General features: G+C 46.0%; 1 protein-coding gene and 1 long non-coding RNA gene across 6 annotated transcripts; one reads left to right on the top strand and one right to left on the bottom strand.

Moving 5' to 3' along the window:
- The first annotated feature begins 23,116 nt into the window (after positions 1-23,116).
- LOC126546150 (uncharacterized) lies at positions 23,117-50,264 on the top strand. 5 transcript variants are annotated; one of them, XR_008608603.2, is made up of 6 exons: positions 23,117-23,347; positions 30,156-30,303; positions 34,749-34,904; positions 35,136-35,352; positions 41,192-41,322; positions 48,835-50,264. It is a non-coding gene; the product is annotated as an uncharacterized lncRNA (long non-coding RNA). The 5 variants fall into 5 exon arrangements; XR_008608602.2 differs by lacking the exon at positions 34,749-34,904 and adding an exon at positions 27,982-28,105 and having other exon boundaries at positions 23,122-23,347; XR_011892465.1 differs by lacking the exon at positions 34,749-34,904 and adding an exon at positions 24,740-24,779 and having other exon boundaries at positions 23,125-23,347.
- Positions 50,265-57,649: 7,385 nt separating this feature from the next.
- Positions 57,650-59,360, bottom strand: LOC140217096 (uncharacterized). The gene is given in 3 exon segments (XM_072287515.1): positions 57,650-57,802; positions 57,804-58,144; positions 58,797-59,360. Coding segments are annotated over 3 exon segments (690 nt in total). The 5' UTR covers positions 59,020-59,360; the 3' UTR covers positions 57,650-57,676.
- Positions 59,361-72,089: the final 12,729 nt, after the last annotated feature.

Below are 72,089 nucleotides of genomic sequence, written 5' to 3'. Positions count from 1 at the left end.
GCGTTTCTATTTCTTTTTGTCCGTGTTCGATAAAGCATTTAGTATATTTGTTTGCTTGCTTTTTCCGAAAAAAAAAAAGAAGGAAACATATATCATCGTATCCGCACCACGCCGTCAGAGAACCAAGCTGCTACACAGAGGGGGACTAGTTTTGTCGCCTGCCAGCAGCAAGAATTCAAGATCAAACAGGCAAGCGAAGATGCCAAGTGTTTCCTTGAACAATGCGGACCGAAAGACGCAGTGTTGTTACGAAATAGGCGCGTTCAATCTCCTCACAATCGGTCCTCTATAAAGAAGACGTCGCAGATTTACGTCGCCGGCCTGAAGGCATCACAGTGCTCTGTGAACCCTTTGGAAAACTCCCAAGTCGGCTTCTATGCACCACAAAGATTACTATAGGTTTGGGTATAGTTATAGTACAGAGGCAAATGTCAAGTGCTGGTGTGGTTCCATTTAGCGTGATGTCGTGTGATCTCCTATGTCCCTGCACTCACCTGCGTCGCCGCAGCAATCCCTACCGTGCTGCGATACTTCGGTTCTCTCTTCATCGTCACTTAAATGCTGAAGGGAGAGCGTGATCTGCCATTGGTAGAGCTACCTTTATGCAGGGCACCAGAAGGCCCATCTTGAACCTAATTTCGGCGTTGTGGACGGGCCGCGCCGCCATGCATGATTTCGCTCTGTTGGATAGGGAAAAGGTGGAATGTCAGTGGCACACTGCAAGTCGGTGGGAGATTGTTCTTGCTGGGGGGACATGCTGGGTCTCCTCGCAAGATTGCTTCGCAACATTTCCTTTTCCTGCATGTCTTTATTACTTAAACCTTTCAAAAAAAAATTTGTCAGAGAATGCTCCTGTATTACGGAGCCTTACAACTACCAGTTTAGAAAAACCCGCCGCAATGTACATATGGCTGTGGCATTGTACTGCTGAGCACGAAGTTACGGTTTGATCTTTGGATGCGGTTACCGAATTTCCGTGGAATTATGTTAAAAGCTTCCCGTGATAAAAATGTGGAGCCTGCCACTACGGTACGTGTCTGTCATAAAGCTCCTTAATGAGCTCATCAGCTGTAGATGTAGGGTGTCTCAGCTAACCTTAAATAGCCGAGCTGTTGAAAGAAGAAAAAAAAAAAGACTAAGAAAAAACACGGTGCAAGAAACGATCTTAACTGACGACCGCGAACACCGTAGTCTTATGATCGTATCTCGCACAGTAACTTTTTTATCTTTTTTTTAACAAGCTTGCGCTACCATTAGCTGACGCACGCGGTATATGGTTCGAACAGAGCACGGTAAAGATGAAAGTCCCAGCTTAGCGCTACAGTGCGGTACAGTAACACAATATTAACATTAGGAGGCTTTAGCGTAGTATGGTGCGTGAGCCGCAACCGCCATGCCCTGCTTCGATGCCTAGTGCCAGTGGCGTAGCCAGAAATTTCGTTCGGGGGGGCTCACGTTGCAGCTCAGCCTCCTCCTTAAGGAATTAGTCGAGGGATCAAATACATAAATACTAACTACATTGCCATTGCCAAAGATGCTGCAAAGAATTATTGAGTGCTACGCACTGTCAAGACAAGTAACATATATATTTTTTTCATAAAAGAATATACTCGTAGGTCCCAAAAATTGGCCCAAGATAACTGATATCAATGCTTCCATGTTTTTTGTATATTTAATAAGTAAAGAAAATATCCCACGAACTTTAGAACTATATCAGTTCGAAACCAACAAAGCAATGCATGCCGCGGACATGAAAAATGTATGTAAAGACCATAAGATGAACCGGTTGAGGACAAATGTGTTAATGAAACTTTGTCATACAAGAACTTTGTTTACATTTTTGTACATATGCAACAGCAAATAAAACATCTCAATGACTCTGTCATTTGTCCCAATGTATTACGCAGGAGCAGCTGTCACCGGTCGTGTATTGTGAGTAATTGCACCGAAATTATAGTCGCAACAGAGCGCACTTATAAAAAACAGGAGTTCTGCAAAATATCCGAGGGCGAGTCAAATGAAAGTGAGCCCATGCGAATATATGACAAACGGGGTACTTTATTCAAAAGTAGTCTCCATGAGCATTTAGACATTTGTCCCATTGACTAACGAGTCGTGTGATTCCCGTCTCATAAAACTCCTTGGGTTGCTGCTTCAAAAAGTCTGTAACTGACTCTTCCACGTCATCGTCCGACACGAATCTGGTTCCCTTGAGCTGTCTTTTTTTTTTCAGTTGCCCAAAAATGTGGAAGCCGGAAGGCGACAAGTCTGAGCTGTATGGCAGATGTTGCAGTTTTTCCCACTTGGACTTTGCCAGTCTTGTATTAACCACATCAGCGACGCGGGACTAGCATTGTCGTGGAGCAAGATGGCCCCATTCGTCAATTTTCCACGTCGTTTGTTCTTGATTGCGACACGCAGCCGATCCGGCGTGTCACAATAACGGAAATAATTTATAGTCTCTCGAGATTTAGCAAATTCGATCAGTAATGGCCCCTGACTAACGAAAAAGAAGTCAACACCTTCCCGGCGGAAATGACAGCCTTTGCTTTCTTTGGGGGCGGTCAATTCGAATGTTTCCACTGTAAGCTTTGTCGTCGTGTTTCAGGCTCGTAGTAGTGGCTCAATGTTTCGTCCCCGGTCACAAATGCAGACAAGAAGTCGTCACCCTCATTGTGATACCGGATGAGATCAGTGTCAAAAAAGTTTCAATGGAAACAAAGTTAACTAACTGCACGTATACACAAAACCTCGCAACAAAATATTTAAATATACGTATAAGTCTCCAATAAATCTACGTATCTAAGAAAAAGTCACTGTATATAATGCGTCAAACAAGGCATATAAACATGTTGCGCAATCACAGATTCAAAGATCACAGAATCCTGGGGCCCGCCCCCCTTCCCTCCACTCCCACCGATGTATCACGCGCGACGGAAGGCAGCGCGCTTCCTCCCCACTTTTCTCCCTTGCGCACACAAGACTGAACCACCATCGTCGGCTCACCCGTGCCATCCCCCTCCCCTCTACGCTTTCACTCGCACATACAGCACGCGGCGTGCAGTCACGATGTTATCGCCCTTGGACTTTATGCGGAACATGAGGGCTACAGCTACGGCAGGAATGCGCCTGGAGTGTCCATATAAGTGCTATCGCAATAATATAATAAGAGTATCCGGCAAATGGGACGGGGGCACGAAAATAAAAAAAAGCATGTTGGCCACAATCGAATGCCTACTTTGTGCACCTAATATGGCTACCGAAAGAATATCGAAGAAAACGTGAGACGCTTGGTCCACCGAAAACCATACTCGTACTGCTCGGTATCCTACACGGGCGAGACAAGACTTTCCGAAGAGGTTGCGCTCAAGCGAAAGCGTTGCAATCCCTCGAGTCCCCACAGTGATGGCGGCGAGCGACCATTGTTTAGTTTTCTCTTCTGCTAGCCAGAAAGTGTTCAAAACTTATCCAAGCGAAAATCCACTCGGCCAGAGAAAGACGAACGCACACCAAAGTGCGCCGCGCGGTAGTTGGGGCAACGCGAGAAAAACGCATGCGCTCTGGTTCGCTCTGGCTACCCGCGGGTAGCGAGAACAAGAAAATTGAAGAGGCTCAATGTCTCCTCGCGAATAAAAGTCAAAGTAGACAAAATAAATAAAACGTATTTACCTTTGCTGGCATTAGTGTCTTGACATGGGTGCTTTGCCAGAGGTGAAAAAAATGTTGATATTCTTTTCTGTGACATGAGGGCACAAAAGAACCACCAACGCTTCGTCTCATCGGACCTCGCTACGTGCTTTGTCAACTTGTCTGATAGTGTGTTGATTTGGCTTGTCTCGTTGTATGTTCCGATGTACGACTTTAGAAAAGTCAATGAATCTTTGGCGTCAAATGTTTATAACAACATTAAACCCACGAACTTCCGGAGTTGAAAATCGAAAGCACAACTTTGGAAATGTCACTGCACTTTTCACATCAAATGTTTATGAGAACTTCATACCTACAAAGTTCCGGATTTGACATCTATGCGCTCCGTTGATTCCGCAGCCTCCGCGAGATGCCGCGACGAGCCCGCTCGCCATCAAAACGCCCTTGGAAACTGTGCTCGGATGGGGCTCCTTGCGTTATGCGACTCCCGGCGCATGGGCATTGCCGCCAAATCCAGCCCGACTTCGCACTGTTCGCGGTGAAATGTCTTTTCGAGCCTGAAAAAGACATTCTAGACAAAATCCAGAATGATTTCCGGCGCCGGGATTGCTTTGGTCGGCGGTGCATGGTAAGCATGAAAAAACTTCGGGGGCAGGGGGCGAGGTTGAAGCCCAATAAGCCCCCCCACCCCCCTGCCCTGGCTACGCCCCTGCCTAGTGCGTACACGTCGATGTAGCGAATGGCTGTACGAGACAGCGCATGACACATCTCTCTGTGGTAAAGCCTAACGTTTTATAGGTAACAGCGGTCATCAACCTAAATATGGCGAATTATGATGTAGTGGTACTATTCCAATTACTTTCCTTTTAAAACTTCACGGGCGGCGCTCCGCACGTTATCATGTACCATGTCGGCCGGTCGTGAGCGGTGGGTGATAAGGGAATAGAATCGATTGATTGATTGATTCATAAGGTTAATGTCCCAAAATAACACTCGGGCTGTGTATGAGAGACGCCGTAGTGGAGGCGCTACAGATTAATTTTTTTACCGCCTGGAGTTCTTTAGCGCGCACCTAAATCTTAGTACACGGGCGCTTTTCCATTTCGTCCCAATCAAAATGCGTCCGCCGCGGCCGGGGATGGAACCCACGACCTCGCGATCGGCAGCAGAACGCCATAACTGAGCACCGCGGCGGGTTTAATCGAACGAGTGGTTCCATGAGCACAGCGCTGCTGTAAAACTAGCCGACGTTTTTACCTTGCTTTTTTAATACGACGTCCGCGACGGACGATAACAGCCTCGTCATAAAAGTTTTGTTTGCACGAACATTCGAAGGCATGCATCTACGCGTTACAACATTCACAGCAATGGTGCGTGATACCGCAATGTTGGCGGCAAGGATATACGCTGGCGCCATCTACCGGAAGCGCCCCGTCGGCATATGTTGTGAAGCGGCGCGATCCGCGCAGCTTGGCTAACCGGCGCTCGATTGAAACTAAAATTGAAGCACCGCGCAGGCGCCCTCCTGGTTCGTGCTTTCAAAGTGAGGGAAGTTGTTCACTACCAAACTGATAGTCCTGGGCAAACTGAAAGCACGGAATGTTTTACAGACGATGTCGCTTCACAATATACAACAAAGGGCCGCTTTGTGCGTACATGTCGCAATGTGGTCCGCTGAACCGGCTTCTTGCTGGAGAGGAGCAGTTGTATAGAGGTATAAGATGTGAAATAAACTCGTGTTGTATGCTGTCTGTACAACCGAAATCAATGATGACTCAATGCAGTTATCGCACGGACCCGCAGCGACCAAACTGCACGGGTGTGTTTATATAAGACAGTGCGCGATGTTTCTTTCGATCCTTCTTTATTCTTTCTTTCTTTTTCTTGTTTTGAAATTTTTTAAAGATTACATATGAAATGTTTTTATTTATTTATTTATTTATTTATTTATTTAGGTACCCTAAGGGCCTGTTAGGGCATTACATTGGCGGGGGGGGGGGGGGAGAAAAAGGTCAAGCGTAAGTGCAATGTGTACAATGCAAATAATATAGGAAGACATTAGGAACAATACAGAATATTGATCTAAACATCGAACAGAAACACAAAAAAACAGGAAAAAGAAAGAAAGTAAAGAGAAACGGAGTTTATACAACATTCGGTAGCGTGAAAAACGCATATGAACATAAAACGCGATGGAGGCCACCAGCACCCATCAGAACACGAGTTTAAAGTTACAATCGAATGATGATTTAGGTAAACAACCTACGGATATACATATCAGATGAAAGGGAACGAATTTTATACAATACCAAGCACATGAAAACACTGTTTAAGTAAATATTCAAGCATATGTGGGTTCAGACAGGTTGGTACATTCTAAAAGGGTTAGCAGTGCTGCATGAAATGATGGTGATCCCGTAACCGAGACAATGTTTGAAGGTAGCGAGTTCCATTCGGCAATAGATAAAACCAGAGGCGAATTTTGATAAGCGTTAGTCCTGGCAAATATAGGTTTTACTTTATGAACATGGTCTGTGCGTGTCGATATGTGGGGAGCGAGAAGAATATGGGCTCCAGCGAATGCAAAGTTCCTATGGTAAAGACTGTGGAAGAGCGACAACCGTGATAATAACATAATATAACGAACTTCGGTCTGTTCTAATGTAAAACGTGGAGTTATATGCATTACTTTCACAACAAAATGGAATTTCTATGCAGATAATTGAAATTATTCGTTTGTTGAAATTGCGAAATTTCAAACGAGTACAGTTGCAGCTATGTGGTCAGGAGAAAGCCTAAGGCTAGCATCATTTTCGAGATATTTGTTTCCGAAATGGGCTAAAATATACATTCTTAGAGGTAGGTGTTTAAGAAACATTTAACAGTAACTCCAATATATATCACACCAAAATTTGGAGACATATTTGACACAAGTCCGCAAGTCTTGGGATGTGCTAAGCAGGCATGATTTCACTGCTACGCGTAACACAATTTTAATAATTAAAAAGTTAATTAGCCAATATTTTAATCAGCTATCTATACATTGCCATTTATCGTGGAAGTAATGTCCGCATCGTCACATAATCAACCTGAAGAGGCTGAATGGCGCTTTCACAGGCAATTGCAAAAACAAAAACAAAATGTGTTTTATCTAGAAGAAGGCACATAAAACATTATATTTTGAAGAGTTCGAATTTGATATCGCTGGCACAGCTTCTTGCCGGAAAATTAGCGACAAAAAAACGGCGAAATAAAGAGCTGGCAGGACAAAGCGCAGCTGTGTCCGCTCCTGTCCCGTATTTTGCACAGTTTATTTATTTATTGTAATGAACGTCTGATAATATGCTTACTTATACCATGTTCTGTGCTTTAGGTGAAAGAACGTGAGCATTTCACAAGACACAGGCAACCATCGTTTAGCAAAAGCTTGCGAGAGCTGTTGGAAAATTCTTTCGTTATGCACGCAGCTATGCGAAATTCGTCGCGCACGTGGACATGCGATATATTCGCCCTTGGCAACGACTCAATGTTAACGCGACAGCGTTAAAGGCCCCGTGTCGCAGAAAATCCGGCGTCGGCGTCCCCATCCGGCGTCGACCGTCGTTCCGAGAAAAATAATTCCGCACCACGCGTACCCAACGACGCAGGCCCTCCGTATCGCGCAAAGAACTTACTGAACTAATTGAATTTCTCAAAGCAAAATGCGTCAGAAAAATCGTTAAGCACGACTTACACACAGCCTACAGGCTTGATAGCGTCGGAATGCAATTTGAATATACGAGGAAACATGATTCTGTTGCGCGGAAACTCAAACCCAAACCCCTTTTAACGTGTTAGCGTTTTCCAGCTACCGTTTGAGGTCTGTCTTAGTAGGAGCGGCGCCGGCCCCTCGGTTCCTTGCACACCATCAAAAAAGAAAGAAAGAAGAAAAAAAAAACCCACAAAGCTCGCCTTCGTGCATAGCGTTCGCCGCCAGCGTGAGAAGCAGTCAGGGACCTTTCAATGCTGTCGCGTTCCACTCTTAAAGGCGAATGCTTCGATGTCTCCTTATTTAGCATAGCTGCGCTGCAAACCACATCGCTGCTCACATGACATGGGTAAAAAAAAGAAAAAAAAAGAAACCTTAATTCTCAGCTCCCCTCCTTTACTCTCGACGCGGCCGACAGGGCCAGCGCTACAGCTGTGCCCACGTGATTCGTTTTACGTCACGCCGCCGGGTACAGGAATGGATATATGATGATGTAGCTACCTGAATAGACAAGCAGGTCATAAGGCAAGAAGTGATGAAATTGGCAACACAAGGGAGAGAGAGAGAGAGGGAGAGAGAGAGAGAAAGAAAGAAAAACTTTATTAATAAATAAATAATAAAATGTAACCCCTGTGGTACTTCCGGCTAGGTGCCTATATTAAGTGGCTAATTGAAGTGAACAAATTGGGACTTGAGCATACACTGACCGAGGAGTGTCGAGCTACAGAGAAGTACGTAAAGGTATGCATTCCACGTGCGTCATTTACGCACCAGCATTTTTCCGTCGTTATCGCTTTCTTTTGCATAACGTCTACATTTAACATTTGAGCAAACATCAAAGAAAGCTTCGCTTAAAGCCTATTCCCACATAACCGCGGGATCCGGGCAATTGGTGATGAAACCGAAGCAGTGCAAATCTGAGAATGACTACTACAATTGTAGATGAAGATGTCTTTAGCAATACAGCGTGTCGCTGCATTGCTTGAATGCTAATTGTATTGACGCCGAGAGATATCGTGAGATTGGTTCTGCAAAACGTTTCATGATATATATTTTAATATAACGGTGACGTATCGTTACTATTCGACTGCAACTTCCATAGGTAAGGAGTATATTGCGCAGATATGCGCGTCATTAACGTCGTTTCGTTAATCAACGTTTTAATAAGTGATGTTCAGTGGCTAAAGCAAATGAGAAGGTGAGCGATGAAATTTTCAATGAAGAAGTTTTTGTGAGAGCTACGCAAACAAGCAACTGACTCTAAAAAAGCGCGCCTATGATGTCGACCCCCCCTCCCCCCCCCCTTATTTAGAGGCTAACATGCTTGCATGGCAAGTCGCGATGTTCAGGTAGATATAATTCAAAATATTCACTAATTAAATGTTTAATGCTTTACTTTACTCATATGTTGCATTCTAAATTGTGAAATTGAGTAGCTGGGAAGCCGTGCCTGATTAGTGGAAATCCTATGACCAGCTCCAATTTTGACACCTGCTTCTCTGAAATGTGGTACGAAATATATGGGCGTTCCTGTTTACAGTTTCACAAGAGCCTCCCTCTAAGAGTTCGGAACGAGGATTGCAACGCCAATGCATATTTTAGCACATTTTGGGGATGAATATACGAAAGTGATGCTAGTCCCAGGATTTTAGCAAGGCAGACAGGACTTCATGACTTCTCGGTTTCAATTTCGCAGCCTTGAAAAATTTGTTCCAACTAAAAAAAAAAAAAAACAAGAAGAACCAAAACGCACAGGCGGAACCGCTTGCAGCGAAATTCAAATATCACGTGTTAACAAACAGGCGCACGTATACAATACCATGCCCTCGCTGAGAATCCGTGCAATCGCTACATTGAGACGACTTTGGCTACTGTTTTACAGGTAATGTTTCACAACGCGAATATATTTGAATATTTCTTTCACGCAACAAACCGGCTAGGCGGCTGGGCGGACTCCAATGCGACGACCGTACATAGTGGCCGTCCATTAAGTACATTTTGTGAAGATACGGCGTGTATAAAGCAGTCTGTGTTCGCAGTCTGCTCAGGACCAGTCGCATGGCTGTTACCAACTTCGCTTGTCCTGAAGGTACTTACAGAAATATTCAGGAGGGCGTCCACACGGCAGTGGCCTATCAATGATTTCTCGAGTGTGTGTGTGCGTGTGTGTGTGTGTGTGGGGGGGGGGGGGGGGCAGATCGCAAACGATCTGATCATTTTCTCTCTTTCTCTCTCCATATATATATATATATATATATATATATATATATATATATGTAGATCTCGTCTAGTGCCATCAGTACAGCTCACATAAAAAAATGCACATTTGCTGCAAACAATTTTAATGATTAAGCAAAAATTTTCCTTTTTGTTTAAGTCTACAGCATAAATGTATCGCTAGTTTAGTAATAGTATTGTCGAGGTTATACACAATGAAGTACAATCAACATAAATGACTTGCAATATTCACAAGAAAAAAAAAAAAAAGACAGCAGACGTGTGCGACCTTGGGGAATTGCAACCTAATTTTCAGTGAAGCTGTTTCTTTCCAACAGTTGCGATAAAATGTTCAGTTCCCTGTAATTATATCGCATACTTTAAAAAGTTGCCCGTAGATTACTGTTACGTTTGAAAGCATGACCACATGTAATGTTCTGTAGCACTTCTTGTTGGGAATTTTTTTAAAGCCAGTAATTCATCAACGCACATGTTATTTCGCCAGAACATTTGCCGTGGCGTCCTCCCTGCCTCCTCCTCCCTCTCATCCCAGCCACCCAATTTTCGCTAGATATGATATCGGTTCGTTTCACAGTTCTCCCGGGCGGAGGGATAAATTCTGCTTTGTTCGTAAAACACATTCGTAAAGCTCCGGATAGCTTACATGCGTAATTTACTGCAAATGTGATAATTAGTCCCCTGTCTTTGACGTTCACCTACATATTGCCCATAACGCGCCCTTTACTTTCCCCAAATGTAGTTGCCCTATTTAAATCCGGTGACAAGCACTCGCCCAGTATTTATCGACCCATTTTAGCTAACCTGCATGTGCTGCAAATTACTTGAACATATTATAGCTTCTCGTATATACGGTCACATTGAATCAAATAACTTTTTTTTTCTCTAATCAGCATGGCTTTAGAACATGCTACTCATGTGACGCTCAGTTATTTCAATTCACGACTGACCTTCACTTAAACATGAACTCTAACGATCAAACAGATTGCGTCTTTCTTGATTTCGCTAAGGCGTCCGATACTGTACCTCATTGCCGTTTAATTTCCAAATTGTCAGCCCTTTGTATTCATTCATTAACACTCTCTTGGCTGCGTAACTTCTTGTCTTCACGTTAGCAATTTACAGTGGTCAACAACATTTCGTCTAACCTTTGCGACGTCACATCCGGTGTGCCCCAAGGCCAATGTGCTAGGTCCATTACTCTCTTTAATATACATACGACCTGCCCGCTAACCTTTCATCCTCAGTTAGGTTGATCGCTGACGACTGCATCATCTACCGCAATATTAAATGTTTCGATGATCATCTTACTCTCCAAAATGACCTTGAACTAACCTATAGGTGGTGCGTAACTTGGCAGATGTCCCATAACGCCTCCAAATGCAAGTTAATTTCGTTTAGTCGAAAGCGCACTAACTCAGTGTTTCACTATTCGATTAATAATACCGTAGTTTCGACTGCCCCATCGTACAAATATCTCGGCGTTCATCTTTCATCGGACTTATCCTGGACAACGCATGTAGCAACTGTCTCATCCAAAGCTTCTCAATCTCTCGGCTACCTGCGTAGAAACTTGCGTAACGCGCCTTCTAATCTACGAAAATTAGCATATCTTACTTATGTTCGCCCACAACTAGAATACGCTTCATCCACATGGTCACCACATCAAGATTATCTAATCCGTATGTTGGAAGCCTTTCAGAATAGGGCAGCCAGATTCATCTCTGGCAACTACGACTGTCATTCGAGCATTACCCGAATAAAACAAGACCTTGCATTTCAGTCATTAGAAGATCGCCGCGTAATTGCTAGTTTATGTCTGTTTCACAGGTATGTTTATAGTAATAACTTTCACTGTGTTGGGGGGGGGGGGGGGGGGCGCTTCGTGCTCCTGTGCGCACATCTCGTCGCATTCACAACGCACTTAGTTCCATGCGCATTCACGGTCGAACGCAGGCATTTAACTCATCACCTCTACCAAGTGCTATTCCACATTGGATCAGCCTCCCGGATCACATTGCATCCATCTCCAATCGCGAAACATTCCGTGATAACCTGAATTCGTTGCATGTTAATATTGTATAACGATATGTTGCACTGTGTTATTTTTGTCATGTAATTACTGTTGCCCCCCTTACTCAATGCCTTTCAATGGGCCTGTAAGGTAATGGGAATAAATAAATAAATAAATAAATAAATAAATAAATAAATAAATAAATAAAGTGACTTGTTTACTTCACGGAGGACATCGCTGAAACTAAACAGGTATGTCTTATAACACATGAAAATAGGGGGGGGGGGGGGGAGGGGGGGAAGACGACTGCTCAGTAGTTATTTACAACGCTTCTAACTGGACCAGAAACGTCAAAATTTTGTCGCACATTGCATTTACCATGACCCCCATCCCTTTCCACGAAATATAAACCTGTTGTAACATATACCTATGTCAGGACCCTGGGAAACGTAGCTGATAGCTGCCATTTCACACGCTCTAACACTTGAATAATAATTTTTTACAACGGTTGTGTTTGATCCAACAGCAATTAACTTTGCACACAGAGTTTCCATTTCGTACTATCAATTTTCGGTAAATTTGGTCTTGGTGGCTCTTATAGTTTTGGCGGGGCAGCGGCATCAATTTTCTGCCCCGCTCGATAGACACGCTCATAACACTCTAGAGTGTTTGCATGCGTGATTTATTGCAAAAGCTCCAATTACCCATCTATTTTTAACTTTACCTACGCATCACCGATTACCTTGTCCTCTTAGTCGCCAAACATATAAATATTGCTTCCTTTAGTTCAGTGAGGACACCAGGGGAACCTAATATATCACGCGTGGAAAGGTAAAAAAAAGAAAGAAAAGAAAAAAGCCCATAATGTTAAATTTACATGACAAATTGAACTTAAAATGATGCCCATTCCTTCAAGGTTTAAAATACCTGAAACATAGTGCTCTTTTGGGACACTGGGAAACCTAGTTAAGAACAGCCGCATGATAGTTTCGAATACTTGATTTCTTTTTTTTAAAGCTGTATTTGAACAACACGCATTTACCATGGCACATAAACTTGGCGCATTATTCCCCCTATGTTCGCAAAATTTGTTGTAGTTGTAAATGTGCCAGCGCCGTCGTCTAAGTTTCACACCGCTCGTAAAACAGCCTAATAACGCCATGGACGACTTGCATAAGTATTCTACTGGAAAAGGCGCATTTAACCCACCCATCTGAAACAATGCCTACACATTACCATACCATACCCCTAATTCTTCCGATATATAAACAAGATGCCTTGCTTAGCTCGCCGAGGACACTAGAGAAACAAACTACGAATTATTATTATTATTATTATTATTATTATTTGTTTTGAACACATATATACAATTAACGCGCAGCGGTGGAGTAGAGGTAGAGCATCCTCCTCGCGTGCAAGAGGACCGTGATTCGAATCCCGGTGCCGCGCAATTTTCCACCGGATTAAAAAAAAAAAAAAAATCCGCGTGTTGATAAAATTGCATAAACAGGCCTGGAGTGTGGCCTGATCCCGGTGACCAGAACCGATAACGCACTCCCTCACCAGAGCAGGATTGGTCACCCTGGTGCAGTACTTGGCCACAAACTCTCATATGAACACAACAATCAAACCCCGGCCATCAGTCCCCAGCAGCTGCGAAGCAACTGACCACGGCGGCGGTCAGACCTGCGACGCAGCAGAGGGTGCTAAGAATCGCTGGTTCCGCACAGGCCGCCATTGGAATCTGAACCTGGCAACGTTTAAGGCTAGAACGTTATCTAGCGAAGCGAGTCTAGCAGTGCTATTGGAGGAATTAGAGGGCAGTAAATGGATATAATAGGGCTCAGTGAAGTTAGGAGGACGAAGGAAGCATATACAGCGCTAAAAAGCGGGCACGTCCTGTGCTACCGGGGCTTAGCGGAGGGACGAGAACTAGGAGTCGGATTCCTGGTTAATAAGGATATAGCTGGTAACATACAGGAATTCTATAGCATTAACGAGAGGGCGGCAGGTCTTGTGAAACTTAATAAGGGGTACAAATTGAAGGTCGTACAGGTCTACGCCCCTACATCCAGTCATGATGACCAGGAAGTTGAAAGCTTCTATGAAGACGTGGAATCGGCGATGGATAAAGTCAAAACAAAATACACTATACTGATGGGCGACTTCAATGCCAGGGTAGGCAAGAAGCAGGCTGGAGAAAAGTCAGTGGGGGAATATGGCATAGGCTGTAGGAATAGCAGGGGAGAGTTATTAGTAGAGTTTGCAGAACATAATAATATGCGGATAATGAGTACCTTCTTCCGCAAGTGGGATAGCCGAAAGTGGACGGGGAGGAGCCCGAATGGCGAGACTAGAAATGAAATAGGCCTCATACTCTGCGCTAACCCTGGCATCATACAAGATGTGGACATGCTCAGCAAGGTGCGCTGCAGTGACCATAGGATGGTAAAAGCTCGAATTATCCTAGACTTGAGGAGGGAACGGAAGAAACTGGTACATAAGAAGCCCATCAATGAGTTAGCATTAAGAGGGAAAATAGAGAAATTCCGGATCAAGCTACAGAACAGGTATTCGGCTTTAACTCAGGAAGAGGACCTTAGTGTTGAAGCAATGAACGACAATCTTGTGGGCATCATTAAGGAGTGTGCAATAGAAGTCGGTGGTAACTCCGTTAGAAAGGATACCAGTAAGCTATCGCAGGAGACGAAAGATCTGATCAAGAAACGCCAATATATGAAAGCCTCTAACCCTACAGCTAGAATAGAACTGGCAGAACTTTCGAAGTTAATGAACAAGCGTAAGACAGCTGACATAAGGAAGTATAATATGGATAGAATTGAACATGCTCTCAGGAACGGAGGAAGCCTAAAAGCAGTGAAGAAGAAACTAGGAATTGGCAAGAATCATATTGACACGTGTACTTTATCGGGCAACCACGTTTCGACGCCTAACAAATGTAATCGCACAGCATGGGACGCGCCTGCATGTATCCGAAGGTTCTGGAAAGTTATCGATGCTTCTATCAGCTGTCTGTTGTCGCCGAGACTTATGTTATCTGATTTCATCACCTGACGCGAATGGTGTAGAACTTTGTGGAAGGCACGGGGGTCCGAACGATTAGTCTGGAACATTCGACGACTGCTCTATAAAAGCCGACACGCTTGACCCGCAGATCAGATTTTCGACGATCGCCGACAGTGTTCGCCGCTATCGTTGTGCTATAAGTGTAGCCTGTTTTTGTGGGCACAGGTTCGCCCAATAAAAGTTAGGTTTGTTCTTCACAGTATTGCTACTGTGTTCTTGAACGTCACCACCACGTGACATCTGGTGGAGGTGCGGGGTAATTGTGGTTGCAGCTCGGGAGCACCAAGCGATCGGTGCACCTCTTTGACGATGTCGGCGATCGAAGCCACTTGGGGCTGCGACGAAGGCAGGACCTTGCGCAGTTCTTCGCGCACAATGGCCCTGATGGTCTCCTGAAGGTCGCCGGAATCCAGTCCTTGGATGGCGTACTGCGGCGTGAGCCCCTGGCGGTTATATTGCCGAGTGCGCATCTCCAGAGTTTTCTCGATCGTCGATGCCTCTGCCGAAAACTCAGCTACGGTCTTCGGCGGGTTACGAATAAGTCCTGCGAAAAGTTCTTGCTTGACGCCCCGCATCAGGAAGCGGACTTTTTTCTCTTCTGACATTTCCGGGTCGGCGTGCCGGAAAAGACGGGCCATTTCTTCCGTGAAGATCGCGATCGTCTCGTTTGGCAGCTGCACTCTGGTTTCTAGTAGTGCTTGGGCTCGCTCTTTTCGCACGACGCTTGTAAACGTGTGCAAGAAGCCGCTTCGGAAAAGGTCCCACGTCGTTAAGGTGGCTTCCCGATTCTCGAACCACGTCCTGGCGGCGTCTTCCAATGCGAAATAGACATGCCGCAGCTTGTCGTCGCTGTCCCAACTGTTAAACTTAGCGACCCTCTCATACGTTTCGAGCCAGGTTTCCGGGTCCTCGAATGTTGATCCGCGGAACGTCGGAGGTTCCCTGGGCTGCTGCAGCACGATGGGAGACGCTGGGGCTGCCATTGGGGTTGGCTTGTCCACAACCTTCTTGGTCTTCTCAGGTAGAAGTCCGTGCTCCGGGGGCAGCTGTTGAAGACGGCGGCTTGCTCGATGCTCCGGGACTACGTTGGTGTTCTCTTTGCGATCCGGGCTTGGATCACGGCTTGTCGGGGGCGTCCGGTACATGAACGAAAAGCACCTCCACCAGATGTCACGTGGTGGTGACGTTCAAGAACACAGTAGCAATACTGTGAAGAACAAACCTAACTTTTATTGGGCGAACCTGTGCCCACAAAAACAGGCTACACTTATAGCACAACGATTGCGGCGAACACTGTCGGCGATCGTCGAAAATCTGATCTGCGGGTCAAGCGTGTCGGCTTTTATAGAGCAGTCGTCGAATGTTCCAGACTAATCGTTCGGACCCCCGTGCCTTCCACAAAGTTCTACACCATTCGCGTCAGGTGATGAAATCAGATAACATAAGTCTCGGCGACAACAGACAGCTGATAGAAGCATCGATAACTTTCCAGAACCTTCGGATACATGCAGGAAAAGCTGCTTTTCGACGACATCGAGGATTCGACAAACACCAGTCGCCAAGCATCGCATAATCACCGAGGAGTACGCTCGACCACTCCGCCAAAGCCCTTACCGAGTTTCGCCGCGAGAACGCGAAGCTATAAGAGAACAAGTCGACGAAATGCTGCGCGACGACATCATCCAGCCGTCGAAAAGCCCATGGGCATCCCCTGTTGTCCTGGTGAAGAAAAAGGACGGAACCCTACGTTTCTGCGTCGATTATCGTCGTCTGAACAAGATCACGAAGAAGGACGTATACCCCCTTCCACGGATAGACGACGCATTGGATCGGCTCTGCAACGCTAAGTACTTCTCCTCGATGGACCTCAAGTCTGGCTATTGGCAAATAGAAGTCGACGAAAGAGATCGCGAAAAGACCGCCTTCATCACCCCAGACGGCCTCTACGAGTTCAAGGTTATGCCATTTGGACTGTGCTCGGCGCCTGCAACGTTCCAGCGCGTGATGGACACGGTTTTAGCGGGATTGAAATGGCAGACCTGTCTCGTTTACTTGGATGACGTCGTTGTATTCGCCGGAAATTTCGACGATCACCTTAGGCGGCTTGCCACAGTACTAGAGGCCATCAAGTCATCAGGGCTCACTCTGAAGCCAGAAAAATGCCGCTTCGCTTACGACGAGCTTCTGTTCCTAGGCCACGTCATCAGTAAATCCGGAGTACGCCCCGACCCCCAGAAAACAGCTGCCATCGCAAAGTTCCCGCAGCCCACCGACAAGAAGGCAGTGCGTAGATTCCTTGGCATGTGTGCCTACTACAGGCGCTTTGTCAAGGACTTTTCACGCATCGCCGAGCCGTTGACACGTCTAACTAAATGTGATGTTGAGTTCAAGTGGGAAACGCCGCAGGCCGACGCATTTGAAGAACTCAAACGACGCATGCAGTCGCCGCCGGTACTTGCGCACTTCGACGAGTACGCCGATACAGAAATCCATACTGACGCCAGTAGCCTAGGCCTCGGTGCCGTTCTAGTCCAGAGGAGAAACGGAGTCGAACAGGTGATAGCTTACGCTAGCCGGTCGCTGTCAAAAGCGGAAGGCAACTATTCTACGACTGAAAAGGAATGCCTCGCCATCATTTGGGCTATAGCTAAATTCCGCCCTTACCTCTATGGCAGGCCATTCAAAGTCGTCAGTAACCATCATGCATTGTGTTGGCTAGCTAACTTAAAGGACCCTTCAGGACGGCTGGCGCGGTGGAGCCTCAGACTACAAGAATATGACGTCACGGTAATATACAAGTCCGGAAGAAAACACTCCGACGCCGACTGCTTATCGCGCGCCCCCATCGATCCCCCGCCGCAAGACGACGAGGACGACGACGCCTTCCTTGGGATAATAAGCGCGGAAGACTTCACTAAACAGCAACGAGCTGACCCGGAGCTAAAAGGCCTCGTCGAGTATTTGGAAGGAAACACCGACGTTGCCCCTAGGGCATTTAAACGCGGGTTGTCGTCGTTCACGCTTCAAAACAATCTCCTCGTGAAGAAGAACTTTTCACCAGTCCGCGCCAACTACCTTCTTGTTGTCCCGTCAGGACTTCGTCCAGAAGTATTGCACGCCCTACATGACGATCCGACCGCTGGACACCTCGGTTTTTCCCGGACACTATCGAGGATACAAGAAAAGTATTATTGGCCGCGCCTGACCGCCGACGTCGCCCGTTATGTCAGAACATGCCGAGACTGTCAGCGACGCAAGACACCGCCGACAAGGCCAGCCGGATTACTACAGCCAATCGAGCCTCCTTGCCGACCATTCCAGCAGATCGGGATGGACTTGCTGGGACCCTTTCCGACGTCAACAACCGGAAATAAGTGGATCGTCGTGGCGACAGACTACCTCACCCGCTTCGCTGAAACTAAAGCACTGCCGAAAGGTAGCGCAGCCGAAGTGGCGAAATTCTTTGTCGAAAACATCCTGCTTCGACATGGCGCCCCAGAAGTCCTCATCACCGACAGAGGAACGGCCTTTACAGCGGAGCTCACCCAAGCCATTCTGAAATACAGTCAGACAAGGCACAGGAGAACCACGGCCTACCACCCGCAGACGAATGGTCTTACGGAGCGGCTGAATAAGACCCTCGCCGACATGCTAGCGATGTACGTCGACGTCGAACACAAGACCTGGGATGCCGTCCTGCCGTACGTAACATTCGCTTACAACACGGCGGTGCAAGAAACAACACAGATCACGCCGTTTAAGCTGGTTTACGGCAGGAACCCGACGACGACGCTCGACGCCATGCTGCCCCATGTCACTGACGAAGAGAATGTTGACGTCGCTAGCTATCTCCAGCGCGCCCGACAGCTCGCCCGCCTGCGAATCAAGAGCCAGCAGAGGACCGACAGCCGACACTACAACCTCCGACGACGCTTCGTGGAGTACCAGCCCGGTGACCGTGTTTGGGTTTGGACCCCTATACGCCGACGAGGACTGAGCGAGAAGCTTTTGCGTCGCTATTTCGGACCGTACAAGATCATCCGACGTATTGGCGCACTGGACTATGAGGTCGTGCCAGACGGTATTTCGCTATCACAGCGGCGCCGCTCACGACCTGAAATAGTCCACGTTGTGCGACTAAAGCCCTACTACCAGCGTTAATGAACTTTCGGGCTTCGCGTAACTGACCTTTGGACTTTGTTTCTTTTTGTTGTTACTTATGTTTGATAAGTGTCCTTTTGTGTTTCGCTCTCTTATATTTGTAGCATCGGGACGATGCTTTTTAAGAAGGGGGTATTGACACGTGTACTTTATCGGGCAACCACGTTTCGACGCCTAACAAATGTAATCGCACAGCATGGGACGCGCCTGCATGTATCCGAAGGTTCTGGAAAGTTATCGATGCTTCTATCAGCTGTCTGTTGTCGCCGAGAATTATGTTATCTGATTTCATCACCTGACGCGAATGGTGTAGAACTTTGTGGAAGGCACGGGGGTCCGAACGATTAGTCTGGAACATTCGACGACTGCTCTATAAAAGCCGACACGCTTGACCCGCAGATCAGATTTTCGACGATCGCCGACAGTGTTCGCCGCTATCGTTGTGCTATAAGTGTAGCCTGTTTTTGTGGGCACAGGTTCGCCCAATAAAAGTAAGGTTTGTTCTTCACAGTATTGCTACTGTGTTCTTGAACGTCACCACCACGTGACAATATGTATGCGTTAAGAGACAAAGCCGGCAATATCATTACTAATATGGATGAGATAGTTCAAGTGGCTGAGGAGTTCTATAGAGATTTATACAGTCCCAGTGGCACCCACGACGATAATGTAAGAGAGAATAGTCTAGAGGAGTTCGAAATCCCACAGGTAACGCCGGAAGAAGTAAAGAAAGCCTTGGGAGCTATGCAAAGGGGGAAGGCAGCTGGGGAGGATCAGGTAACAGCAGATTTGCTGAAGGATGGTGGGCAGATTGTTCTAGAGAAACTGGCCACCCTGTATACGCAATGCCTCATGACCTCGAGTGTACAGGAATCTTGGAAGAACGCTAACATAACCCTAATCCACAAGAAAGGGGACGCCAAAGGCTTGAAAAATTATAGACCGATTAGCTTACTGTCCGTTGCCTACAAAGTATTTACTAAGGTAATCGCAAATAGAATCAGGAACACCTTAGACTTCTGTCAACCAAAGGACCAGGCAGAGAGAGAGAGCAAATGATAAAGGAAAGGTAGGGAGGTTAACCAGGACTGAGCCCGGTTGGCTACCCTACACTGGGGAAAGGGAAAAGGGGACGGCAAGATTAAAAGAAGAGAAAGTCTACTGGGGATATCGTTCGGTCACTCAGTCCGGATCACAGACGCTGTCTCAGTCCAGTAGCTTTCAAATATCGCAGGCAGGATTCCGTAAAGGCTACTCAACAATAGACATTTTCACACTATCAATCAGGTGATAGAGAAATGTGCGGAATATAACCAACCCTTATATATAGCTTTCATTGATTACGAGAAAGCGTTTGATTCAGTCGAAACCTCAGCAGTCATGGAAGCATTACGGAATAAAGGTGTACACGAGCCGTATGTAAAAATACTGAAAGATATCTATAGCGGCTCCACATTCACCATAGTCCTCCATAAAGAAAGCAACAAAATCCCAATAAAGAAAGGCGTCAGGCAGGGAGATACGATCTCTCCAATGCTATTCACAGCGTGTTTACAGGAGGTATTCAGAGACCTGGATTGGGAAGAATCAGGGATAAGCGTTAATGGAGAATACCTTAGTAACTTGCGATTCGCTGATGATATTGCCTTGCTTAGTAACTCACGGGACCAATTGCAATGCATGCTCACTGACCTGGAGAGGCAAAGCGGAAGGGTGGGTCTAAAAATTAATCTGCAGAAAACTAAAGTAATATTTAACAGTCTCGGAAGAGAACTGCAGTTTAGGATAGGTAGCGAGGCACCGGAAGTGGTAAGGGAATACATCTACTTAGAGCAGGTAGTGACCGCGGATCCGGATCATGAGACTGAAATAATCAGAAGAATAAGAATGGGCTAGGGTTCGTTTGGCAGGCATTCTCAGATCATGAACAGCAGGTTGCCATTATCTCCCGAGAGAAAAGTGTGCAGCTGTGTCTTACCAGTACTCAGGTACGGGGCAGAAACCTGGAGGCTTACGAAAAGGGTTCTACTTAAATTGAGGACGACGCAACGAGCAATGGAAAGAAAAATGATGGGTGTAACGTTAAGGGTTAAGAAAAGAGCAGATTGGGTGAGGGAACAAACGCGAGTTAATGACATGTTAGTTGAAATCAAGAAAAAGAAATGGGTATGGGCAGGACATGTAATGAGGAGGGAAGATTAAAGATTACGGACTTTTTCGTCAAGGTACAGTCGGCTCATTGTTCGACGAGCGCGTTGTTTAGGGTGATATGCTATTGCAGCCGACTTAGCAGGTGATATGAGCAGGCCAACTTCACCCAAGTACTCCGAATTAGCGTTTAGTGCTCTTTGCAGGCTTGCACGAAGCCGCGGACCAAGGTGCGAAGGGCCGCTTATCCACAGAGCAATGTCATCTGCGTAGACAGCTATGCTCACAGGGAGATCAATGTCCCGAGGCAAACGACTGGGAAGCGCAGCGAGTACGATGCTAAACAAAAGCGGCGATAATACGCTGCCCTGTGGGACACCGCAATTCACATTTCGGTATTTACTAGTTACTCCTCCGACAAGCACTTTCATCCGGCGCTCCGATAGAAAATTATGCACAAAGCGGAGCAGACGACCCGAAATTCCCGCGGTTGCAAGAGCGAAAATAATCGCCTTATGCGGAACTGAATCGAAAGCTTGCTGTATGGCTAGGAAGAGCATGTAGGCGGAATGCTTGTTTCCTTTAGCAAATTCGAGCACTGACACAAGGTCTGATATACTGTCCAGAGCTGAACGGCGGCGACAAAAGCCACTCATGACATCAGGGAAAAAATTCAGCTTCTGTAGCTTGACATCTAGGCTAAACAAAACCATTTGCTTCATTAAGCTGATGACCTAGGAAATTGCGGATATTGGCCGGTAGGGCTTGAGGTGTCTTGCGTACTTTAGGTAGCTCACGTGCCATCCCAAAAATTACGCCATCGGCTGGTAAACGTGAAAGACAAGCTTCCGAAGACAAAGTTTCCTGGCATCGTCTACGGGATTCCATGTGAAGACTGCGACTGCGTATATATCGGCGAGACAGGCAATTTCGAACAGCGGTTGAAGCAGCATATCGACGATGTGAAAAAGTAAAAAAGTCGCATCAAACGCCTTGGCAGAACATGCAGACTTGGGCCAAAGGATTGATTGTGACAACGCCAAGGCATTAGAAAAAGAGAGATATTTGACTTTAAGACACCACTTCGAATACCTCCTAATCCAAATGACAGATAGCACCCTCAACCGGAATGACGGACCCCCCCCATCTACACGCGCTGCTTACGTAATATTTTAAAGCCATATAAACATTGTATCGCACGTCCTTGATTTCATTGTGAACAAAGCTCCCGTCAGGGGAGCCGAAACGTCTTTTCTTGTATTCTTTCAGTGGTCGGTGTCCTTCTTTTTACCCTTCTTGATGATGCCTCCCGACCAGACGGTCTTCCGTCAAAACCTCGACTTCAGGAAGCTGTTTGTTTTCAAATACGGATATAGCGTCCCCCGCTCCCCCCAGAAAAAAAAAAAAAAAATAATAAAATAAAAGATGGGCATGATAGCGGAAGCTGATATTTGTTAGAGCGAGAACTTCCTAACGCCAGAGCTTCCCCACAACGCGAGCGTGTATGGCTTTTAATAGCACGTTACTTCATTGCATATGTAATTAAATAGCTTATGTCAGAGGAACTCGACTACCGTTCGCCTTCAAACAAGCGCATGTCGACTTCAATGCAGTTCGTTAGCCCCGCCTAGCCGGACAGCCGCCGCGATCTTGCATGCTCTGTGGACACTACCATCTATGTATAATTGTTATTGCATGCAGATAAAAAACACGCCCTCATCGTCTTAATTTTATAAGCGCGGAAGCTGACGGCATGCTTCGGAAACGGTTAGGGGATAGTTTCGCTGATAGGACATATTAAACCCCTTGTGACGTAATCAGCACCTATATGTGCTCCAACACTGGTGAAGCGTGCCCGGAAGCGGATCCTTCATAGATTCTCTACTCTCGTTTTGAAGTGCGCACGTCGACCAGTTCAAATCTGCCGCCACTTTGATCGCATGCTGCAACTTGCAACCCACAAAGAGGACGCGCAATTTAAGATTTACATAAAAAGCAAGTAAAAATAAAATATATTCGGTGCATTAAAGTTGTTTTAAAGTGAAAATTTATAAGCATTAGGAATGATTATATAGCGAAGCGGCGGTAGTGCCGGTGGCGCCACATGTAATTGTACTCATAGCTGTACATGGCTTGGCTGTACTTCAAATGCGTCTTCGCGCTTTTTTTCCCGATTATGAAACCATCCGCGGTGGTAACGGTGGTTAGTTCGTACTCACTTGCTGAAGTGGTATTAGTTTTCGAGTGGAAAACTTTGGATCGTTTTTGCAATAACAGCAGGAACAACACTGCGTGGTTTCGGTTCGGTAAATGATTTTATTATATGATTGAAGGGTTCCTATTTTGCTGGAAATCATGTTGCATGATTTGATCGGCACAACGGATTGTTGCGTTTATGCAGTTATTGAAAGATCCTCTTTCAGATTGCAAGATTTTTTAGGTTTGTTAGCAGCATTTTTTTTTTCTTTTTCGTCTTTGCAACTTGGATATGGTGCTGGCCTTGAGACAACGACGGTAGCTTTGTAATTCCGTTACCGCCTCTATGTGGTGGTCGATCACCAGCCATGCCCTGATGTTAAACAGTTGCGATACTGTTATTCATCACTATGCACTGCATTAAAACATGATCGCGTAAAAAACACTCGCAGACTACCATTGCAGACGAAAAATAATCGAAACCACAAAAAGTTCGCATGAGAGTCGCCTCAGCACCTAACGTTCGTTGACCATGCTAATCGGGAAAAAGACGTGCTAATAGCCCCACATTTAGCTCATGAAAGCGTGTCCACTACAGTATTAGGCATGAAGGCAATGGAAATAATATATAGCAACTATAGGACGCAAACAAGTGCATCGTCGAAGGTAACTATACCGCTTATAGCTGAGACCTCTTTTGTACAATGCCAGTAAAGATCAGCAGTTAATGATGCTGTTTCAAGGGAAGCCAAAAGGGAGTAAAGCATAATTCTCAGCAGCTCATAAGTATACATATGCAACATTTCAGTAACGTTGAAGTTCAAAAATCTGACGGGCACTGCGATCTTGAGCGCAACGGAAAAAAAAATCACGTTTACACATCAGCTAAACGGAACTTGGAATTTCAAGGTTAAGAAATTTAGCACTGCGCGACTAAATTTTCAGTGTTCAGTGTTTCTGTGTAAAATGTAAAACGTCTATCTGCAAATCACGGTGAACATTAAGTTAGGCAGTATCTATTCTCCCGGCAGCCGGAAGAATTTCTCCCGGCACTAACCTCCTATTGGCTCTCAGAATGTTAGGTTAGGTTAGGTTAGGGCACACCTGCATGCTCTCGGGCACAACTGCAGGCAGTTTTTTCCCGGCAGTTTGACTTCGAGCGCCAGTAGGAGGTGAGTGCCGGGAGAAATTCGTTTCAAAAATTCTCTCGACTGTCGGGAGAATAGACGCTGTCCTTAAATTACTTTTGCGTGTGTTGTTTTGGTTGAATGCATATAATTTATTTTCAAAAATTTGTTTAAGTAAGGTGCATTAAACCTTAGTTGACCTTCGTTTTATATTTATTGAATGGTTTCTATGCTGCACTAACCCATGTGACTGTCAAGGCAGCTTTGTTGCGTACAGGGTTGTCACAGAGTAGTGTGAAGTCAATGCAGTCTGCATCTTTTTTCATTTTTGTTGTTCTGTACATATCAATCTTTTTTTCTTTTCTTTTTCTTTAGAGCCCCTGCCCTCACTTGGAGGTTGCATTTGAAATTCTGTGTAAGCCATCGCTGTACATATGACATTCTGTGCCAGTGGTAAAGAGAAGTCTGGTGCCCTTTTACACTCCAAAAGGAAAACCTTGGATGACGCTATTCATAGCTGTCATTAAATGTGACCTTGAAATAATGTAGAGTTAATTTTTGGCTGCAAAGAGGAAGCAATGGCGATAAACTTGAGAAACGAAACAAGGCTAACACAAGGTGCATTTTGTTTGTTGAAGTGAGCAATCACATTTGCACTGTTTCGTTGCCAGCCAGTGCAGCTTAAGGCTGTTAATATCGTCATCATCATTATCAGCAGCAGCGACAGCAGCAGCCTATTTTGTGTCCACTGCAGGACAAAGGCCTGTCCCTGCAATCTCCAATTACCCATGTCCTGCGCCAACCGATTCCAGCTAGTGCCCGCGAATTTCCTAATTTCACTGCCCCGCCTAGTCTTCTGCCGTCTTCGACTGCGCTTCCCTTCTCTTGGCACCCATTCTGTAACCTTAGCCGTCCATTGATTATCTAACCTGCGCATTACATGACCTTCACAGCTTCATTTTTTTCTCTTAATGTCAGTTAGAATATCGGCTATACCCGTTTCCTCTCTGATTCAAACCACTCCCTTTCTGTCTCTTAATGTTATGCCTAGCATTCTTCGTTCCATCACTCTTTGTGCAGTCCTTACCTTGTTCTCAAGCTTCTTTGTCAGTCTCCAAGTCTCTGCCCCATATGTCAGCACAGGTAAAATGCACTGATTGCACACCTCCCTTTTCAATGATAATGGTAAGCTTCCAATCAGGAGCTGACAATGTCTGCCGTATGTGCTCCAACCTATCTTTATTCTTCTGTAAATTTCCTTCTTATGGTCAGGGGTCGTTGTGATTAATTGAACTAGGTAAACGTACTCCATTACAGGCTGTAGAGGCTGACTGGTGATCCTGAACTTTTGTTTCCTTGCCTGGCTGTTCATGATTATCTTTGTCTTCTGCGTATTAATCTTCAACCCCACTCTTACACTCTCTCTGTTAAGGTCCTTAATCATTTGTTGCAACTCGTCTCCAGTGTTGCTGAAACGAACAATGTCATTGGCAAACCGAAGGTTGCCGAGATATTCGCTGTCGATCCTTACTCCTAAGCCTTCCCAGTTTAATAGCTTGAATACTTCTTCCAAGCACGCAGTGAATAGCATTGGAGAGATTGTGTCTCGTTGTCTGACCTCTTTCTTTATCGGTATCTTCCTACTTTCCTTGTGTAGCTGTGGGATCTCTGTAGATATTTTCCAAGATATTTACGTAAATGACCTGTACTCTTTGATTACGTAATGTCTCTATGACTGCTGGTATATCTACTGAATCAAATGCCTTTTCGTAATCTATGAAAGCCATATAGAGAGGCTGATTGTACTCTGCGGATTTCTCGATTACCTGATTGATGACGTGGATGTGATCCATCGTAGAGTATCCCTTCCTGAAATTTGCCTGTTCCCTTGGTTGACTAAAGTCCAGTGTTGCCAGTATTCTATTGGAGATTATCTTCGTGAATATTTTATATAATACTGGTAGTAAGCTAATGGGCCTATAATTTTTCAATTCTTTAATGTCTCCCTTTTTGTGGATTAGTATAATGTTCGCGTTCTTCCAGGCTTCTGGAACTCTTGAAGTCGATAGACACTTTGTATATAGGGCCGCCAGTTTTTCAATCATTATATCTCCTCGATCTTTGATTAAACCGACTGTTATTCCATCTTCTCCTGCCGCTTTTCCCCATTTCATGTCTTGCAAGGCCCTTCTGACCTCATCGCTAGTTATAGGAGGAGTCTCTGCAACCTGTTCATTACTGCTTTGAACGGATGTATCGTGGCTCCTCTGGGTACTGTACAGGTCAGTATAGAATTCTTCCGCTGCTTTTACTATACCTCCGAGATTGCTGATGATATTACCTTGCTTATCTTTCAGTGCATACATCTTGGTTTGTCCTAGGCCAAGTTCCCTTCTCACCGATTTCAGGCTGCGTCCATTTTTTACGGCTTCCTCAGTCTTTCTCACGTTATAATTTCGAATATCCCTTATTTTCTACTTGTTGATCAGTTTTGACAGCTCCACAAATTCTATTTTATCTTTTGAATTGGACACTTTCATTCTTTGTCGCTTCTTTATTAGGTCCTTTGTTGCTTGGGAGAGCTTGCCTACTGGTAGCCTTGATGCCTTGCCTCCCACTTCAATTGCTGCCTCTGAAGCTAGCCTAGTTATGGTTTCATTCATTACCTCTATGTCATCTTCATCTCTCTGTTCGAAGGCAGCATATTTGTTTGCAAGTACCAGCCTGAATTTGTCTGCTTGGACCCTTACTGCATCTAGGTTGGCCTGTTTCTTCTTGACCAATTTTACTCTTTCTCTCTTCAAATTGAGGTGAATCCTAGCCCTCACTAACTTATTATCACTGCAGTTTACCCCACCTAACACTTCTACATCCTGCACTATGCTGGGATCGGCAGAAAGTATGAAGTCAATTTCATTTCTTGTTTCACCATTAGGGCTTTTCCATGTGCACTTTCTGTTGCTACGCTTCCTGAAGAAGGTGTTCGTTATTTGCAGCTTATTCCTTTCTGCGAATTCTACCAGTACCTCTCCTCTAGTGTTTCTAGAATCGAACCGCAATTTCCATTTGCCTGTTCACGCACCTGCTTTTTCCCCACTTTTGCATTGAAGTCACCCATTACTACAGTATACTGAGTTTGAACTTTTCTCATCGTTAATTCAGCATCTTCATAAAACTGATCTACTTCATCATCGTGAGTGGATGTTGGAGCGTAGGCTTGTACTGCCTTTAATCTATACCTTTCATTACGACTGCTGCTACTCTCTCATTAATGCTGTAGGATTCAGCACAATGCGTTGGTGGGCTAGTTGGTGTGAATCCATAACTAGTTTGTTTAGCGCAAATTAGGAATTAGGAATCCTACACTTTATTGCCTCTTATCTGGGAGACCTCTATAGCAGAGGACATGGCCGTTAGTCAGCACTGTATAAGCCTCACCAGTTCTTCTAATCTCACTAAGGCCAATGATATCCCAAACAGTGTATGATAGTTCCTCAAAGAGTCCTTCTAAGCTTGCCTCACTCGACAGAGTTCGGGTGTTAAAGGTTTCCAGGGTCAGTTTCCATTGGCAGCCTGTCCAAATCCAGAGATCTTTAGCACCCTCTGCTGCGTTACAGGTCTGACTGCCGCCTTGGTCAGGTGCTCCGCAGCTGCTGGGGACTGAGAGCCATGGGTTAATTTTAGGAATCGTGAGGGAGGTAGTGGCTGAACACTGCACCAAGGAGGCCAATTCCTGTTCTGGTGAGGGAGTGCCTTTATTGAAGCTTAGTGGGACTTCCTAATTTGGTTGTACCTGAATTAGTATAGCCCCGCTAGCCTGGAGATGTAGTGCACTGGAGGAAGTGAAAGTCGAGCTCACCATCCTTAAAAAACATTTTTCATATGAGGATTCGAACTTCCGGCTATGGCAACCGAGCATCCGACATAGCTCAGTCAGATAATCCCTGAGGTGGCGAGGCTACCTTATCGCGGAGAAGTCTAGCCCAGAGAGCCTTGCATGCCTAAGAGATCCCTTGATTTATCCGCCATCGCCGGGTCTTGCTGATCGCCATACGTTGCTCATTATAGTGCCAATTCTCAGTGGTCCTAACATTGTGATTCCAGAATCTCACGCATGCATGTGGCTGTGAACGTGCCTAGGTATACGATATATTTTTGGAGAACTTGAACAGCACTTAAAATGTGTGTGAAAAAAAAACAAAGAAAAATAAGGAAAAAGTTATCAGCGCTTAACGAGATGCCCCAAGCCACATATACACGGTGATGCACTCGTCCGCTTATTGTCGTGTCTGCCTGCCGCTGGCTGTCGTTTGCATATATACCGAAACTTTCGCTCCTGAGTAAATACTATGGTTACAATATGGTTCTGAGCCGCGTGTAAAGCAGACAACCTCTACAGCACCTAGGTGTCTTCGACCTTTCTACATGTTTAAACATTGCTTATACCAGACATAATGAGAAGAAATGGGGGAGCGGGCCCCTTATCTTACCGGGAGCACTTCAGACCCAGCATTGTGAATGTGCTTATTTGCTGCCTTTTAAGCTTACAATTCTGTCCAAGTCATAGCCTGTTCTTTGTCTGTGCTGTTTGCTTTATTTGAAAATCAAGTGCACATCTACTACATTTAGTTATGCTCTTAAATGAAGCAAAGTGGTCACTGTACCCATTCTATGAACACTTCAATTACTAATTTAACTAAGACAATTTAATTTTTTGTTGTGCATTGATAATTAACATTTCTAAGTTCTCTGTAAAAAAGTTGCATTTACTAAGAATCCACTGTATTAGTCGTTTTCATGTCAACCATACTGAATCACATTTGTATTTATGAAATAAACTGCATTTTTTACTGCTCCCTTAAGCATCTATGGGCCATTACGGAAGGTTGTGTCTGTGTAGAGACAGGAAACAGTCTTTCTGCATGCTGTTTTAGCTTAATATGTACTCTTCACACACTTGCACCCAGTTCTACTGCCATTAGCACTACATGCAACAGTTTAGAGTGCAGTTTACCTGACATGATAGGGGTATGCATTTGCTGTACTCAATTGTGGAAATGGCATATGGGGCTTTTGCATAGGGATCCTTGCATTTTCATGCCAGTGCAAGTCTACTGGCACATAAGATGCAGATGCAGTGCAATCTATTCATGGCCTGTGGAACAAGGGAAATATAATCGTACATTTGTTGCAACATTCCTGACAGATATGCTTATTAAGTGCACTGCTACAGCCGACATGCATGGCATATAACGCTAATGCTGATCCACTAGTGTCACATATTCATGGTCCTTTTCTGACTCTGAAAATGTAGAACAATATACAGGCATGGTGCTCGAACGCTGAGAATGGCTGAACAAAATGAGTGCACTTAGTATGTACTTAGGCTGAACTGCAACACCTGTTTAAGCTGTATCATAAATTCTTAAAAATAAAGGGGCATAATGAAAAGTTACTTTTGCGGCCACATATGCGTAGCGGCAGACATCAGACTTGGTAATGAAACGTTATTGGAGGTTTTCATACCAACTTTGGTACACAGTAAAGTTGGCGAATGCAAATGCCATTTGATTGTTAGAAAGGCTTATAGTAGTTGCATGAGCTTATGCAAAAACTTGTCTTGCAGTTTAAAAGGAGAGTGTGGGAGAACAATATATAGAGTGCAAATACATTTCTTTGTGAATGTTGGGACAACTATTTCAGTCCTGGTGCTGTGTATTGAAAAAGAAATTACACGGTATTTATTACTGCTTTATATGATTATCAATTTGGTATTTGTTCAATATTGCAGTGGCATAAAAGAGCTCGTCTGGATGGGAATGAACTTGGCACAAGAAAGACACTGGCTACAGTCTAAGCGAAGACTTTACTGTGGTTGTTGCACTGCTTTTGTAGTGACATGTAAAATAAGAATTCAACCTTCCAGGATCGTAAACATGGTAAGTAGAGCTAACCATAGCACCAGCAAAGCTCAAACAAGCCTGCACATTGAACGTCTACGCTGCAGCTACAGCAGTGCTTCCGAAGGTGGCTGCTAGCCGTAAATGTAGGGAGCATTAGCTAAGCTACTAGCTTGCTTCGACGTAATAGCTCTGTGGAAACCCACAAGGTGGAGAGAAGTAATTAATAAAGGGAAAATGAGACATCCACCCAAACGTTGCTAAGTGCTACAAAGGAAACCTATACGGGTTCCTCGAAACAAAAGCTTCGCAGTTGAAGATAAATTCATCCTGGTCCTGGTCTGGGACCAGGACGAATTTTTCTTTAACTAGGGTGAGGAGTGTAGACTCAAGGAGGTTTAAAAAAAAATTGTCATGGAGCGGAAACTCCTGCAGCTTACCAGCAGCGGTGAAGCTAGCGCTTGCCCCTAGTTTACCTCTGAAATAGAGCCTTGTCTGCTCCTGTCCGCTTACAGAACAAGCTAGTGTTTTTTGCTCTGCTTATATAAAAAAATGAGAGCTGGTTGTTCCTGACCAAAGTATTATTGTCGGCTGAGTATTGGTAGCATGAACTCCAATAAAATTTTCCAAGGTGTTCAGGCTTCTGCGTAAAACCAGTAACACAAAGATGAGTGTCGACCAGTATCTGGGCCGCTATTTTGTAGCGATGCCTTATGCCTTATTCTATGCTATTATCATCCACCACACACGGCCGCCTGATCGCGTTGATAATGTAGGCAGACCGTCGCTCTGACCAGTGGCCAAGCCCGAAAAGCCTGAAAAAGCATGGAATCGGAAAAGGCATCGCTACAAAATACCGGCCCTGAACAGCAAATTTAGCCATCTTAAACCGGTGGGGAGTGTGAGGAAAGCATTTGTTGTCCTTCACTATGAGATATAAGGTTTTATTGTACCCCTCCTAAGATGATGGCTGTCTGGTTTCTCTGTCAGAACATAATTTCCACTCAGCAAAAAAGAAGTTTTAAGGCCATCTGGGTACACTGCATTGGCTCCTTTCACAGACTGACCTTGGTTTGGCTCCTACAGGACTGATGCCTGCGATTTATGTGCCAGTTGCAAAGTGTATGGATTATGTGTTGCATGCTGGAGTGGAGATGATGTCCTGAAAGTGAAGCCGGACCACCATCGTACCATAGGCATGAAAAATCATTAGCGGAGAATGTACGAAGCACTTCTTCCCACTAAGTTCAGGTTCAAGATGGTAAAATTTTCCACGCACATATTGTTCGATGTCTTTCTTTCCGTCACTGGCTTGAAAAGGAAGCCTAAACGTCATATTTCATGGCACATCATTATATCAATATGCTGTCAAAGGCAATATTTTAGCCCAGAATCACAAGCTTTTATTTTCCAATTGGTCTAGCATTTACAATAACTGAGTAAATTGACCTGTGAGCAGACTTCCGCTGTCGCGGCCAGGCCTCTTTCAGAGGCAAGCTCTGTCTTCACCTCTGCTGGTAAGAAACTGTGAAGGCTGCCACTCCAGCAAGCTTGTTCTAAACCTGCTTGGTTGCAGTCGACAGATCACATTTAAATCTCTAGTTGTGTGTTATTCGAAACGAATGTACTATTATTTCAGGAATACGGCCAGCACCTTACTGGGAGGGCAGTCATGGGCACAACAGTTTTTACAGCAACACAAAGCAAAAAAAGAAAACCTAATGCTGGAATTTGAAACAACAGTCCTATCATTGTTCTATGAAATGGTTGTAATCGGTGAAAGAGAGCATGAGGACGGGAAGAGAATGCTAGAACAAATGTTTGCCCTTCAGACCGGTGACGGGTTTGTGGATGACGTACTAGAAACATGTTATTGATTAAATGAAAAATCTCTATTACGAAAGAATAAGACTGGCCTGTGGCCTAAGTAGAGAGGGGGGTTATTTGGTAGTAGGGGAGGAGGTGAGAGGCATCGGAGGGCTCCTCACAGATTTTTTTTTTATGATGCTGGATTCACAAGCAATTTCCCACAGGAGATGTTTGATTCCTGCAACATGCAATAAAAACAAAATGTTCTACACTTTGTTTTGTTGCCACATGTCATAATTAGAGTATACACTCCTAAAAAAGTTCACACCCCTTGGGGCTTATCTTGTCACCCAACAATACTTGTTATCTATCTTGTGTGCCTTTCGTTTCTTTAATGCTGTGTGCCCGATACTTCCAGGTCATGAACGACATGCGCATTATCAGTGTGACATAGCATTCTTGACAAGGAAGTAGTGAGTGCTGAGTTTTCAAGAAAGGAAATGCAAGCACATGACAATTATTGTTGTGGGACAAGATAAGCCCTAAAGGGTGCAAACTTTTTTAAGAGCCTGTTATATTTGAGTACATTCTAGGTATTATAGTTAGAGGGTTTAGAGGATGCTCTAGCGGCTCTTGCCACAATGAAAACATTGAGTCATCCTATACAACAACTGAAACTGAGCCAAAGCCAATGCAGGTCAATTAAGTTTTGTGTGAAGCTGCATGTGTAGCAGTTTGTGAAGTTTATGGGTGTTTCATATTTTGTACCATAGGTTGTACTAAATTCTATAACTAAATCCTTTGACAGATGGTGGCACTAAAGACTCTCTATACTAGCTAGCTTTAAGGCGCACGCAAGGCGCGACTGCTTTTACTCTTCTCGTCCAAATTTCTAGCAAAGCGTTCTCTACTGCGGCATCTGAACCAAAACTTTTGTCTGCATGTGACTTCTGAGCATAACTGTCATTCATGCGAAACACCCGTGTTGAGTGCCAAATTATAACCATAAGTAGTCTTGTGTGTAAAAAGGCATTTGAATCTTCTTGAGGCTCAGACTGAGTAGCTAAAATACAATAGTTTTCTTGCATTTAGTTTTAATGAAACTATGATTCTTACAGACAATGGTGAAGCAATAAAAGAGCTGAGTGATCGTATCGAAACACCATGTTTCACTTTGACGCGGATGTGTGTGTGCTTGTGTGCATACAATTCCAAATTTCTACAAAAACTGTTCATTATGTTGACATTTTGGTTGCAGCCTGGCCTTTCTCAATATGAAGGTGACGAACCTTCATTGCGAGCTTTGTATCTTAAAGGTTATCTTGCATCCGAAATGTTGACATGATGAAGTTTTTCAAGAAACACATCAATTAATGTAGGTATCAAATCTCAACGATTGATGAAATAAATTTTGAATTAGTAATCAAGTCTATATTTTGAGATTCACATAACTCAAAAGCATGTTTATTTGGCCCATCTCTACGCATAACATCACATATTCTAGACCTAACGGTTTCTCCTGAAGAAAAAAAAAATATTGTATCAGAAAGCAACATGAAATGCATTTTCTTTCTATGATCAGGAAAAAGTTCATGAATCTGATGTGGTTTAAATGAATCCAGAGCTTCCCATTATAGTGCCTCTCATAGGTCGTGAGCTGCATTGGCACATTAAATCATTTAATTTAACAGCAGGCATACTGTGGTATGTGGAGCTACTTATTGCTAATTTTTAGAGAAACCACCAATGTGAGTTCTCTTGCCTTAAAAACTGTTTTTGCTTCAAAATTGCAGTATTTGTAATTTCAATTGTGTTAAGACTAAATCGACCTTTTAAAAGCTCATATTTTTTTAAATATCTGTATTTCATTTTCTTTCCTCACAGATTTAGCACTTGTTCAAGAAAAATTACTGAAGTCCTCAATTTTGACCCCACATTTCTGTGCCATTATTTGTTGATATACCTGGTTATTTGATGCAAACTGTAGATTAACAGTCAGAGCAACTTGCACACTTGCAAAAATCAGCCTTAGCATAAATCGGTCGCCTAGCGTAGGACTAAAAGAAAATGTTATGTGGTACTGTAAAGACTGATTTTTGCAGAAAATTGAAGCCTTGTTATTTGATGGGGAAACATGCATTTGATGGGGAAACAAATTGCATACATGAAATCAAGTCGAAAATTCATTTTTACACAGGTCTGAACACTTACAAATCTTTTTCGCTAAAATTCATTTTGGTAAAAAGGACTTTTTGGTGCGGAATGACCCACTTATAAGATTTACTTCATGTCATTCGATTTCTTGTCATTCAATTTCATGTCAGCCTGGCAGAAACTGATATTCACTAAACTACAGGGACTTGTTGATGTGATCACGAATGCTTCAGCTTATCGTACCACTATTTCAATCCATTTTACATAATTAATGTCTCTTCTTATCAGGTGAGTCCTGGTATTTGTCAAATATCTGTGAGAGTGTATTGAAAAATGCTTTGTTTTCATGCACTTCTTGTCAGCCATAACAAATACAAGATTGAGCACAGTGTAACATCTGAAGTGGTGTGACGCTTAATGTGTGACATTTACCAGTGTGTGTTTTTTTTCTTCTTTCAAACCTTGTTAGTTTGTGCATTATGGCATTACTCATGTGATACAAATCGTGTTCTAATGTGCAGGACATCAAAAAGGCATGGCACCATCATATTGCCCAACAGAACAGCTGTCAACTCCAGGGCTTGCCTGCTAGAAGTGCATGTTGAAAATGGACTGCGGTACTAAGGAACACAGGAGTAGAAAAGGATGAAGAAGGATTGGAACTAGCCCTTGCTTATGTAAATGTCTGTTCTTGAAGCTTAGGGCACAGCAGCTTGTTTCTTGTAGTCTTAGGGCTGAAACTAGAAAATTGCCCTTCAGCAAACACGATTACTTCGATGGAGCGCCTTCAGAAGGTTCATAGAAATGGCAGGGCCAGCCTTTCAAAATATACTGTTCACCAAACTGCTACAGAAACCTGATTTCAAAACATGCGAAGTCACCTGATACGCCAACTTTTTGACATGCAGGGGAGATGAGCTACGTCAGCTAGACAAAGATCCTCACTGTGACTGGTGCTTTACACAATGAACTCAAGGACGATGCAGACTACAACGAGAAAATCCTGGATGCGATCTCGGGTGCCCTGTTTGTCTTGGAGCAACGCTCACAATCCTCCGACAGTCCAGGAACCTTGCAGCAGCCATTCAGAGTAGCAGCAGGCAGGCTATTGCGTCGCATGGCCAGGTCGGTGCTTTCCTGAGGCTTCGGGTGCCTACTTATGCTGGCGATTTACGTCAGTGACAAGGGTTCTGGGGTCACTGCAGTGCAATGATGCACGAAAATCCTGAGCTGCCCCCACAGAGAAATATAAATACAGTCAAATCTCGATAATTTGAACTCGAAGGAGCCCGAAAAGTTGTTCGAATTAAAGGAAGGACTTGTTCTTGAAGTATTCGTGCACCAGAGCACGATGCACAATTGGTGCGAGTTGTGAAATATTGTGGCACGCAAGACACAGTGAGCGAGTACCACGAAACTGCCCATGCCGGCCAATGCTCGCTTGCCGATAATGCCAGAAAACGAAACTTTGAGGAGCAAGCTGGCGCCAGGCTGGCAGGGCTGGTGGCGCCAGCGGGGAGGCATGCGCGTGCCGAGACCGTCGAAGGTGAGGGAGTTGAGAGGGAGGTTGAGGGAAGCGTAGTTGCGAAGAAGGGCGGGAGGGAAGCGAATTTGCCTTCCTGCCAGTTTGGTGGATGGCGTTAATTACCTCTGCCACCTAAGACTGCCACCGAACCAGTGGAGTTGCAGAGGCCAGACTGGGCCTTCGCCACTGCTTCCCTCTACGTGCTCGCGTGCTTTTTCCTTCACCTGCTGACAGATTGGCGCTGTGTTTATGTTCTTCATCCTGCATTCTTAACACGAGTGATGTCTTATGAAGATAATGAAGTCATTTCCACTGATCATAATCGTGTTGGTGCGCTCCCTTCTGGTATGGCGTCGCCGCGTTCAAAACACGAGGAGAATGAGGTACTAGGTGTCACCTTCGTGTCCTTGTATTGAGGGTCTGTCTTGTACACAGTCAGATATGGCGCACTGTCTCCAACAGCCTTTTCATCGGGACCTCTCAGTTTAGACTCCCCATTGTGAAAAAAAAATGCGCGAACGAAACAATACCAAGCCAACCAAAAAAGCGCGAGTGAGAACTGAGAGAACTGATGCGAGCAGACGATAGTGTGAAACAAGCGGCCTGGCTGAACCAGACGTGAGTGCGAATAGAGTGGTCGGGCGATTGCGCATGACACCAGTTTCCCGTGCGTACGTCACTGTAGGGACCACTCTTACTGGTCTCCTCCGCTCGCGGCTTGCTTGCTGCCTCGGCGAGCCGCGAAAAATCGACCTAGGACCGATCCCTGCGGCGGCATGAGTTTTGCTGCTATAGGGCTCGGGCATTATGGCGTGATGCAGAAATGGCGACCTTGCCATTTGAGAAAGTGTGAAATTTCATCTATGTTCTTTTTTTTTTTTTCGCACATTGCATTAAGGGGTCTCTCCTAAGCTTTTCCTCTATGGCGGGGTGAGAGCAGTGCTGGTGGGAGGCGCCGTCACGTGATTTGGCGCACTGCTGAGAACATTCTCGGAGCATGGGATGTTCAAATTAACCGTTGCAAATGCTTGCGCGTTTGAATTACCGGGCCTTTTCACCCATTGGAATACACGTAACTTTGACGGGACCACAGCCTCAGTTTGAATAAATTAGAAGTTCAAATTCAGAGTGTTTGAATTAACGAGATTCGACTGTATCTATTGACATACTTCACATAGAGCTGCAAAATGAGCGTTTGAAGGAATCAGGCTGACCAGCAGCAACTACAACATTGCAATCACGATGCTGACAGACCCCATCAGTAGATGGGAACTTCTGGTTAATGAACGCATCGACCACCTTCTAGTGTTGTTGCTGGTGAAGACATTGAGGGACGTGGAAATGCTGCGCCTACTGCATGACACTGTGCAATTGCATGTAAGCATGCTTGAAGGTCTAGGCTTACCGCTGCATCAGTATATGGCGACGCTCAATTGCATCTTGATGAGGTGCTTGCTGGAGCACCTGGCAATTTTGTACCGTCAGGGAACGAGGGAGCCTGTAATGCCTACGGGCACTGTGAGTACTGTGATAAATCAATAAGCTAGGATACCACAGCTCAGTCTTTGATGATTGAAGCAAAAATGCAGCAAGTGAAAGAATTTTCGTTGGTCTTGCAAATTTAAGTGGAGGTGTAAGAAAAAGGCAAGCAAGAGCAGTCATCGTTGTAAGCCCTCCACCCAACTTTGGAGGCTGACGAGCTCAGCGCTGTGTCACGATGTGCACCTATTGTTGCAGCGGTGCCAGCTTTGGCAGTGACAGAATCAGCTCGCCCATGGGCTCCATCTTGCCCGTTGTGCAACAGCAGTGCTCATATTATCGCAGAATGCACAGCCAACTTTCCTGCAGATGAGAAATGGACCAGACAGTGCAATGCATGCTGCTGCTACTGCTGTGGAATAAGGAATCATGTTGCACAATTATGGGGAGTATCCTGCAACCTCATGTGCAATACGTGCCAACGTTGTGACCTCACAATCTTGCAGTTTATCAAATGCCATCTCAAGGACCGCTACACCCAGTACGACAGCATAAACTGCTTCTTCTGGTGCGATTCCATTGATTGTTACTACAGCTTCGAGTGGCGATATCGGAGCAAATTCTGTGTTGCTACAGATTGGCCGGGTTTGGGTGAAATGCAGAGACCGGTGGTTACTGGTTCATGTTCTGCCAGATAGCAGCAGCGAGCACTCTTTCGTCCAAACCAACATTGCCAAGATCTTGCAGTGTCAAGCACTGGCTATGGATTAGCTGTCATTGGTGACTTTCTGAAGTTCAAAGCTATGGCATTATCTGCTTGTCGATGTGTTTTGTTCATTCTTTGAGGTGAATTTGGTGACAGCACAGTCACACTGGAGGCTCCAAAAGTACCTGAGTTATGCTCTTGCAAAGTCCACCACTTAACTATGATGTAGTTCAACTGCTGTGTGCCAAGAAGTATGATGCTAATGGTCACTTCCATCTTGAAAATAGGTACCTGCACAACATCATCACTTTGAGGTACCGTTGTTGAGGGCTCCCAATTTCAATCATCTTAGGCTGTTTAGCATGATCCTAAATCTTGGTGCACTAGTGTTCTTACATTCCACTTCCATTGGAATGCAGCCACAACAGCTGGGAATCTAACCCATGAGCTAATACTCAGCGCAAAATGCCATAGCCTTTGAGCCATTGTGATTGAATTTAGCAAAATTTCGTAGATGCTTCTCGGCATTTATTGGTTTTTGAAAAACTAGCGCATTTCAGTGTGTCGCACTGCAATATGTCAAAAGGCAGCAATAATTGTCAGAATTAAAGCCAAATGACATTAGAAAACAAAGTAAATTGCTCATTTATATTGTGAATTGTTACAATAACCTGAGCAAGTTTGCACATTTACAGGCTCGTCGTAACACTTGGTCATAAAAAAAAATAAAAAAAAAAAAAAACTGGCAGATATTTTGAATTTGCCATGTAAGTGCGTTCTTTTGGGTTCAGAATGTGCAGCTTTGAAAACTCCTATATAATATTGCCGCTCAAAATCTAGTATCATAAGATGTCCAGTGATGCCTTAGATACCACTGGCCAATCCTCTGCATGTAGCTTTCAAAATATGATGTGGTCTATCACGGTCTAGACTCTGTTTCGTCAGTAGAAGCTTAAACTATTAAGTGTTGTTTTTTTAGGCCATATTCTTTGTATACTTCAAGGTCACATGTCTTTGTAGTGTACAAATTCAGTGTTACTGTATTTACTCGCATAATGAACGCACTTTTCACGAAAAATATGCACAAAGTTGGGGTGTGTGTTCATTATGCAAGGTGAAATTTTGAGCAATATTTATTTCTGCGGCCACCTCTAAAAAAGCTAGTTTCGCCTGAAAGGCAAACCATCGATTGCAATAGCAAATGTGCAGACAGCTACACAAAGTAAGGATAGTAGTTTTATCGGCCGTATAAACTTGCAAATGTTCGCTTCAACGCAAACTCAGCGGCGAGAATGCAGCACGCACAAAGGTATGAGCCGCCATCAATTCAGTCCCCGACGCAGATCACTTTGAAGATCGGGCGCGCCATGGCCGCGCAATGCGCAGTTGCTGACTGCCGCAGTAAAATGCCGCGCACCCCCTCCCTACCCTCACCCCAACATAATGTGCATGACGGAAGACGCCATGTTTCCTTCCTGCTTTCCTCCCCTGTACGCGGTAGATTGAGCCACGATCATCGGTGACCCTTGGGCGCGTTTGTGCAATACGCAGTTGCTGCCAGAGTACAACGCCACTGTCCCCCCCCTCCCCTCTCCCCCTCTGGGGACTTTTGCACGACGAAAGACGGTGCGCGAGATTGAGCCGCGATCATCGGCTTCCCTTGTGCTTTTCACTCATACCTGCACCATGTGATGCTCGGCGACGGCGACGACGGCAAAAATGCACCCTGAGCGTCCATATAATTGCTATCACAATAAAAGTAACCGACGCGGTACGATTTGGCATCCAACATAGCATCGAACACAATCGCACCCGTCAAATGCCATATCAGACTCCGAATCGTACCGTGTGTCTCCTACTTCACGGCAGCAAGTTCAGGGTGCAATCATTATGCGAGAAAAAGAAAAAACACACTTCTTGATTGGAAAAGGGGGGGCTGCGTTCATTACGCAAGTGCGTTCATTATACGAGTAAATACGGTATGTGCATCTTCGCACATCGATAGAATATTTGAATCTGTAATCTTGGGATGAACGGTTATACAAAGGTATTTATTCACTGTGTCCTCCACCAACGGAACAAGAATGAAAGCAAGACGGCAGCTGGCAAACCACCCCGGCAACGGCGCCGTGTCTCGATGCCATAGGTTTGAGGCATCGACAAGACATTAGCCTGTGCGCTGCGAGGGGCAAGGTTTGATGTTGCTCACAAGCCCTTTTCTGTGGTCAGTAGCCTCCTCCCTCATCCAAAAGACTGTGTTCCTGTCAAAAAGGTGCATGGTGTCTACAAAATTACCTGCATTGAATGCCCCGTGTCGTATATTGGTGAGACTGAAAGCTTCCCAGGAAGAAATTGTCAATATAAGAATGACCTTCACCACCTAAACAGAGAATGCAGTGCTGTGGCAGAACATTGCAAGTTTTTGGTCACCAGATTAGCCCCGACAGCGCTGTTGTCTTGAAGAGAGAAAACAATCACTGGCAGCGGCTCGGTTTCGAAATCCTGGCACATCCAGGAGATGCCGGGTAACGTCAATCGTTTGTCAGATGCACTTCCTGCTGCTTACGCTCAAGGCCTATGCAAAGTGTTGTCACTCCTGTCAAAATGCCAAAAACGTGTATAAGTACTGCTATGCCTCACACCATCTCACCTTGTCAGGTTCTGAAACGTCAAGTTTTGAAAAATTAAAATAAATTTTCATTGGAGTTTTTCTTCCCTTTAAATTTTTTTAAATGCATTAGCGTTAGGAGTGTCTAAGTGGAAAAAAGTATGAGTGTGAAGCTGATCATGTGGTAGAGGTAGAGAGGGGAGAGGAGAGCTCAAAAGAGTGTGTGTGTGTATATATGTAGTACGACTGACCGTGGTCTGCACCGAACCATTGTCAGTTGCACTTCGCTCCTCGAAGACACAGGACATGTGTCTACTGAGCTCCTGAACAACACCTTGCAATGCGGTGAACGCGTTTTAAATCACAGATCCAGGACTTTGAAGAGGTGCAATGTAATGCTAACACATTTCTCTCGCATTTACTGCTAAATCACCTCTGAATTTTTTCTTACAGCTTTATAAAACAGAAAAAGAAGCAGCAAATTTTCTTAAGGCCCCTTAGGTGATGTCAGGAGAGATGCAATCAGGGCACGTTTTTTCCTCCCTAGTTTCTGAAGAAGGGCACCCATTCTGTGTGATGCACCTCCTTGCTACAAATGTCTTTCAGATTGTGTAGTTTCAGCTCATGTTAACCTTTTTTTTGTCAGGTTTCACCCACCAGGCCAGTGCCACCTGCTCCCTTGACAGCCAAAAGCAGCAATAAGATTGGTTGCTGCATTGACTGACCACACTTGTCAAGCCGACTGTGCAAGCCGAAGTTCACTGTTCATTAGCCAAGGTACAGTTTTCATTGCCCATGCATTTCACATCTGCCACTTATTCATACTCCCCTATTGCTTCATGCTTATAATAAAGCGTGAAGTGACAAAGGGCTCTTATTCGTCCAGTTAATTTGTTTTTAATTTTAATAGGGTCAGTTTATCGCTTATTTGTTTAATGGTTATGTGACAGCAGTAATAGCATTGCATGACACCTCTCGGGCATAAGCATTTGGATGCCAAAGTTTTGGATGCCAAAAATCGGTGTTTATCGGTTCTTCATTGATTTGACAATTCTTTTACTGGCGTATGGTTTCGGTGCTTTTCCATGGCAACTAAATATTTAGTTATTTCTTATGGCCACCTGCTGTGGATAATGCTAGAACATCTCAACGCTAGATTGAGCACTTGTGCTCTACCATGTTTGTAGTTTGACAAGACCCCTGTGCCAACACATTAAACTAGTTAATGTTTCATTTAGGAGGAAGCAGCACAGATCATAAAAAAGCGTGCACCTTCAATGACTAATAACGCTAGTGATGCTACTTTGTTGGAAATTGAGCCCTCTGGGGCACCTGCAAGACGTTATTTGGCTTCACAGTATTTTTGAATCAAAGCCTAAAGAAGTATTTGTAGACTTCTCTAAAGCTTCTCTAAAGGATTGTTTTAACCATGAGTTACAGATAAAGAAACTATAATTCTGTGATATAATGGGGCTACTATTACACGTTTTGTTTATGCAGTTGACTCCCGTTAATACGAAGTTCACGGGGACTGTGAAAAACTTCACATTAAACGAACTTCCAATCAACCACAACGAACAAAAAGGAACATATTTATTTCAATGCAGACTGTTTATGAAAAAAAATCGGCTATTGCCGTCTGCTTCTGCTTGCAGAATCTTGCTGCAGAAAGCAAGTTCTGCGGACTGTAGATGCGCCCGAGTGCTTCCTCGGCATTGCTCTCTGCAGCAAAAAATCGCTGCGTGAGAGTAAGGCCCGCAGCTACATCAGCAGCCCGCGGTTGTGGCTCACTTGCAACGTCGTCATCCACATCACCTCCGTTACTAGCCTCGTTGGGCCGAACGATCTCGAGGATTTCAGTGTCCGTCAGCGCACTGCATGTTTCTACTGTGCTGTCAACGGCAACGTATTCTTCGAAAGGGACGTCGCCGAGAGCTGCTTGAAGACTATTGTTGTCAAGCTCACTTGTGTGTGCTTCCCCCGCTGGAAAAGTCTAATCATCTCCTGCGGCACTTGGAATGAAACCACAGGCCCTGAAGCAGTTTGCAATGGTTTCCTCTTTAACCCTTTGAGGGTCGATTTTTTTTTGCCATATGCGACCGCCCAGGGTCGATATTTTTATTGCAGATTCCAATTCTTCTTGACAAGCCATGTCAAAAAAAGTTTGCTGTAATTTTTCTAGGGTGACCGTAAAGTGAGAAAAACATATTTTGCGTTGGTATATATGTACTCTTCATTCATGAATAACAACAGTAAAAAAGGAAATAAACTTATAAGAATTGAAAATTGGTGCATTGTTATAGTTCAAGGCTTTGAAAATGCGCACACGAGAATATTTCGCAAGACTCAAATGTTCTTGCTCTTACACTTATATGTACATCCACAGCATAACTGAACTGCATAGGTGCGTGCACTAAAGAAAACTGTGGGGTTGTGTGTCCATCAAAAAAACAAAACATGTGACAAACTTCTGGTAATCTTCATCTTATCGCCAACCAGAGGCAATTAGTTTCTGCGAGCCTCAAAAAAAAAAAAAAAAAAAAGAAAAGCAACGGAAACGCATGCATGCCGGAATCGTGCCTATGCGCACCCCCGTGAGTACTAAACGAGCGAGAAACAAACGGTCACCCTTTGAGCGATTAGTAACGAGATAGCCATCAGTTTTGCAAGTGCAAGAAACCGAAACCACCCGCGGAACAAAGCCCAAACCGCCATCCGCGTGTGTGCGCCAATGTGCGAGCGGTACTATATAGACGCGCGGGAGTGAACTAGTGCTAAAACAAACCATGCAAGGAAAACCGAGAGAGGCAGGTGCGTGAAAAAAATTCACTGTATTCCCACGTAGTGGCAGCACATGACAGAAAAGAAAAAGTTAGGAAATTGGCACGCTTTTTAAACGTACAGACGGCGCCGTAAATATTGCCATGGCATCGACCATTTCGGACTTTGTTTGCGGCGCTGTATTACAGGTTAATGCGACCCCACGCTCGCGACAGCATGCGGATGGCTCTGAGGAAGCTCACCTCGTACTGAGTTGAGTTGTCCATACACAATAGCATCCGCTCGAGAAGATGCTTCCGGTACAATACCTTTACATTATTTATGATCCCCTGGTCCATGGTCTTTAACACCGATGTTGTGTTGGCTGGCAAGTAAGTGATGCGGGTGACAGTCAAGGGCGGCACATTCATGTGTGCACTGCACTGGTGGACAAGAAACAATACCTTGCGGTTTGACGACACGAACTTGCGATCCGGTTTATTTAGCCAGTCTTTAAATATGTCCGCTGTCATCCAAGCCTTCCTGTTAAATGCATAGTCGACGGGCAGCGTTTTTATACCTTTAAAACATCTAGGCTTAACGGCCTTACCGATTACCAGCAGGTGACATCACTCAGTGCCAGTCATGTTCACCACAATCAGAACAGACACTCTCTCTATACTGCGTTTCCCTCCGGCACAGTCATCGTCCTTGAAGGTCAAAGTCTTCTCGGGTAACATTCTGTAAAAAGTGCCGTCTCGTCGGCATTGAAGGTGTATTCCGGCTGATACTCGCTCAAGTACTTGTGAAGCTTGTATTCTCTCCACATCGCACATGTTTCCTGGTTGACGGATGCCCTTTCTCCACTCACGCTTTTAAACACCAGGTTATGACGTTGCTTAAAGCATTTCAGCTGTCCATAGGAAGAAGTGAAGTTCTCAATTCCTAGCATTGTAGCAAGCGATAAGGCTTTCGCTGCAACGATATCGCCGCTGAGCGGGAAATGGTTACTTCGTGCCTCCCTAATCCAATGAGCAGCATTTGCTCTAACTCCGGGTGGGCGCTGGTGCGCATTCTCTTACGAGACATTTTGAACTGATCATTTTCAAATGCTGCGAGTATCGAGCGCTTGTTCTTGAAGAAGTTTGAAAGAGCGTTCGGCTTGATGCTGTACTTCCGTTCAATATCTTGCTTGGCAGTGCCTCCTTCCTCAACTTTCAAAATTTTGACTTTCGTTGCCAAGTCAAGTGTCGGATAAGGTCCGCGAGTTGCCATTGTCGCGACTGCACCCGAAATGCATGTTGAACTTTGTTGCACGTGGAACTACTGAATCCACTTGAGGAAACAATCGGAGAGGCTCGGAGCGTGCTGTTTGCACACGTACACTGTAGCACAAGGCTAATCTTGCCGCTTCATGATCTGCGACGCTGTAGTCAGCTGCGATGCCACCGCCCTGGTGCTTAAAGGGACACTAAAGGTTACTATTAAGTCAACGTGGACTGTTGAAATACCATCACAGAAACCTCGAAACGCTTGTTTCGTGCCAAGGAGAGACTTATTTTAAGAGAAAATGCGTTCTGAAGCGTCCGCGTACCTCTAGCGCAGTTCAAATCGCCCGCCGTCCGATCGAGGAGTACTGACATCATGGTCTCATAGTGACGTTGCGCCATCGGTGAGTAGAACGGCGTCCGCAGACGGCGCTACAGCTTTTCTGCGCAAAACGCAAACGCGCGGCCAGAAACAGAGCCAAGACAGAGCCGACAGCAGAGCGAAAGCGCGAGTATGGTGGCTAGCGTAAGGAGAAACGAATTACGTCCCACATTACGTTCCACGGCACACGGAGAGTCCGTTTTCGTTAAACTATAGGCTGCGGCAAGCTCGCAGCGTGGTCGGCGTGGTCTGTGAGAAGTGGCAAGCCTTTTCGCACTCGCAACAGGGCATAAAAAAGTGCGAATCGACGCAAAACTCGGCCTAGAAACGTGCTTCGCCACAACCAGGGCTCAATACGACCCAAGCTAGCACGACCCAGATGTCGTTTCCCGCACCGCCACCAGGCGCCGCTACTATACCTCAAACTCCAGCGCAAGACGCCCATAAGCTGGTACTTCATTCTATGACGCAAACTTCGACGCTCGTCGCAATGGACCCTGACGCCGACAGATTGGCTCGCGATGGTGGGCTCAACTTCAACGATTTGAGCACCGACGAGCGCGACCTGCTGCTGAGGGCTCGCACTGCCGGCGTCGTTGCGTACTACGACGGCAGCCTCGACACCGGCTCTCCGGAGCGGGAAAGCAATGAGGGCTTCCCACGACATCACATGGACGTGGCATTCTCGCTGCTTGTTCCAAACGAAAGTTTCGCGAGCCAGCAGAACCCTCACAGCACGACGCGATAACGAAACTACTGAAACTCCAAAGCGTGCGCGGCGCAGAGTCGAGCGCGCAGAGTCGAGCGAAAACGAAACCTTTCGAACACCCATATTACTGAAGGGTAACGTCAAAATGTTATTTTTTCTTAGAATCGAATAGACGTAGACAAGTAGCATTTTTTCCCGTCTTATAATCGAATGAAATGATATTTTTAATACGAGTAGTTGAGTATTAGTAACACAAATTATGAGGAGTGCTTTCGTCATCGGGCTAGTACCGGAATGTCGCTGGGGGGTCTCAAATCGTGGCATGCATTTACCTCAATTTCTCGGTTACTAAAGCTCTGTTCGCGATTATATTGACGCCTTAGACGTTCTAAAACATTGCTCTACCACTTTAACTTGAGTTTCTGGTAACCTTTAGTGTCCCTTTAATACCCCTGTCAAGCGGGCAAGTTAAGTGCACTTATGGGGAGTGCGCTTCCGGACCTTGAGTGACACTTTAGGCTAAGCGGTGCTAAACGGGAAAGCAGAGTGCACTTGCACTAAAAAAAAATGCCGACAGACTAAGACCATGTTTTTTGAAGATATAGATTAAAATAAAAAAAAACTTCTAAAAAGCGATTGCTTTAGTTGTATTATAAATAAAAAACAATCGTAATCTATATTTATTCAAGAAAAAACGAAAGTATTTTTGTCATTAGAGTGTTGCAAGTCAAGGCCAGCAATCACGAATGCCTAGCCAATCCAGAACAAGATGGTGGTGTGCGACGAGGCGGCATTTGATCCTGCTAAAATAGAATATCAGCAAGTTATGCTTGGATTATTTGGTTAAAAGCTGTTCAACAGCTAGAATTAACTTCTGTGTCTTTTTCTATGCATTACATTTCGTACCATTGAAACCGCTGGCGGCGAGGCTACATACTCGACCAGCAAAGTGCGTCCCGTGAACGCACTCCGACCGGAGTGCACTCTTCTGCGAGTACACTCAGCTTGCGATGTTTAGATTTGCGAAAGTGCACTTAACATAGAGTGCACTCTCCGTAAGTGCACTTAACTTGCCCGCTTGACAGGGGTATAACTTTGACGCTTTATAAGCTGTGGCGCTGTGGTCAGCTGTGATGTTGCCGATGCCTGTGCGGCACACAAAACTGTTTTGCACTTTAAAAACAGCAAATCTATAAAACATTGCGATCGCCTCCAGGCATTCGGTTGAAAATAACTTCTTATTAAACAATATTTTAGACTTCTAGCTTCCAATTACCGAGCATTTTTTTCTGTTGGATATTGCATCCAAAAGCGACAGCACCCCCACTTCACTTCCAATTAACCAACCATTCCAATTAAGCGACTTCGAATTATCGGGAGTCTACTGTACATTTCTCAACACAAACAATAATTGAGCATCAGCGGCTTTGCACCTGAAACTAGAAAGGTCACCAGCAACATGCCTAAGGGCATTTTTGATCTACACGGATGACATGTATGTTTTTCAAAGCTTGTGGTTGTTATGGTGCTGGTAGATCAAGGCAACACAGCACTCATCCACCTTTTTACATGGGCGAAGCATAGCATGTTAAAAAAAGCACAAGGAAAGCAGTCATATTCTGCCCCAGCAATGTTATCTGTGTTACAAAAAAATTGCAAATAGATTCTGATGAGCTTGAAATTGTTGATAAATTTAAGACACTTGGACTCACTTTTCGTAAAAGAAATGTTATGGAGCCATTATGTAAACTATATCTTACCTAAACTAGGGTGCACCATGAATTGGTGTCAAACATTACTCCCTCTCAATATTAAATAGCCGAACAGAATTAAATGGCACTCTGAATGTACATGCACGTTTTGGCCCATGGCTTGGCCTGGTTGAAGTGGCAGTGGACAGACTAACGTAGTGATGCTGCGTGATCATACTGATCACACAATTGCATATCAGCAGTGGTGTAAAGGGCACATAACGTACACTATTGTTGTTCCCGTGCCGCGCATTGGCACGAAAAGCCGCCAACAGATCGTTAAAATCTGCAGAAGGCCCTTTGGTGGCCTGTTGGAGACATCGTACTTGCATTCTTTTCACATAGACATGATCGGCAATCTTTTCCGCCAATATCAGCGGTGTATTATAACAATATATTGAATCACAGGGCAAAGACTGATTATAAAAAGTGCCAGTAAGCTTAAAGGTAGCTAGATCTTCCATGATTTTCTGTGCACATGTGCAAAGTGTGCAGGGAGCTGTGCAAGGAGCTATAAATTGAAATGAGGAAAGCATTTAATGGGTGCATAGTTGCATTATATATATATATAAAATGTTTGCCATATTCGAGGTGAAGCCAGCAGTTCCATTCTTATATCACCCAAAAACTACACTGTTGAAAGGACAGTCTGTCTGGGTTGTAGACAGAACCTAACACTTTAAATGTAAATGTGCACCACCACTCATTGTTTTTGTGTGTAACTGAAATGTGACTGTTTCTGACGTTAAATTTGTACCTCTGGATTACTTGATCTTTAGAAAATATAGGTCAGCCAGACATGTTTCTCCGACCAGCAGCCAAAGCACATCATCTGCACTCACGACTATAACATAATACATATAAAACTGGAAGCATGCAGGTGCACAAATAATGCATAATTTTACATAAACTTGCTTCTGCAAGTAGTAGTTGTAATAGATGATGTAGTTTACTCTTATGAAGCACCCCAGATCAAGAGCAACTGCAATGCAAAACGCATGGAGTGAGACTTCTATGACTGCACTAATTGTGTATCTTATGCAGCGTTGTCTGCCATGTTTGAAAGGGAGTATAGGCTCAGAAAGCACATAGTTCAGGTATTGTTTGCCATGAGTTTGTGTTGGCAAATATGTGCCAATCTTGAAGGTAGTGCAAAAGTGAAAAGAAATTAGCTATCTTTCAATGCCAATAGCATTCTTGGTTTTGTCAGACCAGTTTCTTCTGGCTATGTAACAAAAAATATGGGCCAATCCCGAAGATAATGCAGTCTAAGAATGTGGGCCAATCCTGATAGTAGTACAGTCTAAAAATGGGGACCTAATCTCCCTCACAGTGCCGTTCAATAAAATAAATGCTTTATTAAAGTTTCTTCAGTGCTGGGTGGAATCCAACCTGCATCACTGCCTTGGTTCTGCACAGTGGCCACATTGCTCTGCCATGCAAAATGCCTTGCTTGGAGAATGTGCTCACCACCGAAGAGGAGGAACCTGAATGTAAGCGTCAATGCGCTGAAGCTGCTCGCTGACGCTGTGCGGATAAGACGACTGAAGCCCGGTCTACCAGCCTACAGCAAATGCAGGATGCTCAGTGTGAACGTCGAGCAACCGACACAGACATGGAAAGGGCTGCCCATTTGGAGAAACCGAAAGCTGTCGACCATCAACACTATACTGCCAAAACGGTTGAGCATCAGAGTGTCCAGGCTGTCCAAGCTGCTATTCGTATACTTGGATTGTCATCATAGATGAGTTCTGCCCGAATTTTTTTCACTTGTGCTTTTCTGTCATTGGTAAGGCTCATATACCAAAGGAAATCCTATGTGCAATATTGTGTTAAATGAATTCTAACGGGTTAAGCACCAGGTTATTAGTACTAACATATCCAGAACTCAAGGCATACAGAGTGTACTTACCTGATGAGCCCTAAATGAAGCATGCATGCTGAAGTTGTCCGCTTAATGCGGGAATTGATGCGAAGCAATGGGTGACGTGACCTGTCACATGTGGCATGTACTACAGTACACGAGCAGCAACCGACAACCTGACTACACTGTTCAGAACTAGTAAGTAAGTTCTATTTCCCTTTTAAGTTCCTATTCTATTTTAGAACAGGGCAGGCGCTCGAAGCACCGCAGGAAAAAGAGTCATTGGTTGTGGTTCTATTCTATAGTTGTGGCTTCATAGTTGTGGGGTATGGTAGTGCACTCACGTTCACCGGTTCACTGCCTCACCCTTTCCACATCTTTGCTCAGAGACAGAGTTAGCTCCACATTTGAGAATCTGGAAATGCAAGAATGTGTTCACCTCTGAGCCAACCGAATTTTTTTTTTGTTCGCCAGTTGGCATCACATTAATATAAACTCTGTACTGGCAAAGTAGCAGCTTTCGCTTTCGTTTCCGTAGAAATGCAAAAACATCAGTAGATTCAAGTGGCTTATCACTGAATCAGCAGGAAATGTTAAAAATCAGCAGATCTGCTGATAAATCAGCAGCTGTGGCACCACTGGCATGGACCAGACGAGTAACTGTAGAGGTTGTGCCAGTTGCTTGGAACACCTGCCCAGGAGACCAATCACGAAGCGCGCTGGAGCCCTGTTGCAGGCACGGCCAATCGGACACCTTGGAACGACCTTCAAACATGTGCTTTTTGTGTGCTTGTTTCTATGCGGAGGAGAGAGCAGAAGCAGCGTATTTGAAAATGGAGAAACACGCCTTCTCATGAGAACAATATGGTTGCACTGAGTTGCGTTGTTGCGGTGATATCGTGGCTTGAAAAATGCAGTTATTCTTGTGATTTACATGAAATGTTTTGCCGCCTTGGCTGATACAATAAATTTTTTAGACTGCTTCTTTGTGGTTTCAAAGATATCTTGTAATCAGAAAAAAGAGTTATAAAAACTGAAAATGTGATTTTCAAAAGCTGTTTTTAGTTAATGTTGGCTATGTAAAAGATGCATCTTCCCTTAATTCTGTTCCATCTAATTTGTACATTTGTCACACAAAACAGTATTTCTGTATAGTGACTATGGCAAATACATGTCTTGTCTAAAAGGAAATCCTCGACTATAATGAATATAGTATAACGAAATAGTAGTTGCAGTGATTGTTTCATGGTATTTTAAAGGACACGGAAGGGTAGCTTATAGGGGAACAAGCTAGGCAAATAGATTAGTTTTTTAGAATAATTATGTCGTGATTACAATGAACAGAGCTTTCCTGAAAAAAACAAGAAATAGAAGGAAATTAGTGAATGATAGGATTGCCACCATAGTAAGGCAATAATGCACCCGAGATGTAAATCGGCCCTAACCCCACCAAAACCGTGTACGCAGAAACAGGTGTGGGATCATGGCAGTAGGACTACGAACAAGCTGGCGAGGAGTGTTAATGTTCACAAACAGATACACAGATGGCCACATGCACATGCCTTGTAGCACAGCACCACGCAGGAATACTGTATGCAGAAATATAAGTCCCGATAGCACACAAAAAAGAAAAGTCTTAATGTGTCGTGCGAACGCTAGAAAAATGACACTAGCTATTTTGAGTACAGATAGAGACACAAGCATGCCATTGAGACAAGAGAATGATGACAATAAACAGTGTGTGCCAGAAGCAGTACACACATGTACTCAAGATAATGTGGAATCACTCACATATTGGTGCGAGGTCATCTGTCGGAAGCGCCTCGCATGCATAGTATGATGAATAACGCGGCGCGCTCCTCATAGGTTTGGCTGTCGGCACACAATAAACACACCACATAGGAGCCCTCTTGTACATTTATGTAAGTACTCTCTAAATGAAGGAAGTTTTTTGCTGTCAAAATAATAATCTTGTGCAAATAGAAAACGCAGAATGGTTTACAGACATTATCTCTTTACCGAATACGTACAGTGAATGCCCACTGCGCGCGACAGTGGCGATCGAGTCCCCTGACCCGGCTTCCTGCGTTAAAGGTTGCAATTGCCGAGAGCAAACTATGTGAAATATGTTCTCATAGTGTGCTGTCTGTATAACCAGACGGAGTATAACAGATTGAAGTCTCAATGCGGTGATCGCAATGGTTCACTCTTACCGACTGCGCGTCTGCATGCATGTCCACGCACAATGTTTCGCTTTCACTGCTAGCGCATTTTCGCATCGTTCCATGAGATTTAGGCCACAGCATATGAGCATTTAACAGTACACAAGCAACCATTGTTGCGTGGACACCATCAGAGCTGTTCAAAAAAAAGTTTGTTATAACTAGGGACTTCGACGCATAAGGCAACTTGTGATATGCCGTCGCGACGATTCAATCTTGTTTGTTTTCGTTTCTTCTAAATTCTTGGATGTTTCATTATGATTATTTCTCAAGTTGCATCGCACTCTATGTTTACCGGACTTGTCAGTGAGCAATTTCCTGCTGCTTATTATTCCTAATCCAGTATACATTTATTGTTTGGCGTCAACTGAAACATGAGCATATGCTATGCCTATTTTTAACGTGTTTCTTACCGTTCCCTTTCCATTCTAGTGAGCTTGCCAATGTCTAGTATCAACAAGTTCATAGATCAAAGCTTCATGACATTAGCTAGTGTTACGATCTCGACCGGGTGAGGTGGGTCTTCACCACAAGAATCAGGAAACGATGACGAAGCCGGGCATCGTGATGATGAAAAGAAGTAGAAAAGATTGTATTCACTTCATTGGTACATGGTGGTGACTCTTATCCGAGTCTCGAGTAGTTCTGATTAACAGGGGTGCCAGGACGGCCTTAAATAACCACTGGCAGCCTTGTGGTCATCGACGTCTTCTTCGGCAGCCTGTGGAAGTATATTAGTGCTTTCGTCAGCTTCTGCCGTTGAGCTCCTGACCTTCGGTTTGTCTTCTCTTCGTCTATCCTTTTTTGTCAGCTCAAAGAATAAGAAGGTGACGCCATTTCGGAGAAGAGGGCAATTATGATGACATGGGGACGCCCGCTTGAACGCTTCTCACACTTGGCAGGTCGAGGTCCAGTTATCGAACAGCCTTTTCTGGGACAAGGAAAATCATCTTGTCATGGGAACGTACGCCTGAATGTCTCTCACTCTTGACAGGTTGATCATGACAGCCTGTTCACCGCCACAAGAGGTCTCAAAGGGGTTGCAGTATCCAAGCACCTCGAAAAGACTGGTAGACCTCGTGCCTCCGTTTCGTTTCGCCGATCGTTCCAAGGCCTGCCTGGTGACACCTGGAAATAAACCACGCCAAGCCCAAGGCACAACAAACAGAGAGCACCTAACTAACCACGAGAACTGCCAAGTCTACTCGTCCTTGACATAAAACCCCATCAGAATCGTACCTGCAGCCCTCGTTCGAGATTCCTGAAAACTAACAAAGGAGAAAGCCAGACTTCAGTGCGAATTTCAACCAGCCTAATGCCTAATGTTTTTGTGTTTCCTTTTTCCAAGAAAGCCACGGTGGTCGAGAGACTGAGAATGTATTGAAACCCAGCATTAATGACTTTAAACATGAATTCAAAACAGACAAACAAAACTCCTTCGAAGAAAAGCAAAGAACGAAAAGGAGCCTTTTTACAACAATCAAGAAACTTATGGATGCGCCTAATTCGACAATTATTACCTCTTAATGCGCACTCGATTAGATTGCTGTCTAAAGGCCTTTGGGCCTCGCCAAAGGCAACAAAGGGCGCCAGGCATACGCTACCCTCTGTTGTCATCTGCCACTTTGTGTCCCCACTGCTTGCTTTTTCGTCCCTGAAAAGGAGGCCGTAAATGCAGGAAGAATTGCCAGCCTCCTTTTTCCCTCACTCTTGCGGCACATTCTACTGCAGTGACAGTCTGACTGCTCCTGTTTGTACACGCATATCTCCGCCCGGTTGAACCTTTCAGCCACACCCCTACTCACAGAGATGCGCTCAGATTGGTTGTTAGATGGTGGTGGTGGTGGTAAAACTTTATTTCCCAAAGTAGGGGTCGTGAAGGACACTCGGCTAGGCGCCAGGTGTAGAGGGCACCTCCCACGTCGGCACAGAGAGCCCGGAGCTCTCTCCTCTGCCGTGCGGGCCTCCTGGACAGCCCGAAGTTGGTCATGTAGTGAAGCACTTTTTAGCATTTTGTCCCAATGTTCCTTGTTCTTGGCGTAAGCATCACTCGATGCACAACCACACAGCATATGGTTCAAGTCTACACGTTGTTGAGTGTACGCAGCGTGATTGGAGTCACCCCTGGTTTGCTGTCACCTGCACATCGTCTGCGCTGCTGCCCCGGACTACGATTGAGCCACCCTGGGCGATGGTGATGCTGTGGCCAGTTTGGCGCAGCGACTTCGGCGGCCGCCTGTATCCAGCTCGCAACCCTCGGCTGCGGAGAAAAGAGCCGGCGGTCACCGACAGCTACTGCGGCTCTCGCTAGCAGGGTGCGAGCGACGCTTGCTCGTACTGACTACTGCGTCGCTGTTTCCGGAGTTCTGGCCTGGAATCCTGCCGTCGAGTCTGCAGAGCTGCTGCTGTGACCAGTGGCTGCTAGTGGTGTACCCAAGGACAATGTCGGCTCGCATGTTATGGACAGCACGTGGACATTTCCTCGGCGTGGCCAATGTTGCATGTACTACCTTGTTCACGAAGCACGCGTTCATGTTAGACCGTGTGACATGTTTCGCCGGAATATGTTGTGATTTAAGGTTGGGGGGATGTAGGGATGCGCGACTCTCACACGTCCCCTGATATGTTGTTTTCCCGCATAGCTCCCTACTCCTGCAATCCGGCTTGCTGCGTGGCCTGTGTGATGCCCGCGGCAGACAGTCTGATCGAGGGGCAGTACGAGAGATGCCGCGAGTGTTGCGTTGCTAACGCTGCCTACCGGCGGGGTTACTTGGGCGCGAAAAGACAAGGCGCTTCCTCTTGGGTTGCAGGTCGACGAGCGCTGCGGACGTTCCGCGCGTGCACCGATCCATGCTTCTGCGAGACCGTCTCGCGTGGCCTCCTTTGAACTCGCCACCGTTCGCGTGACCATGCGCGCGAACGACCAGGCGTTGGGATCCAGCATGGGGCGAACATATTTGCTCGCTATCCGGTCGCTGTGAGTTGGAACTCCGCAATTTGTCGCGCGTCCATCGGCGTGTTTTGTGGATAGCAACTCAGCTAGCAGGCATTGATCTATGAAAGGTGCAATAAATGCCCTTGTGATTGTTTGCACTACTGTGATGTCGTTCCTTTTTCCCAAGAGCACGGATGAGATCCCCACAACGTTCACTGCAATGTTCACACACATGTTGTCCGTTGTAGTCTGGGTCAATGTGCTTCATGCGCCAGGGGTTGGAGCATGAGTTCGTTTGGAGAAAGTGTTAATGTGACCGACTGGCTGTGCGTTAATTTCTCATCCAGGAGGGGGAACTCTCGTCTGCCTAGATAAAAGTGCTTAGTGAGCTCGTTGTAAGTGAATAATTGATCCCTGTACTCGATATGTGGGGTAGATAGCGGGGAAAACCGGAGGGACCCGGTCGATGAGTCCTTGCGCCACCTTGTGTGCGATCTCGTTTAGATTCCGCAGGCCGCCCCCTAAGCTGCCCACGTGTGCTGACAACCATACGATGGAGTGATCGGTGATGTTACTTCCGCCTAAGATTCTTAGCGTCGTCTTGTCTATCCTGCCCCTGGCAAAAGCTCGAGTGGCTGCTCTAGAGTCGCTGTACACAGTTGTGAAGCTCGAGTGTTTGAGAGCTAGTGCTATCGCTGCTTTTTCAGCTACCTCTGGCTTCTTGGTATAAAGCATGAGTGAGTTGCGCGCTCGCCTGTGTCCGTCGATTACTGCTACCGAGTAGGCATGCTTTCCCGGTATGTACACTGCATCCACGAAAGCTGTCTGGTCGGGAAACCTTGCCACGTCTGCCCCGAGGGCTCTGGTGCGGGCGAGTCTTCTTCCTTGATTGTGGATTGGGTGTATACGTTTCTTGGGAAGGGGAGCACTTTAATTGCTTCTCATATGACTTTAGGTAATGGCAGTACATTGTCCCTTTCTGCTATGGTGTTGAAGCCGAGCTTGACGAGAATCTCTCTGCCCGCTTTGGTCCTTGATAGGCGTGCGATCTGTGCTGTGTGCTGAGCCTCGATGATTTCGGCAAGGGGATTGTGCACTCCTAGCTGTAAGAGTAGATCAGTGGTGGTGGTGGTGACAAACTTTATTTCTGCTATTTACAGGAGAGGTGTGAGCTGAGCCCTAAGGGCCCAGCCCTTACAAAGTCTAGGGGGGGTCCCTAGTCCAGGACCCCTGTGGCTTCTGCAGCGGCTTTGGCTTGGGCCACCAGGGTACGTTGGTCCTGTAGGGCTGAGCAGCCAAGCAGGGCGGCCTCCCAGTCCTCTCGGGTAGGGTGGGGGTTTGGGGGGAAAGCAGGGTTGGAGGGGCATGCCCACACCATGTGGTATGTGTCCGCAAACACCTCCCCACAGTGCGGGCACTCGCCCGAAAATGCCGGGTTGAAGTGTTTCAGCACCGCCGAGCACAGTACTGTATTAGTGTAGAGATGGAGAAGCCAGCACTCCTCCGTCTTTTTGAGGCCTTTGCAAGGGGGGAAGTATCGGCCGTGATTAAGCTGACACAGCTGTGTGATTTCTTTAAAGGTGATTGCCGGTTTGAATTCAGGGACCTCGTCGACAGGTGATAGAGGCGACGCCCGGAAATGAAGTGTGTGGGCTGTAGCGTCGGCTACTTCGTTCCCCTCTATTCCCTGTTGAGCTGGGGCCCAAATGATGGAGCGCCGGGGTTGGAATCCCTGGTTCTCACATTTCTTAAGGATTTGGAAGGCACGATATGGGATTTGGCCTTGTTCTATATTGCGGCAAGCACCCCTCAAAGCAGTAATGATGACTCAAGACGCTGGATCTGCGGCGTTTCTCTTCATAGTGGTAGCCCCATAATCGACTGGGGGCATTGAAGTCCCCAACATTTATGAGGCCCTGTTTGCCACCTTTAATGCCCTGCTGAAGAGATCAGCAAAAGTGACATCTGGTAGTTTTTGTGAGCTATACACATTTAGAATGTGAAGTGAGGGATCGTGTTTTCGAAGCGGAAGAAGGGTGACCATCGCATATGAAAAAGCTACATTACAGTCCAGGTCCACCGGTGAGGCCGTATAATTTTTATGGACACGGATACAGCTCTGCGCATCCTGCTGATAGCTTATGTCGTTTGTGAAAGTGACGCCCTCCCCCGGCTCTTGGAGGGCTACTACAGCGGGAAGTTGAGGGAGGGTTGTAATGAAGAGTCTCGATAATGAAGAGCCTCGACAATTCCACTGCAGGATTTCAACAGTATTCGAGTTATGTTGTGACACTCGGAGGGATTTAGGGTGTCCCGCCATGTTGAGTACTGGGATTTAAAAGGGTCAAGTGCGGGGCCTGTTTTGAGCCGGTGGCCTTGGTAGACAGGGTAAAGGTACATTCACACGTCCGGATGTAGGAGGAATTTTCGCAGCGGATGGTGCATCACGTAACACGCGCGTCATCAAACGTGCCGCCCTTGCCTTGTCCGGCCTCCTCTACTCGCGGTCCGGATTGAAAATGCTCGCCAGCATTTCCATCCATCCGTTTGGCCGTCGTCTGGCCTCAATTTAGCGTAGTCAGTGTCAAATCTGCCAGCATTGGACGGATTGGCGTGGCTACGATGGCGTGTTGTCGGCTTGATGCCACATGTGTTTTTGTTGTGCAGGAGTGCCGCATGTGCTTTTGTTGTGGTGCAGCGTAATGGTGAGTCGTGGTTGCGCGCGCATTTCTCTTTAGGCCTGCACGACCTCAACATGAGTGAGGTGCACAAGAAAACGCTCAGTGACGAGGCAACTGTCACTTTTTTGGCTCTTGTTGAGGGATTCGCAGTGCTATTGAATATAGAGCATGCCGATTATGCAAGCGCGCAGCTGCGTAACAGGCTATGGCAAGAGATTGCTCTCGAAATGGCTCAGCGACATGCAGAATCAGCGCCTTACTCTGTTGGTATGTATAATTTGCTAGAACTTCATTTTTGGGATAATGACGTTCTGCGCAACCAAAAAATAAAGAAAGAGAGAGGGCAGGGCACTCTGTCCTTTCTGCGCTCAGCCCTGTCTCTCTCTTTCTTTCTTTTGTGGTCAGCAGCATGTTACCAGTTCAATATGAACCATGTAGCCGAAACATTTACTTCATTTTTGGGTAATGCTCTTCTAGATTTGACCCATTATGTTTCCTTCATCTGATTGAACCTCTGCAGAGTTTCTAAAAACGGTGTTCGGGAACAAACACTGCACCTTCAGGAGCTTTCACCCAGAGTAAAAGCATCATCTCCTACAATAAATGGGGGCATGTGAAGATCTGGCGAACTTGCCACTTTCACGGTTTTGGGCAGTCCCGCATTTTATTTCATCAATTGCTTTTCGCAGAGGTGTTGACTGCCAAATTCCGCCATCACCTTGTGAACCAGGGGCACCAATGTCCAAATAGCGAAACCTATAGTTTGCATCAACAAGCGCAAATAGCGCTATGCTGAAGGTTTTCTTGTAGTTGAAATACAAAGAGCCTGAATCTTTTGACTTGCTGATGCACACATGCTTTCCATCTATGGCACCTATACAATTTGGGAACTGCCACTTTTCTTTGAAGTCTTGCATGACGGTAGACCACTCTCCACCAGTTTTGGGAGTCTTCAAGAATTCGTCTTTCAGCTCCAGGTAGATTGCCACACAAGTCTCTCTTATGACCTGGTTGACAGTTGAGTGTCCTACCTACTGTCAGCTTAAGGAGTAGTGCGTTTCTCCTATTAAAAAAAGAAAAACGAAAGAATTGTTGGTTACACTAAAAATTAACAAAGAAAGACAGAACTCTACATTCGAATAAAATATGCACATCTGACATTCCCACTGGAATCTGTGTGAAGCGAATCTTTTATGAAGCGGCTATTTTCATGCTATGAAACTAAATTCCATACACACAGTTGTCTTTATTTCACCATATTTCCAACATTCTTATGCAACATGTTTATACGAAGTTTATACAATGTTTATGCACCGTGCCGGTCAAAACGATCTATAATATTTATGCGCCGGAGCATTCGCTTTATCTACGCCGAAATACACGAACTGTTCATTGCAAGAGGTAAAGGCAGTTATGTCACAACGAAGATGTTTTTGTCATTGTACATACTGCACAGAGATGTAGGATGCTAAAGATTTTTTTTTTTTTTTCGTTTCATTCCTGCATCCACGGGCTAATGGAAATAAGTGCACGCGCACATTACACGCGACGTGAAGCGCGCGCTTCACAAGAGAGCAGCAGCAGTCATGGTCGAGAAAGCTGGGGATGTCTTCGCTTTAAAATTCAGCCTGCCTCATCAAAAGTGACACTTCCTACTTCAAATTGAAGCTAACGCTAGCGCTTATCTGCGGCGTGGAAGCGAAGAGTGAGTTGAAGCCGTGTCTTCGCTAGCACAGATGGTCTCAAGATGGTTTCTTGCCGCTTGATCGTATGTTGAACGCGGGCCAGAAGTTCGAAATACTGCGTGCTGCTGACGCGTAGTAGGCGCTTGTATTCGTCCGAATCACACTCGAGCAGCTCTTCATAAAGAAAGCTCTGAACACCAAGCGTCTTCTTCGACATCCGTGGTTTCGTCCAGCACAATCGTTCTTTTTACAGCCTACACCTCGTCGTCTTCACTCACTTCAAGTAGAACAGCCAACGCGGACAAACGCCGCCTCCGGTAGCCGTCTATCTTGGAATGCACTCTTGTATCCAGCAATTTGGCAATGTATGTAGCATTGGAGTCGAGAGTAAGCACGCGGATTCCGCAAATGGCGCTCCGGCTGTGGGAATGCGACCTAACTCGGCAGCGCCGGATTCAAGTGATGACGTCACTGTTTTGTCCGCGGAGCAGGCGGGATTTTGCCCTCGCGTGTGTATCCACCTTAACTGACGGAATTGGTCCTGCCGGAGGAAGATCCTCCTCCTCGTGCGGAATTTTGGTTCTTCTCTCCTTAATATTTTGACCGACAAGGCGCTTGATTGTGCCTCTCCGTCGGGTAGCAGGAGTAGATTTTCAGGTATGTGCCGCTATAAGGCACGGGATTTTGCAGAGGGCTGCGTCAGGAGCGGCTGTGAATTGCTCTTCGAACGCCTGAAATCTAGCATTCATTTGCACCTCCAACGCGTTGAACCTCGCCTCTATCACCGAGTGTTCGTGGTCAGGGGATGCGGGAGGGGAGGTATCGCTATCCATCGCCTCTACTGACAGAGGGACAGGCGGTGGGGGAGATTTTTGACGCTCTTCTGCAAGAGCTAGCCGTTTTTGTAGGTTAGCTATTTGCTCTTTAAGAGCAATGACTTCGATTTTCTCCGGCATGCGGGGGGAATGGGGAGAGGAAAAGGGAGGACGTGAGGAGGCCACCCCACCCTCGCTGCTCACCTTTGTTCCCTGTTTGACCGCATTGACCCAGGCTCTTTGCATCTTCGGTCTCGCTCTGGTGGCTTGTTTCCCTGCCTGTCGCTGTAGCAGGAGGGGTGCGTCCTTCTTTCCCTGGTCATTGGGACCGGCCGGGGGCGCCCTTTGTTTTGGGTGGTCAGAGTCGTCTCTCTGGTGCACGAGTTGCTTTGGTCGCCGTTTCCCACGTTTACAACAGCTGCGCTTGGGTTTGGGACGGTGGCCCTGTTCTGAGCGCTGGTGTTGCAGCGGGCAATATTTTGCAGTGCAGGATCGAGTCCCCGTGGCATGGGCTCCTCCACCCAAGGTACACTGCGGGACGAATTCGTGCGGTTCGCGTTCCCCGTCTATGAGATGGGCCACAGTTCCACACAGCCCGCACTTGTCCGGCCTGGGGCCGGGACAGACGTCAGTACGATGGCCGACCATGCCACACTGGGCGCAGGCAGCGATCGTGCGCCGATATGGGTGGACTTGTATAAGTGTAGCCTCGTAGTGAATGTAGCGTGGTTTGGTCTTGTCAGCAAAAGTTACTCTTGTCTTATTTGATGCACTGAATTTCCGAACCTCCAGGATTTCTCCAGAGCACCACTGGAGACTGGAACGCAAGATTTCATCGGTATCCATGTTGCGCACCGTGACCACACCATAACAGATGTTGCCGCCGTCTTGCCGGAGATGTCCGAGTAGGGGGATTTTTCCGGCGGCAGAGTCGAGCTCGAAATCTCCGATGATACAGTCAGCGATCTCAGGCTTTGCAGTATAAACCAGTATAATGTTCTGCTCCTTAATTAGGAGAACCGTGATGACTTGTGCGCATTCCGCGCCCAGGTAAGCGATGAACGCTCTGCCATATCTGGTTTCATGTAACTTCTCGTGCAGAGACACCCGTGTTCGCGGCTTCACAACAACCACGAAATCCTCCGGGGCTGGCTTGGGCATTGGAGTCGGTCTCCAGGTCTTCAGGCTGTCTTGAAAGCTCGGCGTATGTGTACTTCGAGCCTTTTCCGATCTTCTTTTTTCCAGTTAGCATCGCAGCCACGTATGTGATGTGGTTGAGTACAAAAGCATGGACCATTCTAATGGTGTTGTCCTCGCTCAGTTCCCTGTGCTTATTCATGATGCGCCGAAACATTCGGATTGCGTTCGCAATCTTGATTGTGATGCTGTCCAGCATCACCCAGTTGGAGCCATTACTTTGGATGATTAGTCCTAGGATTTGTATTTTGTTAAACGTAGGTATGCGATTTCAGTCCCTGTCGTGTAACTCTATGCATGGAGTGTGGTGTCTGCACCAGTTGTTGGACAGGCGCCGTGGTCTTGGGGCATGGTAGATGAGCAGCGTGGATTTTCTGGAAGAGCAGCGAAGTCCCATTGGGGTGAGATGGGCTTCGGTAACCGAGATGGCTTCTTCCATGCGAGCTTCCAATTCCGCGTCGCTGCCACCGGTGCTCCAGATGGTGACATCGTCTGCGTACATGGTGTGCTCCACATAGGCAATTTCACCCAGCGCACGAGAGAGCTTTGTCATCGCGAAGTTAAATAAGAATGGTGAAAGTACTGAGCCCTGCTGTGTTCCCTTATCTCCCAGTTCAAAGTTCTCCGAGACTTGCTCGCCTATTTGGAGAGTGGCTGTTCGATCCTCCAGAAACGCCTTGATGTAGCGGTAGAAGCGTGTTCTGAGATTGTGGTCAGATATGGCCTTGAGAGTGGCTTGATGTTGGATGTTGTCAAAAGCTCGCTCCACGTCGAATCCTAGTAGTGCCTTGGTGTCTTGTGTGAGGTGATCCAGCAGACTTTTTTTTTATTTGTAGCATAGCGTCTTGCATTGAGAGATCCGGCCTATGATCATATTTTAGGGGAAGTACTCCTTTTCTTCTAGTTTTCCGATAGTCGGTTCAGGAGGACGTGTTCGGCTAGCTTTCCTATGCAGGACATTAGTGAGATCGGCCTCAGGTTTGGTAGCCCCAGCAGCTTGCCTGGTTTTGGGATGAGGACCGTGTTGTCATGCTTCCATTCTGCAGGTAGATTGCCGGTTTTCCAGGCTTTGTTGATTTGTTGCTTTAGGAACATGACCAAGTTGTCCTCTAAATTCGGAGAGCCCGATTTGTGATACCGTCGGGGCTTGTTGCAGAGTTACTGTTGAGTTCGTGGATTGCGAAGTGCACTTTGCTTACTGTGAAGTCCGTATCTAGCTCTTGAGTTTGGAGCACCATTATAGTTTTTCGTTTGTAAGGTACTGGGTTGCTCTGATTTAAGCGGCAAGTACTGTTTGGCAAGGTCTTCTACAAGTGCTTCAGCAGTACTGCTTTGCTTCGCGCGGTGTACTAATTTGCTTAGCCTGATCCGTTGCATAGTTTTGGACTTCGTTCCGTTTTCATTGAGGAGGTGTTTTATGAGCCTCCACCCACTCCCTCTGCGTATTTGCCCGTTGAGGGAGTTACAGACTTCATCCCATTGTTGTCGGGAGAGACCTACGCAGTATTCTTCAGTGGTTTTATTGAGTTCGGTGAGTTTCCTTCGTAATCTTCTGTTGAAACGTTGCCCCTTCTGCCTGGCTAGTACGGAATCTTTGGCTTCGAGAAGATTCGCTAGCCGACTGTCCATTCTCTCTACCTTAATGTCCGTGGTAATCGTTCATTCCGAGGCCACAATGTCTGCTTTGAGCTGCTCGGTCCAGCTCGTTATTGTGTGCTTTGTGTTTGCTCCTGATGAGTTAGATGGCTGTGTCTGTATTGCTTGAAATTTGTCCTAATCGATTAGCTTGTACTCCCTTTGCTACTTTCCTGGGAGCTCTGCATCAATTCGGAGAATATAGTGGTTACTGCCCAAAGTCTATGCCTGAATTGTGCCAGGCACATTTCCAGGCAACGAAAGTGAGGTCCAGTGTGGTGTCTCGACATGTGGAAGTGCCACATCTAGTTGGGGTTTCCGGGTCTGTGATCAAGCGTGAAGTCGAGATCGGAGGCTGTCGTGTGAAGACGATCTCCCTTGCTAGAGGGATACGCACAGCCCCATGCCTGGTGTGGGGCGTTAAAATCTCCACCTACAATCAGTGGATTATCTGGCGATGTGCGATGTGGTGATAGTGATGTGCGCAATCTTGCCCAGAGTGCCTCTGAACCCTTGCCTCGTATCCTTAGGGCTGCTGGACAGATTTTTGAGGAAGATGCTTTGCTTGTTCCCTACGTGGTCGTTCGGTATGATCTCAATCGTGAGGTGTTCTAGATAGTGTTATATCTGTTACATCTTGATTACTATGGAATACGACTGGTAAGAGAACGGACAACAGATGCCATCGTGAGCGGTTGGATGGGCACTGGCCTACCCCCAGTTGGCAGTGGCGTTTATTGTGTAACTAGCAAAGAGACACCTAGGGGGCGCTAGCGATTACATAACACGCCGCCACACAAGAACTGACAACGAAAGAAAAAAAAAAACACACACACACACATGACGTTCACAGGAGAAATCTTGAAGGAATTCTCACTGGTCTTCCCGAGCGCATCTCTTTCGGGAATGCTTGCGGTGGCACCGTTCTCGGGTCTGAGGATTGGTCAGGCGGAAGACTATGGCGGAAGACTATAGGGGGCGCTAGCGATTACATAACACGCCGCCACACAAGAACTGACAACGAAAGAAAAAAAAAACACACACATGACGATCACAGGAGAAATCTTGAAGGAATTCTCACTGGTCTTCCCGAGCGCATCTTTTTCGGGAATGCTTGCGGTGGCACCGTTCTCGGGTCTGAGGATCGGTCAGGCGGAAGACTATGGCATGAGGAATAGTATGGCTAACTTTCTTCTGTTGACTCAACAGGATAGTAGACTTCAGGTGTTTCCTGGGGATCCCTTGAGTGGCATCGCACTTGTAGGTGGTGTTGGTTGCGCATGTACGCTTGACCATTGGCTGCTGCGACTGTGTACCTCCATGGCTCGGGGCCTACTTGGGTTATGACTGCTTTCTCCCATTTCTTTCCATGCCAGAACCACACTGGCAGGTTCTTGCCCAACGGAGGCAGGTCTCGAGCATGCTGGTCTGCATACTTGTACCGTGCCTGCTGCTGTGTTTGAAGCTTCTTCTGGAGCACCTTATGGTGGTAGTGTGGTAACAAGGTACTGGGATGGGCTGGAATAAACATTCTTATCCTTCTTCCCATATGCACCTCTGCTGGGGACAGGAGGCCATTCATCGGCATTGCTCTGTAGTTCATGAGCACCATTGAGAGTTGCTTGCCCCCAGAAAGCACTTTTGTCATTGTTGCTTTTATGGTCTGGACTGTTCTCTCAACTTGTCCATTTGAGCGAGGGAAAAGAGGTGATGTGGGTTTGTGGACGATGTCCCATTCCTTGTGGAAGTTTCTAAACTCAGTGAAGTCAAATGGAGTTCCTTGATCAGTCACGACTTCTGAAGGTATGCCAAACCGTGCATACATGTCCTTGAGCACTGAGATCACAGATGAGGCTGAAGTTGTTGACATTTTCTTGACCTCTACAAACTTGGAGTAGTAGTCCACTAAAAGCAAATATGTGGCACCATTATGGTGGAAAGAATCCATTGCCACTTTTTCCCACGGATGTGTCGGCAGTTCTCTGTCAAGGAGTGGTTCTCACTGATTAGCTCACTGTTGGTGTTGGCAGAGCTCACAATCAGATACCATCTCCTCAATGTCCTGGCTTATTCGAGGCCAGTAGACACTCTGACGAGCTGTATTCTTACACGAGAATATGCCTCGATGGGTCATGTGGAGCCTTGAGAGTACGTCCTTTTGGCATGCCTGGGGTACAAGTCGTTCACTGTAACAGAGAAATCCATCAGTTGTGTACAGTTCACTCCTGATTGAATAGTAGGGCTTCACTGTTGGCGGAAATTTTGAGATTTTGTCAGGCCAGCCTTTCTGGATGTACCAGGCTACATGTTGGAGTGGGGTATCAGTAGCTTTGCAGCTTCTTATCTCAGCTAGCTTTGGGGTTGAGGCCTGCACCAATGTACAGGTCAGAACCTGATACTCTTGGTCCGAGGTCTTAATGGTTGCTGCTGGATCAGGGGCTCGAGACAGCATATCTGCAACTGTTAAGTGTTTACCAGGTTTGTACACCAACTTCACATTGTAACGCTGCAGTCGAAGTAGTAGGCGTTGTAGCCTGGGGGAAACTTTGTGGAAATCCTTACACTGAAGACCGACGACAGGTTTGTGATCAGTCTCAACCACAATGCTGCGACCACAGACATAATAGTGAAACCCAAGGGGGGCCCAAGGGGGGCCCAAGGGGGGCCCCCCCGAAATTAGGATGCATACCCCCCCACCCCCCTTCCCGCCCACGCCACCACTTCTCACACACATTCCTAAAGCGCCGCCAAATCAATGTTGAGACTTGACAGCTATCCGGCGGTCAACATTTTGCTACCTTTTTCACTCCTTTTGGATGGCGGTAGTTATCGGCGTCTCCTGGGACGTGAAAGCCAGTTTCCTCATCAATTTGGTGCCCGCGTAGATAACTCCAGATGCATTCAGTTCTCACCGTTTATTCAACGGTCACGCGCATCGTTGTTGCTTCGTTAGTTCAACCTTCTTCATTTAGACTGATCCAGGGACGAGGAAAGGGATTCGGTTCGTGGTCAGCTGGTCTGTATGCACATGGAACGAGTTGGGGCCAGAGAAAATGCCAATTGCGTTTAACTTTTCTTTTTGTTTTATTATTTCCTCTAGTGACGGCTCGCCGCGACGCTGACAGATCATTGGAACCTTATACCCGTGATATGGGTTAGATAAGGTGGAAAATAAGATAATGCGAGACAGCGTCCATCATTAAACCCTGCAATAACCCTTACACTCATAGGTAATATGACTGTCACCTGTTAACTCGTCTGGTTTTTCCATAATTGTACAGCTCTTTTCGTGCAAAATTGCCAACTGGAAACAAGAGTCGCAAGGATTTGAGAAATTAAGCGACTTACTAAGGGAGAGTGCCAAGGCAACAGCCAAACAGGAAGGAAAAGCAAAAATTAACAAATTTAACCATTTCTTATGAAATTATTCATGGATCAACATCTTTTTATTTAAAAAGGAAGTAGAGAAAACACCGCCACAAGTGGAGGACAATTCTGTGTTTTCTGAATGACGCTGCTACAGTTATCGTTCGAGCCACCTAACGTATAGCCACTTCTCTGCTGTGCTTATGTGTAGGTGTTTTTCTAACCTTCCGGGCCCAGTACGTGCAGAATCGCAGCTTCCTGCGCCATACGCAATTGTACACGACTGGCGGCCACGCATTGTTATGTAACTTCCCAAATAACAATACGAGTCGGTTGTGGCACTTAAAGGGACCCTGAAACGATTTTGACGATTTTCTACAGATGTACTGAGTCATTAGAGTAGGTCCTGCTGATCATTAATTGACACATCTAAGTGCTCCGCGTAAAGCGTGTAATTTATTATAAGGTTTTAAAAATGCACATTGCTGCCGATCGCAGCACACTGCTCGGCGAAATTTTAAGCTGCCCCTACTCATATGACGGAAATCGCCCATATGACGTCAGTGGGGCAAGCTATCCGATTGGCTGACCAGGGCACGTGATCGATAATTTTTCCAACTTTATGGTAAACAAATGATGTTCATAATAGTTGGAATGTTAGTTAATTTGTTTTCAAAAAGAGAAAGTAACATAAAGAGAATGCACAAGAACAACTTTTCAGTACACTTAAGCATTTCCGGCACACAACAGGTGTCGTCTGCTTGTGTTACAACGTGCTCCGTCTTTGACGAGAGCTCCGCCGTCAGTGTCGGTCTGTCTTTCCGCGAGCGCTATGATTCGACTTTGTTGTGTTGTGGACTGCAAATGTAGCGACTGGCAATATGTCAAGCTGTGACATGGTGTCCCTCTGCAAGCCAGTAGACGAGCGGACTGGCTGCAGCGCATCGGGCTGCCGCTATCCGATTGGCGCCAGGATTTGAGCGATTGTGGCCGTCACTTTACACCGGAAGATTACTAACGCAATAGCGTTTCGTGAGTCCGGTGTTAGGGTAAACGCAAGCGCAAGGAGACAGGGCCTGGCCGTGTCCCCTTGCGTGTCGTTTCAGGGGGATGATCAGAAGCGCAAATGTGAATGGTCTGCACGGTGCAGCCACCTGGTGGCATAGAGCTCAACCACACACAGTAGCAGTAACAAAATGTATTCTTCTTTGCTGCTGATGTAAATTTCTTGCAGGAGTGTAATCATTAACACATTGTTTTTGTAAATGTTTCAAATGTTTTACACGCGTTTAGAGCAATATTAGCTCTTTCTTTGGCTGGTTAAGCTCTGCACCAACGGGTGGCTGGACCGTGGAGACCGATCAGGCAACTCACGTACGTCTACGCTTAAGTTCCTTCATCAACTTGAGTTTATGCCTCCACTGTTTCGTCGAAATGTTCAGCTATGTGTGATTACCGGAATAGCAGACACGTTCAGCACTACGACAGAATGCTTGCAACGCAAGCTGCTTCGATAGCTCTCGCTTGGGGTCGATGGCCAAGCGGCTAGCGGAGAGGTATCGCGCAGGCGTGGGCAGGCTCCACAACAACCGGAAGTGGACGATGTGGCGTCGCGTTGGGACGCAGAACCAGTGAAGGCGGAGCTTAGCCCCGATCGCTCGGCGAAAGAGTTGAGGAAAAGCATGGCTAGGGAAGAGGGTAACTTGTAAATGCTTGTAGCTCCATTAATACGTAACGCTTCACTTAAATTGTGGTGCAAATGTTCTACTTAAACTGTACCCTACGCGTCTACAAAATTTGTCCGAACCGTTTCAGGGGCCCTTTAATTTGTTAGAGCAGTAAACAAGGGACCTAAAAGAACTGTGATTGTTCCGCAAATATATATTTCTGTATAATTCTTCCAGAGCTAATTGAAAAGAAAACGCTGCTGTAGTCAACTTAAGTCTGCAATGAAGCCCCGCCCATGCCCTTATAACCGCCAGCCACTGTTCCTTTGCGAGGCTGCAAATAATTCGTACTTAAAGCTTTTTCTGTAACCCAAATAAGGCGGTAACTACAAAAATAAAATTATTAGCGCGTAATTTTTCCTTGCCTATTATAGTGGAATGGCAAATGCCTAATTCTTTATTGAACTGAAATAACATGCTTGCTTCGCTATAACTATTTTGTTGTGAAGTTTCACTTCAGTTGGCAGTGAAGTTTCATGCGAAATGCGAAGGCTCCATACATTTTGTCCATGTCTGTTGCACACCTCATTGCTTCCGCCGATGAAAAGACTCTTCAAGAACAGCAGACGCTTCGGAAGTGTCAAGTATGACGCCATGTTGAAAAAAGGCCGCATGACGATGATTTTGTTTGCTTTTGCGATTGGCTGGCGGAGTAACACAAACTCCGCGCGGTCCGTGTGCCTTTGTTGCCAACTGCTGTTTTTTAAGTTCTATTCTACTAAAGTAATCTTTATTTTACACTTTCGGGGGGCTTCTTTACTTGTTCTTGGCACTGTTCTTCCTGCGCTTCTTTCCTGCGCGAGTCCATTTGACGTGGTTCTTTGTTTGTCAAGTAAAGGAGAGGTGTATCACACAGGCGTACCTGTAAAATACACCTTATTTCATTTCTCTTTTGTGGGTTTACACGTTTTTTTGGCGAATGGTGGGCGTTATTCACATTTGTACTAGTAAAGGTATCCCCCCCTCATTTACATAAAGAAGTTACCTTGGTTTGCCCCCCCCCCCCCCCTTGAAAAAAAATCCTGGGTACGTGCCTGGTATGTTGGCATTCCCAGAAAGTGAAGAAGCTCAGCTTTGATAGTTGGTGCTGGTGTTGCATTGATGGCCTTGACTATACTGGGATCAGGGGTGATGCCTTGCTGTGTCAGCTGATGTCCTAGGTTGGTGACTGAGGGCAAACCCAGTTTGAGTTTGTCATAGTTCAGTTTGAGGTTGTTAGCTCACGCTGTGCTGAGCACTTTACGCAAGTGTGCCACATGCTCATCAAATGTTCTTGATCCGATCAAGATGTCGTCAAAGTGTCGCATGACAAGGCCTTGACATTCAGAGATACTGTCAATTGCTTGCTGAAAAAGTTCAGGTGCTGTATTGAGGCCAAATGGTACCCGGAGGAACCTATAGCATCCTCAAGGTGTGGCAAATGTGCACAAATATGAGCTGCTTTCGTCAAGAGCTAGCTGCCAAAAGGCACTCTTAGCATTCAAAACTGAGAACACTGTACACCCACTTAGCCGCACGAACAGTTCTTCTGGAACTGGAATGCGATAGTGATGTCGCTTCATGGCTCCATTTAAGTTCCTTGGGTCAAGACAGATTCGCACACTTCCATCTTTCTTTGTGATTATGACGATAGGATGCACCCAGTCTGTTGGTGCCGTCACACGCTTGATTATGCCATTCTGTTCCATTCGTTAGAGTTCAGCTTTCACAGTCTTCTCTAGTGCACCAGGTATATGGCGAGGGGCAGTAACTGTAGGCTTAGCATCTGGCTGGAGGTGTATGCTGTAACCTCCAGGTAGCCTGCCAGTGCTTCTGAACACATCAGAAACTTCTTGAAGCACAGCTTCAAGCTGTTGAGAAGCCAAAGGGCACGCCTTTTCCACTGATTTAATGTTCCTGACTCTGTGCACCAAGTTTAGCGCTGTGCATGCAGCTGCTCCAAGTATAGGGTTGAGGCTTTCTTTGACTAGCAAAAATTTTAGAAAGCTTTGCTTGTTTTTCACTGAACAAGAGAGCTCACATTCATAGTCAATGTTGAGTTGCTCACCTAGGTAAGTTGTGACCTTTGCTTTTGTTGTTGTCACAGTCGGCTGGGGCTTCCATTTCAACACCAGCTGCTCAGGGAGAATGTTCACATCGAACCCCGTGTCCAATTTAAAGTTCACGTCGCAGCCATTCACTTCGACGCATTCGAACCAGTCTGATGATGCATTTTCCACAATGTCCTTGGTGAGGCTTCCCAAGAAGAGTTCCTGGTCAGGTCGTCACCCTGGTCGGCGCCAAGCATCCGAACTTTTCTCTGCATTGTTTGTTGCTTCTGACGGCAAACACTCGCGTAGTGTCCGAACTTCCCACACATGTAGCAGGTAGAGCTGTAGGCGGGGCAATGTCGGGGCTGGTGCAAGGTTCGATCCACACCTGCCGCATGTATGTTGAGGTATTGTTTCTCTAGGCTGACTGTTTCTTCGATACAACGATGGTTGTCCTCTTGGCTGTTGCTTGTGAGGTGCTTGTCGTCGAGCTTGCTTGTGTTTTCTGTTCAAGTTGTCCACATTCACTTCTTGTCCATCTGCTGTCGTTGCTAGCGAAGACACATGCTGCTTGGATATTTCCGCCACTCTGCACGTTGCGACATTTTCTCCAGTGTTAGGTCTCTCTCGCGAAGCAGCCTTTCCTGAAGTGCTGCATCACCAATGCTGACGATGATCCTGTCGCCCAGGAAACGGTCATGCTTGTCACCAAAGTCGCATCTTGCTGCTTGCTGCTGGAGTTCAGCAATGAACTCACCAATGGGCTGGTTTTCTTTCTGACACATGCTGTTGAAGACGGCTGTCACTTGCGCCACGTTCTTGTATGGAAGGTATCTCTCGTCGAACATCGCAAAAATGGCAGCCACTGTGTCGCTTCTTTGCTCACCTTCAGCTGGCGGAGGAAAACGGAATGTCTCCACGACCTTCTGCGCTGTTGGACCCATGACGTGGCCTAGCAGTGCTCGCTTTGTTACTTCTGGCTTCGCGCTATACTCGCATGCTGCTTCGTAAAGCTGATAGGCCGCTTTCCAGTCCGACCACGCTTCGGCGGGATTGCTGTCTGGCTCGAAATGTTTGGGTGGTTGAATGAGTGGGAGAGCCATGCTTAATAACGTTGATGCCGCGTCACTGAAGGGCCGAAGAGCTACTGCGTTGGGTTACTTGGCTTCTGACACGATGTTATATCTGTTACATCTTGATTACTGTGGATTACGACCGGTAAGAGAACGGACAACGGACCCCATCGTGAGCGGTTGAATGGGCACTGGCCTACCCCCAGTTGGGAGTGGTGTTTATTGCGTAGCTAGCAAAGAGACAAGTAGGGGGTGCTAGCGATTACATAACAAATAGCAGGCTTTGTGGTGGATTTCATGCCGAATATACGGGATCTTCTTTCCAAACAGTAAAGCGACGCCTCTGCCTTGCTCGTTTCTGTGGGCTTCGGCCTTGTAGCCCGTAAGGGCCAGTTCGGTTGTGAGTATTTCTTGTAGCAGGATGACATGTGGTTTCTTGGTTTCTGATTTGACCATCTGCAGGAGGACCGCCTTTTTTGAGGCAATCCCCCTGCAGTTCCATTCCCAGAGGCGGAGATTTCGTGTCTTATTTGTCACTGCCATTTTGACTGTTGTAGCCCCCTTTACTTGCAGTGAAACCATCGTGAGGTGGGCCTTGCGCACCGATGTGTTGTGAATTCATCCTCTCCATGGACGGTACTACTGTGTTGTTTTGATACATTTCCATTTTAAATATGTCCATTTTCTCGTTCATTTGCACCATACTCTCGTGCATTAGCCTCATATTCTCGCTCATGGCGTCCATGGCGTCCTTAATGTCTGATCGCATGGCCATTCGCAGTTGCGTTACAGCTCGCTTCTTAGGAGGTGGGCATTCTTCGCATTGTTCTCCCTGTCCCTCAATCTCAATGAGTTGGGGAGTTTCGATAGCGGTTGGTGGTTCGGGAGTGCACGTTGGCCTACTGTTGTTCACTTTACGTATTTCAGTTAATTTGAGTGTTAGCTTAGTATAAGCCTCTCTTAGTTCCTGTTCTAACATAGCTATCTGCTCTTTATCTGGGTTGTGGGACTTGCTTTCCTTTGGCATGGTCGTCGTAGTGCGTCTAACTTTGCCCGCCCACGTGCCGTCGCCTCTGTTGTTCTTTCCCCCGAAGCGCACCTGTGACCTTGAACAACTCCTGCTTTTCCTCGCAGGTGTGCGGCTCCTTGATCGAGAGCGGGAGTGACTGCGTGCCGGTGTCTTTGACGTAGATCGGCCTTGTTCCGCGTGTTGCTTTTCTTCTTCGACCAGCTGTGCCTTCTCTTGTTGCTCCAGTCGCGCTCGTCGTGCGCGTACTACATATAGAATGAGATAGCGTTTCCTGCACACCTTGTCCACCGTCGTGTGCAAGCCCTCGCACAGTTTGCATTTCAGATCGTACACATGGGATGAGGTGGGGTTAGGAAGTCTACAGCCCCTGCATTCGGTAGAGCCCGGCTTGGGGCAAACGTCCGCATGATGTCC

The sequence above is a fragment of the Dermacentor andersoni genome, chromosome 1 (genome assembly GCF_023375885.2).
Source record: "Dermacentor andersoni chromosome 1, qqDerAnde1_hic_scaffold, whole genome shotgun sequence".
Classification (NCBI taxonomy): Eukaryota; Metazoa; Arthropoda; class Arachnida; order Ixodida; family Ixodidae; genus Dermacentor; species Dermacentor andersoni.
The sequence above is the reverse complement of the archived record's forward strand: the minus strand, read 5'-3'. Positions and strand labels throughout refer to the sequence as shown.